This window comes from Puma concolor, chromosome C2 (genome assembly GCF_028749965.1).
Source record: "Puma concolor isolate L17-30 chromosome C2, mPumCon1.1.hap2, whole genome shotgun sequence".
In the NCBI taxonomy this organism is placed as follows: Eukaryota; Metazoa; Chordata; class Mammalia; order Carnivora; family Felidae; genus Puma; species Puma concolor.
In genome coordinates this window covers 116649370-116721458 of record NC_141675.1, presented here as the reverse complement: position 1 = coordinate 116721458, position 72089 = coordinate 116649370, and the positions used below count along the sequence as shown (strand labels likewise).

The window sequence follows — 72089 nt, the reverse complement described above, 5'->3', positions numbered from 1 at the left end:
TACCTTTTTAAATTGCACACCTTTGCCAGGTATTTGTAAATCACTTAATTTGTTTATCATAATGACTACCTTGAACTCATTTAGTTGATTTACATGTTATTTAAATTTATTACATAGCTACCGTAATAATTGCAAGTGGCTTCAACAGAAGTAGAAAGAAAACCAACTGCTTTTGACGGCACAACTGGGAGTACTGGAAGAGTGTGTATCTGCTAGAGTGTGGTTTACCTACTCACGAGCATTTAGCATATGCTGAGAGTACTCGTCAGTGCTTTCTTTTAAAAAAATTGTTTTGGGGCGCCTGGGTGGCGCAGTCGGTTAAGCGTCCGACTTCAGCCAGGTCACGATCTCGCGGTCCGTGAGTTCGAGCCCCGCGTCGGGCTCTGGGCTGATGGCTCGGAGCCTGGAGCCTGTTTCCGATTCTGTGTCTCCCTCTCTCTCTGCCCCTCCCCCGTTCATGCTCTGTCTCTCTCTGTCCCAGAAATAAATAAATGTTGAAAAAAAAAAAAAAATTAAAAAAAAAAATTGTTTTAATGTTTATTTTTGAGAGAGAGAGAAACATAGTGTGAGCGGGGGAGGGATAGAGAGAGAGGGAGACACAGAATCTGAAGCAGGCTCCAGTCTCTGAGCCGTCAGCACAGAGCCTGACGCAGGGCTCAAACTCACAAACCATGAGGTCATGACCTGAGCCGAAGTCAGCCGCTTAACCCACTGAGCCACCCAGTTGCCCCACTCCTCAGCACGTTCTCACAGACAGAAGATTATCAGTTAATTTGGATAAATGGATTAGATGAATTTCCTTGTAAGGGTTTCTACTATCATTATCGTTATTTTCCGAGCTCTCATTTATTTACCTTTGCACGCGTTGCCCCCTCTGCTCAAAGGCCTGCTCACCTGTCATCCTGGGAAATTACTACTCATTTTTAAAGACTCCAGGAAAAACAGCAATTTCCCTGGAAATTATTTTCAAATTATTTCTTGCTAAAGACTGTCAGGCAGCCTTTCTTCTGGGCTCAAAGACCTTCCCTTCTAAATCACTGTTGTCGATCTTTTTACACCAACATTAATTATAATTAATTATTTATTGAGCTTAAATTATTGAGCACCTTATTATTATATACTAGGACTTGTGTACAGCAATTTGCATGTATTAATTTATTTAATCCTCTTAACACCCTATGAGGTAGGTACTACTATTTTCCTCCCTATGTTATTTTATAAATGTGAAAGAATCATACAGAGTTTGGGTAATTTGTATAAACTAACATAGTTAATAGGTAAAACTTTCAGGATTCAAGCTTCAGCACTCTGGCTTCAGAGGTCATGTTTTTAGAGTTTGCACTTACTGCCTCTCAATCACAAAACATAATATTTTACTTGTTGGGGCTCACAATGAGTGATTTTTTTTTTCTATTACAGCTGTCTTTTTCATTTTTCTATCCTTATTAGAGAGCACCAATGTCTGTTATATGATATTCACCACACTGATTTTTAATAAATGAGTAAGGTTTCAAATACCTCATGGCCATTCGAAATGTAGAGGGCTAACTGTATCAGACATCTTTTTAAAGTCAGTACGTCTAGTGAAAAGTAGAGGAAATGCTGTATTTTTCATATTCTAGGTTCTTTGTTGTTTTGAAGGTCCACAGAAGCTTATTTTTCATCTCAGAGTGGTGTCAACATTATGTGGTAGTTGATTGAGCTTGTAACGTTAATAAATCGTGGAAGCTGAAAATGAATGTATCATTGAATGAATCCAAATAATATATATATGTATATATATATTTTTCCTCTTCTGCCATTCTATCCATAAAGTTCAAAGCACTGGTTGTCTGACTTCATAAAATTTCCACTGGATAGATAGGTTAGAGCCACTCCATAGAATCAATGTCATACAAACCATGTGGGTTGATGGATTTTTTCACATCAAACTGTCATCTTGTCTCTGCTGTTACATTATATTTGCTACCTCAACAGTGATTCAAATTGTGATTTTTTTTACAGCTGGTGCCCAACTATAAAATAATCCAGTATGTTTTTGGCCACCCATTTAACTGTTTACTGATATCCAAAACGCTTTAGTTTTCAGTCCTAAGCTTGAGTCTAAAAATTGTCTAGATTTTTGGTTGTTTATTGTGGCACACATTTAGAAACAGGTCTATTTGTGGAAATCTCACTGTGACTGGAAATTATTTTAGAAGTCATGGCTGACTTATTGATGTAACATTTTGCTTTCCTTTATTTCTTTCTTTTTTTTTAAATCTGACAAACACCATCTTTTTTTTAAAAAAATTTTTGTTAACGTTTATTTATTTTTGAGACAGAGAGAGACAGAGCATGAACGGGGGAGGGGCAGAGAGAGAGGGAGGCACAGAACCCGAAGCAGGCTCCAGGCTCTGAGCCATCAGCCCAGAGCCCGACGCGGGGCTTGAACTCACAGACCGCGAGATTGTGACCTGAGCTGAAGTCGGACACTTAACCGACTGAGCCACCCAGGCACCCCTCCTCTATTTCTTTCTTTATGCCAGTTACCACCCGGCTCAGTTGATGACATTTCATGATGGCTGCTGGCAGTGGTGCTCTGAGAGTTAACTCTGGGCAATTTGGTATTTGTGTAGGCTTGCGTATCCACAGCCAAGGAGCAACACATGTTCACAAATATCCATGAGAAGACATAATTTTGGTCCATAATTTCTGAAGGATCCTTTCGAATTTAGATGGGAAAGATATGCTCTTTCAACGATGACAATGGATTGGCCTGGGAAGAGGGTGTAAAGACCCTCCAGGCAGTGGGAACTACTATTTGACTCACAGAGGAAAAAACAAAGAGAAAAAGATCTAGGAGTCGATAAATAATCAGGATTGGAACTGCATGTTGTGCTCATGCGTGTGTGTGGTATCATGCGTGTATGTGTGTAAGTTCACATTCGTATTTTGGGAATAAAATGGAGGGCTATAAAAATAATAGAAACAAACAAATATACAAAGATTAGGAAATGATGAAATATTTTCTATAAGGAAAAAGGAGTTTACTTTTTATACCACATGCACCAAAGAATTTTAAGCAGGACATTAATGTAATCAGATTTCTGTTTTAAACTTCGTAGTTGTAGAGAGAAAGCATTGAGGTGGGAAATAACAGAGACAGACAGAGGACCAATTGTGCTATTTTTGTGTTAGCTGAGATGAAAGATAAGTGGGTCTGTACTGGGGCAGTAACTAGGAGGGTAAGGAGAACAGATAAATTTGAAAGAATTTAGAGAGAGAATACCACTTGGTAAAACACCACTAGGTAAATTACTAAATTGGGCTGGGGAGTGTAATGATGGGAACATTTGGGAAAGAGTCAGAATGATGCCACAGCTTCTGGCCTGGGCTTTTGTGTAGAAAAGCTCGTTGAGATTTATGAACACAAATGTTTACTATATTGGGGAGATGAGGGAGGCAGAGATTGGGATAGAGAATTGTTTGGGACATGAAGAATTGCATGTGCTTATAATATGCACAGGAGGAGAGATACAAAGGCAGCTGGAGCTCAGGGGAGAGATTTGGACTGACAGTGTAGGTTTGCAAATCATCACCATATGCCTGGTCATCGAAGTCAGGAGTGCCAGGTTGATCATAAAGACAAGTCTCAGAGCTGTAAATGAACAATCAAGTGGGTTAAAAAATGCACCAGGATAAAATCTACATGCTTCACATTTTGAACTTCTTACTAATCTCCATTAACACTTACACTCTTCCATATTTCCTCACTTTTAAGGATGTTATTCCTCTACCTAGAATACCTGGTACTTCCGTCTCGCTCTCTGTCTGACATGCTCCTCACCAGCATTAACCAAATGCACCTGAGATGTAAGTTAGGCACAAGGAATCTGAAAGTAGGAGGAACGGAGATATCTGATGCAGGGCAGAAAAGAGCCGAGTACGTTCCCTACTTACTCTTATTCATCGTAGGTATTTATGAATAGCGCGTTCAAATATTAACTGTTTCCTGTCTTACCAGGATGACATCTTTTTTGTTGCCTGAGCGATCTGTCCGCATGATTTTTTTAAATAATGTTTAAAGCACTGCTTTATATTCACCTGTTTGCAAGCTACATGCTTCTCTTGGACTAGAAATTCTTCAGTGTCCTGGTTCTAAAGAGAGGACAGAATAAGATGGCAAAATGGGATTAGTCACTTAAAAACTTATTGGGGGGACACCTGTGAAGGATAAAGAGGGTGGAGGCACGAGAATGTGGGGGTGCCTAAGACCATAACACATATCTGACACCCGTGAAGGGAGAGTGGGGAAAAACAGGTTTAGGAAAGAGTAGCTTCAGTCTTCAATGCCATTTTCAGAAAGTTCCCAATGGTTTTGGAGTGAATGCTGTCACATGCACATACACATACACATACACATACACTTACACATATACGTATACACACACACACATTTTTTTTCACAAGGGATGATGTATGCGGCATACCTCCTTGGCTGCCACCTGTTGTATTTTGAATGCTCCTTGGAATAAAACCGATGTACAATAAATGTTTTAATGAATGGGTGAATTGAATGGATGACTTAATGAACAAAGTTTTCTAGAAGTTTTAGTGGGCGTCTTTGCTTGCCCTTTTTTTAAAAATAGATTTTCTTTGCTTGTGCTTTTTTAAACAAATGCATATTTTGAAATATGAATAGTAAGGAGAATTTAACTGACTCTTACAATGTCCTTGATTTCTTTAGGATTACATATTCATCAATTAAGATTACTAGCCAGATAAATTATGTAATTGGTATTTATATCCAAATAATCAGTAAATATATTTTAGTATGCCACAGATCTATTGCTTCCCCTTTTATTCCTCACATAGACTTAATTAAGAATGTGTGGTTACTCTCTGCTATCTCGTGTCAAGTAATGACATCTGTTTTGTTGTTATTCATTTCTACACATCTTATAGACCAGAAAAATTAACCGCAAAATGACACTGTTGCCATAACATTAATGTCAAACACCTATTGCTTCAGTAGGAATCAATATTTAAAGCAACCAAAAAAATTTCATTTTCAAAGAATTTTTCCAATTGAACTAAAGCCCTTTTCTTTAAATAATGCAGGCTCTGGGTTTTAAATATTATTGCTCAGTGAAATGATGGAACAAGCTTAAAATGCTAATGTGAATTAAATTTTACTAAAGAAAAAAATGTAATTTATTTCCACTCAATAATGTAAGTATTGTCCTTAATTTTGAAATAGACAGAACAATTGCATGTTTTTTATACAAAGTATCTTCTAAAACGCTATTTTTCTTAATAACTTGAGCTATATTTAGGCTTTTGAAATGTACATAAAAATGTAATTTGGGGGTGCCTGGGTGGCTCAGTCGGTTAAACGTCCGACTTCAGTTCAGGTCATGCTCTCTCTCTGCCCCTCCCCTGCTTGTGCTCTGTCTCTCTGTCTCAAAAATTAAACATTAAAAAAAAAAAAAAGAAATGCAATTTGGATTTTAAATCCAAATATATGTATGAATATATATTTATGTATATTTTAAATACATATATTCCTAAACGTGAGATTTTTGCACATGTGTAAATATGAGATATTTTAGCAGTGACAAATGATTATCAATCTGAATTTAAAAGTGAAAAATAATTTACATAAAAGAATTATTTCCCTTTTGTAGATTATATACCTAATTTTGAAAGCAAAATTTAATCTTGAGTAAATTCAAAATTCCAGGTGTCTTTTATTTTTTTTTTTAATTTTTTTTTTCTTTCAACGTTTATTTTTGGGACAGAGAGAGACAGAGCATGAATGGGGGAGGGGCAGAGAGAGAGGGAGACACAGAATCGGAAACAGGCTCCAGGCTCCGAGCCATCAGCCCAGAGCCTGACGCGGGGCTCGAACTCACGGACCGCGAGATCGTGACCTAGCTGAAGCCGGACGCTTAACCGACTGTGCCACCCAGGCGCCCCAAAATTCCAGGTTTCTTTTAAATGAGATTTACTTTTTATTTTTTTTTTTTTCAATTTTTATTTTTGGGACAGAGAGAGACAGAGCATGAACGGGGGAGGGGCAGAGAGAGAGGGAGACACAGAATCAGAAACAGGCTCCAGGCTCTGAGCCATCAGCCCAGAGCCCGACGCGGGGCTCGAACTCACGGACCGCGAGATCGTGACCTGGCTGAGGTCGGACGCTTAACCGACTGTGCCACCCAGGTGCCCCTAAATGAGATTTTTAAAAGAAGCACGTGAGGTAATATTTATATTAATAGGCATGTACATTAGTTTCTTAGAGCTGCCATCACAAAGTACCATGCACTGGGTGACTCAAATAATAGAAATTTATTCTTTCACAGTTTTGGAGGATAGAAATTTGAAAGTGTCAGCAAGATCATAATCTTCCTGAAGGCTCTAGGGGAGTTTCTTTCTTTCTTTCTTTTTTTTTTTTGCTGATTCTGCTTCTGATACATTCTGGCCGTCCTTGGCATTCATTAGATTGTGCATGTATGACTCCAATATGTGTCCTATCTTCACATGATTTTTTTCTCCTCTGTCTTCTTATCACCTCCTCCTGTGTCTATGTCTCTGTGTTTATTCTCTTCTATTATAGGGATACCAGTGGTAACAGATTTAGAGCTCACGCTACTCCAGCATGACTTCGTCTTAACCTAACTAATTACAAAGGCCCTATTTTCAAACAAGATCACATTCTGAGGTTCCAGGAAGAACTTGAATTTGAGGGACACTATCTAACTAGATAAAGGATGTAACCAATATGTAACACTAACATCTATTTTTTATGCTAAGTTCAAAGTGTTTAGATAGTTTATCAAATACTCTAGGAGAAAATTGTTAGGTAGTCTAAAGAAAAACAACAAAATTGATCATGTTGGCCATAACTGAAAATAATACACAAGGACACCCACTATGAGTTTGTACAATGAATACGGAGTGATGGATCAACTTAGTGCTCCAGTGTTGTAGGAAAGTATCCCAGACTGTATCACTTTTCATAAGAGCCAATCTAATATTTAGGGTTTTTAAAATTGCCCAAAATTCAAATATCTTCAGCTACAATACACTGATCACAAATAATATGACGTAGCACATGTTTTTTAAGTTCTTCAATTCATTCTCGTTAAGCTGTGTGGGAAGTTAAGAATTTACCTAAAACATATGTGAAAGCATAATTGGCCAAAAAAGACTCTTAGTACAGGGAACAAGTCACCTAGAGCTTTGGCCTGGAGAGGGAAACAGAGAGCAAGCTACACGTGGGTGTTTGTAAAGTCTTTAATAAAGAAATTATTTATAAAGATGTACACAGGGTATAGGGCAGCATTACGTTATAGGGGCGTGTCCTAGAGCTAGTGGCAGTAATGGTAAGGCTGCTCTTCTTTCTCTATGGCCAGAAAGGGAAAGGGGAAAGAAGTTACCCGAAACCAGAAACAGAGAGGCTAAGAAGAAGGTCACCTTACGAACGCTGGGACCCTTAGTGATGTGTTCAATCCAGTGAAGTGAACCTTGCACGAAAGAAGCTGAGGTAATAATTAATTTGGCTTCTCTCTATTTCTTCCCTCTATATGCCCACCCCCCACCCCCCAACTCCATTGTCAGATTCTAGCCAGAAGTCAGAAGCAAGAAAGCTCCTTGATCTATATCCACATACAGGTTAGCCTCTCAGGGCACAGACCTGGGTGGACAAGGATGTAGTTCAGATCTGAAAGTCCGTGACAGTATCATTCTCTACCCATCCTAGAAAATTGTTTACGCTGTCTGATAAAGGTTAAATATGCTCCTTTTTAAACGTTCATTTTTAATACGATTTAGTCCTAATGTCAGGCTGAAAAACTGAGAGTTTAGCTAGACCCTGCAATCAAACCAGTGATAGCAGGTAGGGTCACTGGCTTTTTGTTACATGTAGCAGCAAGCACTGTGCAATTGACAGGGACATCACGCGGTGTTTGTGTAGCGGGCAGCAGATTCAGTCTAGCATGCTTTACAGAAATTGCTGCCATTTGATAAGTAACTCCATATGGACTGAGGCTGAAGCACTAAATCATTGTGTCTCCTTCATGCCAAGCACTGATTCATTGCAGTCTCTTACCCTGGAACTCATTGCTACTAGATTTCAGAAAATATGCTTGTTTTCCCCAATCACAATGATATCTTCAATTTATTATTTCTCTGGCTGAATTTGATGATGTTGATATTTGAACATCACCGTGTGTGTGCTAACCTATTTTCAACAAGGCATCTACTTATAATAGTAGCAGGGTTTGAAGGAACCTTAAAGGTCACATAATCTCACCTCTTACCACATGCATACCATCCCCAAATGATAGTCATATATCTGACTTCTGCTCGAATAATTCCAATGACAAGGAACTGACTACTTGAGATGCAGCCTTTTCTATGCTTGGATAGCTTTCATTGCTAAAAAGTTCTTCCTTATGTTGAGTGGAAATTTATTAACTCCATTTTCCAAAACTTGGTCCTAGTTCTGTTCTCCAGAACAATAAATTTAACTTTATATTCTTTTGTTAACTCTTGGACATTCACTAATGCGAGATTTTTAGCAAAGCACACGCAATTTAGATGTGGTGTATATCCCATCATAACCATACGGAACAGATTTATTCTGTTCCCTGTTTTCAGCAGCAGTGAGTGCTATTGTCTTCTAATTTTATGTCAAAATTCAAGTTAAAAATCAAACTAGACTATATAGAAGTGTCAAAATCAAAGAAATATTCAAAATTGTACATTGATATCCTGATTCTGCTTCAGAGTTCATGGTAGAAGCAGGCTATTTGTAGGAATTTCAGAAAAAAAATTTTCATTTGTATATAAATGACATTGCTCATGCAGCATTCCCAATCGCAAATTGTGAACTTAAACTTGATGTTGAAAATAAAACTGAATTTTGAGTGAAGTTTTTACTAGTGCCCGAACTTTATTTTATTTTCCATCTACATATGAAACAGAGAAAAGAAAAAGCGAATATGTTAACAGATATGTCAACAAAACACAAACACTGACTGTATATTGACCACTAAATTTAATAACAGAACATACATATACAACATGGTGCGTCCATGCTCTGGCTTAAGAGCACTTCTTTTCTGAATGGTTTCTCCAGAGTTCCACCCCTTCACTATGAGGAGCTCACTCACATTGCTTATTCCCCTTCATCTAGTTTATGTTGTCTCCCTGACTTACCTCTGCTGTAACTGCTACATTATGGGCTGAATACCTGCTGAGTTAGTCTTAATCTGGGTTCAAGTCAACATAATATGTTTATTGAGAATCGAACATTTACTCTGTCAGGCACAAAAAAAAAAAGGAACAGGAGTCGGTCAAAACTATGGAAACAGCAACTTTTTTCCAGGATTACTTCTGCACGCCACACTCTGCCTACATTCTTTTCCTAAGCAGCAGTGTCTTGAGAATATTATTTTTTGTTCGTTGTATTCTAGTATTAGCTATTTTGCTTGAATTCCATTCCATTAGAACTTGTGGCAGTTATTCAGATTTCGCAAATGGCTGTGAGGTTTACACCTCGATGCAGCTCGGTTCCAATTTTGCTGTTAGGATAGCTGACCCGCATTTAATAAGAATCATGCTCCAATTTTTGATTTTCTCAGTGAAATAGACTCTGAGAAGATGAAACACTGAAAAAGTTTAAATAACTCATTTTGCTTATGTAGATATTGCTTATAGCTAAAGATAGTATGAATGCTACCAACTGAATAACTGTAAAAAATTAAGTTCTCAACTCATCCAAAATATTTACTAATTCCTCTGATAGTTTATGTATGCTCTACTCTTCAAGACACTATCATTTTTTTTTCTGAATAATATGATTAGAATTAATATTTCAAAATAAAATCAGCCAAAATCATGGATTAATTGATGTACAACCACAAGAAAAACATTGATTATTTGTATATGAATTGCTTACAGTTAAGTGGACTTAAATCTAAGAAATTTAATATAAAATCAAATGAATAATATGGCTAAAATTTCATGATTATATCACCTTGTAGTCATAACAATTCATTTATGCTATTTTCACTAATTTGAATCTGTAATTAGGGCTTCTTAATAAAACATAGAGCAAAAAAAAAAAATTGCCAAGCTAAAATAACATAATTGCTTCCTTGTGATAAGCAGCCCGTAACATATGTACAGTATTTAGCAATAATCTTCATAGAGAGTGTTGCTTAAGTTGACTTTTGGTACCTGTCCATAACTGTAAAGTGTCACAACAAAATAATTTTCTACACGAGCGCGTGTATATTTAGGTTTCAATAAAATTTTGGATAATGAGTGAATGTTTTCCCTTGAAACAGAGCAGCTGTGTACTTAGGTGATGTCAGCATATTTACAGAAAGATTGCATCATCTGTTCGATTCACTTTGTAAGCTATTTACACAAATGAGGTAAAAACAGCAGAATACTGTTTATGTTGCACTGTGGCTTTGAGAGTGACACCATAGTCTTTCTAAAACTTAATTTAGCAACACAAATGCAGATTTCTTCCTACTTTTCTGATAGTAATAGAAATTTCTTTTAAAATAAGGGAAAAAAAATGTACCTAGCATGTTTGAAGCTTTATTTCCATAATTCATTTGCATTTTAGTAACAGGTAAATACAGTGAAGAGGGTTCAAGGTGCAGCCTATTTGATCAGTGTTCTCAGACATTTTAAAGACGAGTGTGACCTCAAAATCATTTCTACCCAAAACTGAGTTGAAGTGGAATAATGGTGGGGTTGGAAATTGAGCAGGGATTCCTGAGCTCTGTCAGTGATTTATTATTAACTGAGAACCTTTGGGGATCTTCCATGAAAGAAAGCCTTCCTCTCTGAGTTCTTCTACTTAAATCGCAATATACTGAAATGTTTTTATTTTTCCCATCTTTGTAACCAATGTGCTTCGGCTTCCAGCTTCCTGGTTTGACGGCATTGCCCCAAAGCACGCGGGGGGGGGGGGGGGGAGGGGGGAGCCGCCAAAAATGCAATTGCTACTCAACATCTGATGTCAGACCTCCTGGCTCACGTATTAGAAGCAATAATGTTGCTCCTGTCTGTCCCAACCAGCTCTCCCTCTGATTTAGGTTCCTGGTAGTTGCAGAGTGATGATTAAGCACAAGTGGGATGGAGAGAGAAAGAAGTCATATTTATTACACAGGTAGCTTTCCAACTAGGCACTATGCTAGCTCTTCATATATATTATTATTCAACTTCCTTTCTGCTTTAATGACTCTTTACATCTCTCTACCAATGAATTCAATTTCTTGATGAGACCTTCCAGAGAAATGCGCAGTCTTGATTCCTGGTTGGTCTTTTCCCTACAGTCCCTAATTGCTTTATTATACTGGCAAAAAAAGGCCCTATGCTTAATTTTGTTTTGTTGTTTTTATTCATCTTCCTGAAAGTCTAAAACTTCAGCCACGGGTGAGAGACCATTTCCTGGATTGTATCTTGGCCCCACTTTCCTTCCAAAGTGGAAGGTACCTCTCAACCAAGAGACCATATTGTTTGTTTTTCTTTTCGTTCCTTTTCTCTCCTTTTCTCTCCTTTCCTTTCCTTTCCTTTCCTTTCCTTTCCTTTCCTTTCCTTTCCTTTCCTTTTGTTTTTTTCTTTTCTTTTCTTTTTTCTTTTCTCTTTTCTTTTCTTTCTTTTCTTGTTTCTTCTTCTTCTTCTTCTTCTTCTTCTTCTTCTTCTTCTTCTAGTTCTGAGAAACAGAAATAGGTAGATAAAAGAACTCAGAGCATCACTTTTCTGTTTCTTTCAAAGGTACAAATGAAAGAGGCTTGATTTCTTTATGTCTTTTAGATATATGATCACTTAATCTCTTTTTCATTTCAAAAAAAATAATTTAAAAAGATCTGACATTATTCCCCATCCCAGGTTATTGAAAAGAGCATGGGTAGAGTTTTGTTCTAATTTGGTGCACTCAGTGTCCTGTGATGTGACTTAATTCAGTCTGGACTTGCCTATCTCAGAAATTTGAAGCGAAACAGATAAGGGTAAGAGAAAATCATACTCAAAACGACCATACAGGGTAAGCATTATTAATCAAATTTTATTGATGAAAAAACTGAGACTCATACAATTTTAGTGTTATTCAACAAAAAGAGTGACAAACATGGAACCCAGTTCTCTTTAAATCTCAAGATAATAGACTTTGCATTATAATGTTTCCTAACAGAAGAGATACATAGAAGAAGCCTATCTGTGACTTATGTGCACTAAATATTCAACACGTGAGTGAGAGTTTGCAACCAAGAGATTTTATATTTTATGATAGATCACATATTATATAGGTGAAATATGACAAATGGTTGAGTTTGATTCATTTTTGAAATAAATGATAAGAGTTATAATTGTCATAAAATAGAATCATTTTAAGATTATAGTTCAGTAAGTTTTAATAAACATAGGCACTTGGGCAAGTACTACCCGAATCAAAATCTGGAGTGTTTTTATAACTTAAAAAAATTCTCTCATTCCTTGATTCAGTCAATCCACTCTGACCTCTCACCTCATACAACCCTTATCCAATCTCTACCAGAGATACAGACTAGTTTGACCTGATCTAGATTTTAAAGAAATGGTTACACAGTACTTCCTTGTTTGCACCTAGTTGTACCTGGTTTATTTTCCTCATTATATTTTTTTGAGACTCATCCTTGTTGTTGTATATATATCAGAATTTCATAAATTTTATTACAAATAATGTTCCATTATATATACGTGCCTTTATTTATCCATTCACTAATTAACTGGTATTAGGTTTGTTTCCATTTTTGGTCATTTTAAATCAAATGGTTTTGATCATTTGTGTAGTAGTCCCTTTGTGGGCCATTTTTCTTTTGAATTAAAAAAATGTCCATATATATTTTGGATGTAAGTCCTTTATTAGATAGATATGTTTACAGACATGTTTTCCATGTCTGTGACTTACCTAAGCATTTCCTTGCTGTTATCTTTTGAAGACCATAATATTTAATTTTGATGAAATATGTTTCGTGTTTCTTTTTGTTTTTCTACACACATTTATTATCTTATAGTTCTGGATGTCAAAAGTACCAAATGGGTCTCATAGGGCTAAAATCAAGAAGTCAGCAGAACTGCATTCCTCGCCTTTGCCAGAACTGTTTTCTTCGCCTTTGCCAACTCCTATAGGTCACTCACTTTCTTCACTCATGGATTCCTTCCTCCATCTTCAAAGCCAACAAGATCAGGCAGAATGCTTTTCATGTTATCATCTTTCTGCTCCTCTCTTTCCTGCCTTTCTTTTCAACTGGTGAGGATCCATTCTAGGCCCAGACAGATAATCCAGTATAGTCCTCCATTGCAAGGTCAGCTGATAAGCAAGCTTGATTCTTTCTTCAGCCTTAACTCAACTTTGCCATGTAAGGTAACATATCCATTGGTTCCAGGGATTAGTATTTGGGCATATTTGAGGGGCCGTTCTTCTGCCTACCAAACTCACATAGCTATATGGTGTATCTTGAAATAACAGCACGAGAATTCTTCCAACTTTGTTCTTTTTTTATTGTGTCTTTTCTTGGATTTGTTTCCTTTTTCTTTTCCAGAAATATTTTGAAATTATCTTCTTAATATCTTACAAACACACACACACACACACACACACACACACACATCACACATCAAAACTGGAGGAATTTTGAGGTGCCTGGGTGGCTCAGTTGGTTAAGCCTCTGGCTTCAGCTCAGGTCATGATCTCACGGTTCATGAGTTTGAGCCCCACATAGGGCTCTGTGCTGACAGCTCAGAGCCTGGAGCCTGCTTCAGATTCTGGTCTCCCTCTCTCTCTGCCCCTCCCCTGCTTGTGCTCTGGCTCTCTCTCTCTCTCTCAAAAATAAATAAACATTAAAAAAAAAACTGGAGGGATTTTTATTTCAATTGCAAATTTCCATTTTCTTTGCTTTTTTCCCCCTGAATTCTTTTGAATTATGGTTTAGCATTTAATTTTACGTCTCCATTCGTTTGTTAGCTTTCTTGCCTGCCTTCTTGCTTGCATGCCTGTCTTCTTTCCTTTTCTTTTTCTTTCTTCCTTTCCTTCTTCCTTTCTTCTTTCTTTCTTTCTTTCTTTCTTTCTTTCTTTTCTTTCTTTCCTTCTTTCCTTCTTTCCATCTTTCTTCCTTCCTTCCTCCTCCCGTCATTCCTTCCTTCCTTTTTCTTTTCTTTTCTTTCTTTTCTTTTCTTTTCCTTTCCTTTCCTTTCCTTTCCTTTCCTTTCCTTTTTTTCTTTTCTTTTTTCCCTTCCCTTCCCTTCCCTTTCTTTCCCTTCCCTTCCCTTCTCTTCCTTTTACTTTTGAGGTTTTATCCAAGGTTCACAATATGTATTTTTAACCTCTCACATGCACCTTCAAAAAACACTATAATACCATTGTATTACTTTACCTATAATCTAAAAACATCACCCTTAGATTGGGTTTTTTGGCTATTGATTTTTATATATTTTTTGTATATTACTCCTTATCAGATAAATGATTTGCAAATATTTTCTCTGATTCCCTAGTCTGCCTTTTCAGTTTGTTGATGGTTTGTTTTGCTGTGCAGAAGGTTTTGAGTTTGATGTAGTCCTACTTGTTTACTTTTGGTTCTGTTGTCTTTGCTTTTGGTGCTAAATTCAAAAAAATCATTTTGAGGTCCACCTGGGTGGTTCAGTCAGTTGAACTACCAACTCTTGATTTCAGCTCAGGTTATGATCTGACAGTAGTGAGATAGACCCCCACACTCAGTGTGGAGCCTTCTTGAGATTCTCTCCCTCCCCCTCTGTCCCTTACCTGCTCTCTATCTCTCTCTTTCTCTCTCTCTAAAAAAAAATCATATACATATAAAAAAGAATCATAGCATAAACCATTGTCAAGGATCTTACTGTCTAGGTTTTATTCTAGGAGTTTTATGGCTTCAGGTCTTAATTTCTTTTAACTCTCTAATCTATTTTGACCTGATTTTTGTAACTGGTGTTAGATAGGGGTCCAGTTTCATTATTTTGCAGGTAGCTATCCATTTTTACCAACACAATTTATTAAAGAGACTATTTTTTTTTTCCCATAGCATATTCTTGGCTTCTTGGTTGTAATTAATTGACCATATACAAAGGGGTTTATATCTGGGTTCTTTATTCTGTTCTACTGATCAAATCAGTAAAATTAAAAAATAAAACATTTAAATAAAAAATAAAAACATCACAAAATATATTTCTGTTTCTCCCCTGTTGTCTGTGTTATTAAGGTCATATGGTTTATTTCACTTATGTTATAACTCTCACTGTAGAATGGTATGGTTTTGCTTTAAAGGATCAAGTATGTTTTGAATCAACTTGTATTTTTAAAGGAAAAAGAATCTTTTATATTTATTCACATTCTTATCAATGGCAACATTGTTAATGTCTTTCTAATGATTTGAGTTTCTAACTGGAATCGGGTTCCTCTACATTATAGAATATCTTTTAATATTTCTCATATTGTGAACTTTCTCAAATTTTTTTAGAAAAATAAATTAAAAATAAAGGTAAAATAAAAATATTTTCTAATTTTTTTTTTCTGAATGTAACATTCCATTCCACCTTGAGAGGTTTTTTGTTTTTGTTTTTGTTTGTTTTTAGCTCTATTAATAATTTATTCTTTTGTTTTCTGGCTTGCATTGTTTCCAATGCAAAATCAGCCATGGTTTTTATATTTATTTCCCTGTACATATGTATTTTTCTTTGTTGGCTACTGTCAAGATTTTCTGTAGATCATTGGTTTCCAGAATTTTTATCAGGATTTCTTGAGGTTATTTTCTTTATTTTTATTCTACTCTGATTTTACTCAGGTTCTGGGATCTGTGGAGTTATATTGCTCTTAAAATTACAAAATATTTCATTATTATTTTTTCAAATATTTTTTCCCCTCACATTGCCATAGAATCCAATTGCACATATATTAAGATACTTATTTTCCTTTAGGTCACTGAATTTCTATTTATTTTTCGCCTTTATATTAAGTATGTTTCATTTTGATAGTTTCTGTCGATCTGTCATTAGGCTTTGGTTCTTGATATTTTTTGTTTATAGGGTCTGATCTGTTATTTTGTCAGTAATGTTTTTCATATCAGATTTTTATAATATAGAATACCATTTGTTTCCTTCTTGAAATTTAATTCCTTTATTATGTTCATTTAAAAAGTTCTGTACATATTTATGGCAGCTGTTTTTAAATTTTTTTTTTTTCAACGTTTATTTATTTTTGGGACAGAGAGAGACAGAGCATGAACGGGGGAGGGGCAGAGAGAGAGGGAGACACAGAATCGGAAACAGGCTCCAGGCTCTGAGCCATCAGCCCAGAGCCTGACGTGGGGCTCGAACTCACAGACCGCGAGATCGTGACCTGAGCTGAAGTCGGCCGCTTAACCGACTGCGCCACCCAGGCACCCCTGGCAGCTGTTTTTAAAACCATGTTTGATTACATTATATCCATTATTTCTGTTCTTTGTTATTTACTGATTTTGTTTTGGACCAAAGAAGACATTTCCCTGCCTATAAATTTTTCTTCAATGGTAAACAATGAGAATTTTGCTGTTGTGTATCTGGATTTGTTGTTTTTCTTTACGAATGCTTAGTTTTGTTCTGGTCAGCAGCAAAAATGTTTGTGGCTCAACTTGATATATTCAGGTGTTATTAATACATTTTATTATCTAGACTAAACTTCAGGGCCAGGTAGGTTAAAAGACATGACATGGGGCTTCACTGAAAGCTGGGTCCTCAGTGTGGACAATTTGATTTCTGATTCTGTCAAACTTGAACATGTCCCAAACCTACGCAAGTCTCGGGAGGTTTTCAGTGTTTAGCTCTTTGATATTTATTCTTTTTGGTCTAATTGGGTTTTACCCTGTATGTACCTTATTACTCAGCCAAAATCCATGGAACACCTAAACAGATTTGTAGGTGTCTTTCTTCTGTATAACTCCCTACTCTCTATTCTTCTGTCTTAAAAATTCCTGTTGCATCAGACTTTCTGAGTTTTAATCCCTCTCAACCTCAGCAAAGTCACCCTGCTTCATCTTCCCCACGCAGGCCTTTGTTTCAGGGCAGAAAGCTGGTATTAGCAAAGGATTCCTTCAATTAGTTTCCTGAATTAAATTAAAACAATACCTAACAATATTCCTAATTTAAGAAAAACAATAGCAGCAGTAATACTAAGGTAAAAATAAGTTCATAACTTTACTTTATCTCCTTAGGTAACTCAGTGGAGCTGAATAAAATTGCCCGCTTGCTCACATTCACTTTGATATCTTGGGTATCCGCAGACCTAATCTATTAGCATACGAAGGGGCAGATCTGCTCCTTCCAAACTGTTCAGCTATTCAGCTCCCTCCAAATGAGCGCATGTAAGTGCTGAATAGAAAATACAAAACCAAAACCTTTTTCAAAATGAAAATTTGAAAACGAAAACTCCCAAAAATGAACTTTTCTGAAAGAGGTAATACCTTTCAGAAGTTAGTTATTACATTTTATGAACATAAGTTTCTATAGGATATTCATCGAAGCATCTACACATTTGTGCCTCACAGTTGGAAGCATCTGCCTTCATGCGTGGTTTGATAAACCCATGCGAGTTTTTGAAGAATTTTACAAAAGAGTTATCTGGCAATCGTTTGAAAAAATTAACAAATATTGATTTGATTTTCTTCCCTTTCTCTCTCTTTCTTTGTTTCTTTTCTTTTCTTTTCTTTCTCTCTCTTTTTTTTTTTTTTCTTTTGAGAATTAAGAAAGGAATATTGACCAAACACACATAATGCACTAGGCAGTGTTCTGGTGGCCTCATATACTTTCATTTAGTCCTCACAACAATACTGTAACACTGTGAGTTATACATTATTGTCCCATTTTCCACACGATTAAACTTAAGAAGGGAGTTTATTTACCAAGATACAACAACTATCAAGTTGCGGTGCTGGAGTTTCAACCTAATTATTATAGTCTGGAACCCATTGTCTTTTCCTAAATATGATGCTTTGTTATTGTTACCTATTGCTCTGTTGTAACTGCATAGCACATGTTGTAATCATACATTCATCATCTGTACAAGCAGAGACCTGTGGCAGCAGGTGTTAGTTGTTCTCCTTTCTTCTTTTTTTTTTTTTATTTTTTAAAGTTTGTTTACTTATTTTTGAGAGAGAGAAAGAGAGAGAGAGAGTGTGTGGGGACTGGGGGGGCAGAGAGAGGGGAGACGGAGAACCTCAAACAGGCTTGGAGCTGTGAGCATAGAAGTAAACCCAGGGCTCCATGAGATCATGACCTGAGCTGAAATCAAGAGTCAGAGTCTTAACCAACTGAGCCACCCAGATGCCCCTCTTCCTCTCTTCTAAATTCCCACTCACACATGTGTGTTAGTGGAAGATACAGAATTCTCTGGAGGTTAAATAAAGCAAGAAAGAGAGGTTATAGAGCCCACAATGACAGCAAAATCATAAAAACGAAAAGACGAAAAAGCAAACAAAGCAAAACAAAAACCCAAATTGCGATCTTTCTGTTCTCTAAAAAATCTGTTTTCCAAACTGTTTTCTCACAAGGTCTTTAGCTTTTTCTTTCCCTTATTTTCTCTCCTCTCAAGTCCTTATCTCCGATTTCTTGTTGCCTTTCCCCCTCTATCCCTACACCCTGTTCCTCTGTGTTCAGCCTCACTAAGCATTTTCCACTTCCTGTTCCCTTCACTGGCCACATTTATTCCTCTTTATTGTAGGCACGTGTCGTAAGTACTTTATCAAGAGCAATATCCCCATTAACTCAAGTAAAAAGGTCACAGAAACTGTCAAGAGAATACATACTGCTCTATGTAATTCTATGTACATATTTTTTCATTTCGAATTTCATTGTCAATATAAATTAACATAAACAAGAACAAAGAAATACAAACGCTAATGTTTCCATGGTATTGCCACCAAATGATTCTTTTTAAAACATACCTGAAAATTTGCACTTCATATATGTTTTTCTTTTCTTACTTCTCTCTGCTATTTAGGTAGGTGCTAATATGGTAAAAATAGTTGATAACAATGAAACATTTATTCTAGAGAAAATAAGGCCCAGACAACCAGTTTTTAATGCTTGTATGATGTCATAGATTATCAGTAATATTACTGATTTTTAGTGACTATTATAAATACATGTACAATGAATCATTTGCTACAATATAATTGAATGTTAAAAGAGACATACTTTGGCATTATTGCTATACATAATAAAACATTGGTTAAAAATTATTTGTTAATTTCCTGAAGGATTTTTGTAGGCTCGTGAGTGTTTTACACTTATACTTATGACAATGAAAAAATTGAAGGAATGATATCAAAGTGCCAGGTGAAAGTTTTGATAATATTCACAGTGTCTTATTTTGTGCTTAATGATGATGATAAAATGGAGCAATGTTTTATTTCACAACTGCGAGTGTTTTTCAACCGTGTTGTAACATTTCACTTCACAAAGTGTGCATGTGCATGTGTGTGTATAAATGGGTTTATGGGAGTATAAATATATATTTTTTTGTTTTTAGAAGTACATACATTTTATTAAGAAAATTAAAGAGCAAATTTCCCTAGCAATTGCTCCCAAGGGTTTGAAATTTGCATTAATTATTTAAGAAAAAAAATGTTATATTCCTTGGGATATATCAGGCGATTCATGGAGCATTTCAGAATTCTCTGAATCATAATAGTCCTTTAAGCGAATGAAAGTATGGAACATCTAAATAGTTATGCCTGCATCATTTCTTTTAGGGCCTTGGAAAGTCTAAAACTAACTTTAAGGAGAGTATCACAGTTATTAAAGAAACAGGTGTTGGAATCTGGACAAGTACTTGGGATATCCCTATGCTTGTGACCGTAGCATAGAAATAGCACAGTTATGAGAGAAGACCCTATAAACTATTTTATTAAGAAGTTACTTAAAAAATTAAGTGGCTAGCATTATAAATCATTTAATTTGCTCACTACATTCCAGAATTTCTGGGGCAGTAAGCTCGTTACTCAAGGGCCAACTGCAAATTGTTTTATGAGAATATTGCACTTGTGATGATTGGTCGTGTTTCATCTAGAAGTTGTTTTTAAAATCAAACACAAACATAATTCAGCTATATTGTCCTAAAAATCCATACACAAAAATTGGGCACTTTAGATTGTATGGCTTTATATACCTTTTGATCTTAGGAGAAATAATAATATAAAAATTCTCTTACTTAAGACTAAAAATGCCATTAAGCACGATTAATAATTGAGGTAGACGTATTAAGTGCTAACCTACAGGAGACCTATGAGACCTTCAATACACAGATAGCTAATGCCAGTCTGTTTTAATAACTTTTTAATTGTGTGTTAATTATTTATTCATTAAATTGTTTATTCTAGTACTTTATCTAGAGTCTCTAGTGGCACTGGATGAAGGAATTCAAGCCCCCAGTTGCTTGTAAACAACCATGCAGACGTTTTTATTACATTTAAATTAGTTGTGATGGGAAAACACACGAGAATAGGCACCGAACCCTTTCAGATTTCATAAGCTTACACTTACCTCCTGAATTAGAAATCTCAACATTTAAATATTAGCTCTAAAATTAATTTAATTATGCTGACTTTTAGACTCAAAACTAGAATATGAATTTATGGTAAATGCATATAGTGGAAGAGTGGGGCAGAATGTTTAATATCATTTCTTGCTATAAACTGGACCCATAATTACGCAAATGGTACATGCTTTTTTTTTTTTTCACAAAAACTTATTTGGGGCCAAGGATATGGAATAACATAACACAGTCTCTGTGCTTGATGAGACTATGACCTGGTGGAAGATACAGTTGTAAAAATAAACTATTAAAATATGAGATATAAGTATAAAATTACTATGGAGCTACAAAAGAGGAGGCAGAGATTAGGGGATTCATATTTAAGCTGGTTTTTGAAGAATGACTAAGATTTAACCAGGCTAAGCATGCTATTCCCGGGGAATTGCTCAAAGGCCTTAAAAAATGTGTCAGGCACAGCAAGATTAAAAGGAATAGAACATAGGGACATCCAGACATGGAAGAAGGTGTAACTCAAAGCATGTGTAAGGTTGACTAGTAAATAATATTGTATGTCAGGATTTAAATTTTATATTTTATTTAGTACATAGAAATCTGAGGATCAACATGTTTTTGCAGAGAGTTGATACATTTTTTATTTTCCTTTTAGACAAATAACTCTGGCATCAGACTAAAATATGTATGAGAGTACTGATTTCCTATGGGTAGTGGGGAACAGAGTAAGAGTCATTAAAGACTATAGATGAGAAATAGTAAAAGATCTGAACTAAGGAACTGGGAGCGGGATTGAACAGGGGTAGGACAATTGCAAGAAATGCTGAGATAGAATAAATGTTAACTGATTGAATATGAGTGGAAAGAATAAATTGTTCAATATGATTCCTAACTTTTAGTTCTTTTTTTTAAATTGTTTATTTATTTGAGAGAGAAGAGACAGAGCAAGTGAGGGAGGGGCATAGACAGAGGGACAGAGAGAGAGAATCCCAAGCAGGCTCCTAGCTTCCAGCTCGCAGAGCTTGACGTGGGGCTCAAACTCATGAAGCTATGAGATCATGATCTAAGCCGAAACCAAGAGTCGGATGCTTAACCGACTAAGCCACCCATCTAAACTTTTTGCATTGCTGTTATGATGAGGCTATGAACTAACTTAAGTGGAAAAAACACTTTTTAACAAAAGTGGGGAAAATCTAATCATGCTAGTGGTTATTAATTTGTTTCCTTAAATATCCAAGACCTCAAATGTTTCTTATCTTTTCTAATGGATTCCCTTACATTGGGTAGGGGGTAGGGAAGCACTACAATTGTAACAAATAAATCTTCTAGTTTTGTTAGTGGGACAAGTCTAAAGAAAGGGGGATGACAGTGTTGCAAATTCTGATATTTAGTTTCCTAACAAACTGGAGCACGTTACTTGACCTCAAAGCTGTGGAGGAGTTAAAATTTCATCATATCTGTGTACACATAAAAGGTAGAAAGTTGATTCCAAAGGAGTTATTCAGTCATAAAGAAAAATCGAGAACCATTCAATGTAAGGCTACACATAAAGAGTCCAGAGACCAGGTGAGCAAAGGAGGCCAGAAGGAATGGTATAGATGTCTATGTATCTCTAAGGTCGATTCCAATTATGTGGTAAAATCTGTCTGACCTTTATACCATTTGTGGCTATACATGGTGCCCAGCAGAAGTAATGAACTTTCCAGTTTCTTTATGTCTGTCAATATCCACTCCTCTAATAACCAAGTATCTAGAAAACGTGAAAGATGATCTTTATGAAAACATGGAATTTTTAAATCACCGGAGAATTGTATACAACTATCTCTAATATCTCAAACTCAAGAAAAAAATCCTGAACTACATCAATTAAGTGAGATCAGCCTACAGAGGTGGTGAATTGTTGAATAAAGTGACTTTTAAGAACATATGAAGTAGAATAATTCATTTAAATAATTGCTGCTAAAACCTCCTTGAATTTTAAAATAGTTCTCATTAAAATGTACTCAGTTTTTATTGTCAAATATTTATGTATTGTCAAGTATCTTATATTATACGAGAGAATAAAAATTATAAAGAGAGGTGTCAGTAAAGTGCTACTAGATATTGTCAAATAGATTAAGATGCTAAACTCAAACTTTTGTGGCTCCAGGGCACACATTTTAAACCGACAAATGACTTGTTATTTTTTAGATTGTAAATGTTTTTTTAAATCTTTGTCCTGTCTCTTTTGCCTGCTGTGCCATAAATTAAGACACACACACACACATACACATTCATGTAGGTACATAAACAAAGATCACATGGAAAGTTCTGAAAAACTGTGAAGTATTAAGGAGTCAACTACCATCCATTTGATTTTATATTTGCAATTTCTTTGGAAGATGCTTTGGAAGCATTTTGTTTTTTCTCAAAATAGAAAGATCACCAGATCTGTAAACTGACATTTCCTGTAAATTTTTTGATATAGAAGAATTAATATGTCAATGCAAAGAAAAGATATTTGGAGAAAGTACCTATTTTGGTATTATGAAAAGTGTAATGTAGTTAACTACAAAAGTTGTGTGTGTGTGTATCTGTGTGTGTGTTCAAGAGCATTTGTAGTGTAGTCTTTTGTATATTGGTGATTATTTCTTTTAAGCTGAAGAAGAAAAATAAAAACAAAATTCAACTTGATGGCTAAGAAATATTCATGCTGAAAAACTTGGGGGAGAAAGTAGTTTCTCAATAAATATTTGATTATGAATTATATTGCATTCCTTGCAAAAAGGAAAATTGATCTTATGGAACAGTACCACCATGACAAAATTTCATCATAAGTTTCTAAAAGCCTGTCTTAATACCAACTTGGAAATTAGGAAACTCATTCTGTAGCTTAAGACTTGTTTTAGGTTTCTATTTGGAAACCAATGTGGAAGGAAAGCAACATCTAGAAGTAAAATATACATATTAACTTTGTTTTGTTTTGTTTTTTTACATATTAACTTTTGATCACAGAGAATACAATGGGATTTTTGGAATAACTTCGAAGATTTTTTTGTTAGCACTTTCATAATTTTATTCCTTGTCATATCATTTTCAACAAATTTTAACCTAGATAGTTTTCTAAATGTCCATATACACATAAACTACCTCAGATAAGTGGTTAGAGATACACTCCTGTAAGTTATTTAAATATTTATTTTAAGTGTTTTTTGATTATATATCATTTTTATTTATCTTTTTAAATAATGAAAACATTTTATCTTTGTGGTTGCATCATCATCAATAGTTACTCTTATTACTACAATTACCAAGACTAATATTAGCTATTATGTATTGTGTAATTGGTTTAAGTACTAAATATTTTATGTGCATTGTCTCATTGATAGTCATGCTAGGTATATGAATCAGTTATAGGACACACTACAATTAAATTTCCATTTTCAAATAAGATACTATGACTCAAGAAGTTTCTTAATGGGTCTCAGACTACTGGGCAAGTACATTGGCAGAACTTGGATTCAAATCTGGATCTGTGTGGTGCATGCCTTCCCCAACTATGGAAACAGACTATTCTAAAGGCAGAGCTGTTAAGCATTAACACAATTATTCTTGTTATATCTTATCAGTAAAAGTAGTAAATGAATTTCTAAGACACATTTTTTTATTGCTATTAAAGAATGTCCATCCATAAACTTCCCAAATGACAGGAATTCGTGGGGATTCTCATTAGATTGATTATCTGTGGTCTAGAATGCATACAGGATCCTGATATCGATTTAGATTGCAGCATACAGTTATTTCCGTGTTTCATTTCATTCTTCATTATGGTTATTATTATCACTTTAAGAGGTCATAATTTGATGAGTTAAAATTGCTTCCAGAAGCATTTTGACATGTGAGAAAATGATCATAACTTAATGTGTCCCATGGAAATACAAATAAATTCTGCTTTTAAAAATTTGGCTCTTTAGACTGGATGGTGTTTGTAAGTGATGAATCTCTAAATTCTACACCTGAAACTGATATTCCATTGTATGTTAACTTATTGGAATTTACCAAACAGAAAATTTGGCTGTTTAGGAAAACAAATATGCACATACAAACACACATAAAAACTAAGGTAACCTGGAACCCTATAGGTATGAACACTTGTTATATGCTTTCCTAAATTTAATAAAACAAAATCTTTGTTGAAAACAATTGATAGGTATATTTACAAATATGACATGATTTAAATCCTGTTTTATTTGGCAGGATCATAATACAATGACAGTAAGTACATGATCACATCTTAAGTATTCATAGAAACTTTTCATTGAAGCAAAACTCAAATGACTAGACTACTAGAAAACTTCCTGTATTTTAAACAAAATAGGCTCGGTTAAGATGAAGGGGCTGAAAACAGTAGGACTGATTGATCATTTACACTGCATGTCCATTGTGAATTGGCTGAGGCCTTTGCCCTCATTCCTGGATCAAAAATTTAGGGGATGTGGCTTCCACCATCTGGAATACCAGTCCCCATGGTACTATAGAGGGTGTTGAAGAATTGTATACTTGCACTTGAAAGTTACACGTGAATTCTGTTCTTATTCTATTGGCCACAGCAAGTCACCTGGTCTTGACTAACTCCAAGGTGTGGATAAGCAATCCTCTTACATCAGAGGAAGTGATATTATTTGTGAACAATTCTAAACAATGTTACATTCTATTTTCACCAAAACCAAAAGAAAACATTAATGACAAGAAAGATTTCATGTGAAATTGGCTAAAATGTATGTTAATACACAAATTTATATTTGAGCATAGTAATACTTAACCTAATCACCATACCACTTCTATCTTAATCAGCTTCATGGTGACCGACAACACTTCAGATCCAAGAAAAATCTCTACGTCACTTTCCTTATATCTTTGAAAGGGAGGTTGACTGTATCTAAAAGTCTTGGGATATTGTGGGTAGTGCTTCCAATAGAAACAGAAAATGCTTCAAGCTGCAGGGAGCATTTGGACAGGGAATCTTTTTTTTTATTCCCTTAAAATAAGTTTGAGCTATTACATTATATTTTATTTTTTCAGCCTTATTGAGGTATGATTGACAAATAAAAAATGTGTATACTTAGTAGAATCTTTTAAGTTAGAGAATTACAAATATATTAATTTGTCAAAGTTTTCCTCTCAGATAGTTATATAGCTGGCACAATTTCTCAGTCATGTGAGGTATCCATTTTCTTGCTTTCTTTATGTTTCGAGTGGTTCTGGAATATGCATTAATGTAGTACACCAAAACTGTACCTAACAACTGTAGGATGTACGGCAGTGTTACCTCACGTTACTCTTAAATTTGTCTATATAAAGCTTGAGTGTTACTTTCCTGAAAAGTAGTAACTCTTTATATTGCCAACAGTTACACTTTTATTTGTACAAAATCATTCAAAAAGATTTCATTAAATTTTCATAAGCTTAAGATGTCATTTTGATTTACATAATTTTCATTTTAAAATTGTGATATATCTCAACTAAAATTCTCTGTTGTTATACTTGCAAATATGTAAGCAGGAAAATAATTTTTTAAATATACACGTAAAAATGAATTTGGGGTTGATACAGTTGAATATCTATCATTAAAATTTTATATAAATTTATTCCAACACAATTTATTTTCAAATATTTATATTATTATTAAATTAACCCAAGTGTGAAAAACCTAAGTACATAATTAGTAATTTTGATTAATTAATTTTGATATATATTTTCAGTCAACAGTATTTGTTGAACTCCCAATATAGTCCAGGAATTGTTCTGAGTATTGGTATGAATATAACCAGCCTTTTCTTTTCAGGTCACCCTTTTTTTACTGTGAATTTTACTGTGGTTCTTAATTCACTCTTTTGCTAACAAAGTATTGCTTTAGTCATTGTGACACATAAAACAGATGTGGAAAAATCAATGGGGTCCTAAAAGCAAACAGTGCCTCTCAATTTAGCTACCATAGCTACCTGAAACCATCCCTATAGCACAAGATGAAAAGATCACGAAGGAAGTCAGTCTTAAATATAGTTTGGTTTCCCTTAGAACACAAAGAAAAGAAACAGAAGGCTTGAAAACCCATGATTACTTTTTATGTCACTGCTTCCCAATTTAGATGCATTGTTTTCTGATAGTCTAAAATGAAATAATCATAGTTATTTCAAATTGTATTTTAAAAGAAATATTCCCCAGTATATTGTATGTCTTTGGAAAGGAAAACCAGTATTGTGAAAAAATAACTACTGGTACACTCTATTTAATGCTTTACCTGCTAACCATGTAGCAGATTAACATTTTCAGAATTTTAATATTTAAATTCTATATTTGGACATCATTACAGTGAATCTAACAACACATTTCATTTGTACTAGTAGAACTTTAATAAATTGGTCCATTAAGGAGATGTTACCTTTACTACAGTAAACAAGCAGTATTAACTACCAAGGACCAATAACAATTCTGAGTGTTTTGAAGAGATTTTAAAAGTGACCTTACTTCTTAACAGAAACCAGAGCTCCTCTAGGTTTCTGAGCCAATGTTTGGGTTCCAGATTCTCTCATTTTTATTTCATTGGTCTAATTCTGAAATCTGTATATTTAATAAACATCACCATCAGTTCTGTTTCAGGTGTTCTTTGGATGAAACAGAACACACAGTCTTAATCATTATTTCCTTCCTATACAAAGATTTTATATAGGAAATCATTGGTCTACACATAGAGGAGAAGATGGATTTGATTAAAATATATTTTACAAATAGTTGTTTTCTTTTTTAAAAATTTTTTAATGTTTATTTTACTTTTGAGAGAGAGAGAGCACAAGCAGGGAAAGGCAGAGAGAGAGACACAGAATCTGAAGCAAGCTCTAAGTTCCGAGCTGTCAGCACAGAGCCCTTGACATGGGGCTCAAACCCATGAACTGTGACATCATGACCTGAGTTGAAGTCAGATGCTTAACCTATTGAGCCATCCAGGTGCCCCTACAAATGGTTGTGTTCTGAGGGAGATATAGTGGTAAGTTTTGTGGAAAATCCCGACTTCTTCATCTTTTTCAACATCTACCTAAATTTGTAGAGAACACTTCTAATCTCATCAAAAAAACTATTTGTTCACAGATTACAAACCATTTATCTTATACTGAGCTTCACCCGGTTTAGCTCTACAGAAAGCATTTGTGTTATGCTTTTAAAGCTTGATCACCTGAGAAAATAATGTAGTCTTGCCATAAATGTTGATGTATATCACATATTATGCATATTCAAAGCAAGTAGGTACAGAAAGGGAAAATATGGGATGATTTGTGGTCAAAGAAAGTATCATCCAAATGTTTACCTTACAGAAAGAAAGAAAGAAAGAAAGAAAGAAAGAAGAAAGAAAAAGAAGAAAGAAAGAAAGAAAGAAAGAAAGAAAGAAAGAAAGAAAGAAAGAAAGAAAGAGTGAGCAAAGCCCTTAAGCCTATTAGGAACAAAGTTTTAGTTTTGTTCACATTATAAAATCTCGTAGCATAAAGTAGTCATAGCTGGTAATTTATTCTCATTTGCATTCACTTGTGTCAACGTGGAAGTTCAAATTCTAAGCATTTACTACAAATTCATTTTAAAAATCCTGCTCATGAAACCCTGTAACATTACAGCTTCACTTCCGTTTATAATGACATTGCTCCCAGCTGAATCTGTAGACATACTAAGTGATCACATATCTATAATCCCAGACTTGTCAAAAAACTAAATTACACTATTAGGAGGTACTCGTATACAAGAGGTCATATTTATAAGTACACTTAAAAATGTTGTTTTGAAAACAAATACATAAAAGCTTAAACAGATAGAAACAATACATATAAATTAATTATGATTATTTAACTTAGCAAATATTCAGAATGGGATTGTGTAAAAGCATACACTATCTTAAAGCAATGGTTCTCAAATGTAGATTGTGTCCAAATCACCTGAACGGCTTGTTGAAACACAGATCCTGGGTCCCACCTGCACTCTCTAATTTCTTATGTCTTGGGTGGGCCTTAAGTACTTGCATTTCTAGAAAGTTCCCAGATAAAGCTGATGCTGCTTTTATTAACTCCTTTGAGAGCCATTGCTTCAAATTGTGATTCCATCTTCAAAACTTTATTTTTATACACAACTTTACCTAGAATATTAACAATGGGAATTTGTGGACAATCTAGTACAGCATTCTAGAGGTACCCTGTAGTGATTACCTTTTAGAGATTAGGGAACCAAGGCACAAGAGTATCAAGTGACTGAGTGCATAACTCCTGGCACTTTACACTGAAAATGAATTGAAGATGTGCGGGAAGATTCATGACTTCACGTGTTTGTAACAGTGGCAAGATTTAGTAGAAGATATGAGATTCTGTGAGAAAAAAAATAATTCAGCGTACCAGAGTGACCACAGATGATTAGCAAATGCATCCTAAATTCACACAAAAAATATCACTGGAAACCAACTTCAGTTCTAGCTTCTACATGTTAAGGAGATTGGAAGCAGTCATCTCCATCTTTACTAAATAAAAGCTGAACAAACTCAGGCTTTGACAATCTTTCTCCACCCATTAGAGAACTGAAGTCGATGCAAACCACTCCCTAGGACTCTGGAGAGACAGACAGAGACCAAAAAAAAAAAAAAAAAAAAAAAAAAAATCAGAGCTGAGATCAGCTGCTGTGGACCAACAGCCACTGAAGTCATATACTGACAGGAATACTTCAGTGATGAGGATTGTAGACTAACAAGAAAGTGAGAAATTTCTAGAGACCCCAGTCTGTCTTAGGGAGCCCTCACACTCTCATGAGTTTACTTACAGGAACCCCACCAGGTTTTCAAGGTAAAGAACCAAGAAAACTCAGAGGCACAAAGATGGAAACAGTAACCTTTGTGAAATACAGTCAGTATGTTTTCCTTAACAAAGGCCTACTCTTTATTGTAAAAGATTTTATAAGAGCCTTCTCTCACATAGACTGAGAACAATTATTCTGCCTATCATACTAACAATACCAGTTGCTGGAGAAAATTAGCTCAGTGTTGGCGGGAATGCAAAATGGCCCAGCCAGTTTGGAATACAGTATGTAATTTTTTACAAAAGTAAAGAAAGTCTTATCATAAGTCTTGTAATTATATTCCCACGTATTCACTTAAATAATTTGAAACCTTATATTCACACAACACCTGTACAAGAATGTGTACGGAATCTTTACTCTTAAACACCATAATTAAAAGCAACAAGAATATTCATCAACAGGAGAATGAAGAAATACAGTGTGATATATCTATTCTACAGCATATTATTCAATGATGAAAAATATGAACTACCAAGCCATGAAGACACAGATGTACGTAAATACATATTTCAAAATGTAAAAGCCAGTCTTAAAAGTCCATGTACTGTATGAATTCCATCATATCACATTCTGAAAAGGCAAAACTATCGAGACACTAAAAAATTATGGTCGCTGGAGGCTCTGGAGAAGGGAAGGAGGGTGACGACGTGAAGCACGGGATTTCTAGGTGATGGAACTTTATTATACGATACTGGGATGGTGGATACATGATATGCACATATCAAAACCCATAGAACTTTACAAGATATGCCCTACTATGTGTCAATTTGTTAAAAATCATTTAAGAGATGGGAGATCACCGGATGGAGTGCAGAATGTGACAAAACAAGCCAACTGTATCACAAATGCATGAAACACTTTCACTAAAGGGGATGGACGGAAAGATGCAGCCTTAGAGAAACTTTGGAAATGAGTGCACACGGTGAGATTAAAGGCAAAGGATGGCAGATAAGCATTGTACTATGGTTGAAAACACGGTTTATTGGATCCGCAGGTTAATTCTGATACTGCTGTGTGTACATCCTGGAAATGAGCAACTGAGTAATGGATGGTAGGTTGTGAGCCAGGTTTCTCACAGTTTGCAGATAAGGAAGGGGAGGAGGCTAGAATGATTCCTAGGTAATGAATTATAGGTGGAGACAGTATAAACTTACAGCTTAATAGATACATTTATACATATTTGAATATAAATTATAGTTCCGTGTATATACATATGGAGTAGTGTATATTTTCTTGCTACTTAAGCTAAAAGAGCTTGGAAATATCAACACTCCAGTCGCAGTGTGGACACCAATGCACATATCTTGGTTTTGAGTACGGTTATCTAAACAACAAAACAAAACAAAAAAGGAGTCCGAGCTTCTTGGAGAAACGTCTGATTTTAGAAATCTAGAATGGACATATGGAGCATAAAACTATACAAAATGAACTTGGAGCATCTTGCGTTGCCAGAAATAACAGAAACGTTCAAAAATAATAATAATAAAATACCTACATGCATGGGATTATATCCAGGAGCCAATTGGAACTCCCAATTGCCAAAACTGGAACAATTTAAACAATAAAGTACTCTTGGGTTATAACCCAAAGTGTAAGAATTTCATATGATATAAATAAACACTTTTTGTAAACAAATAACTGGAAAACATGATCCTCCCTTATAGGATAATTCCGTTTAATTTATGTGAATACTTCACCCCCTTTAAGTGTGAGCTGTGTGTGGTGACTCTTTTTTCAAAGAGTACAATATGGAGACATGGGAAGAAAAGGTGACTTTGCAGTAGAGTGGAGAAACCTGGCAAACACTATCCCAACCAAGTAATCAAGGTCAACATCAACAATGATAACTCATACTGATAGTATGTAATGTACCCTTGGTACGATGTGAAAAAATGACACGTTAACAGCTATAGTCTTCTCCCCAGTAAATCATAACCTCAGTTTGATTATGAGAAAAACATCAAAGAAATTTCAATAGAGGGAATCCTGTGAAGTCCTATAAAATCACATGCAGAAATAAATTCTGAGAAACTCACAGGCATGAAAAACCCACGGAAACATAACAAGTAAATGTAATGTAGTCCGGAACAGAAAAAAGACTAGATAAAAACTAAGGAAATCTGAGTAAAGTGTGTAGCAGTACTGTATCAATATTGGTTACTAAATGCAACAAACATACCATCCTAATGTAAGATAGTGATTACAGGGAAACTCAGTGAAGGAGTATATGTGAGTTCTTTGTACCATCTTCTGATTTTGTCTGTAATTTTGAAACGACTTAAAAATAAAGTCTAGGGGAGCCTGGGTAGCTCAGCGGGTTACGTGTACAACTTCCATTCAGGTCATGATTTCACGGTTTGTGAGTTCGAGCCCCACATCAGGCTCTGTGCTGACAGCTCAGAGCCTGGAGCCTGCTTCAAATTCTGGGTGTTCCTGTGTCTCTGCCCCTCCCTGCTTGCACTCTGTCTCTCTGTCTCTCAGAAATAAATAAACATTAAAAAAATGTTTTTAAACAAAGTCTATTAAAAAAAATGTGAAGCCTTTATTAAACAGTTACATTACATAAAAGATACATTTCCATATCTGAAAAGTCTTATTATTCATGTGATTGTTACATCAAAATCAAAATCTTACCCTTTCCCTAAACACCTGCCGTAAATGATAGCAAAATCTACACCCAGATTCTTTAATGCATCTTTAAATTCTCCTGTGTGCGGGAATGAATGGTTAATGGCTTTGCATTGTGTGTCTCTGAGTTTTAAAATCTTTTTCTCCTTCATACCCGAGTCCTCTAACCCTTTTAGAAGCTAAATTTTGTCGTTCTAATGTGACTGTAATTGCTGTATGCTACTCTACTCAGTATCCTACAGTATCGCCTCAGGGAAAGAAAGAGATAAGTGCCCTATTGAGTTTAAATAGATTTATTCTGCAGATATGCCAAACTACACTTTATTAAAAAAAAAAACTGTAAAATGAATCTGAATGTGTTTCAATTGCTCCATTTTTCTGATGGTGAGACTTTTGAATGTGATTGTGTGTGTGTGTGTGTGTGTTATATGAAATATCGAGAAAAACAAATAACCTTTTGGTAAGAACTATACGCATCTGTCTCTGATTGTACTGAAAAGTTTATTTAATTAGGCAGCAGCTCTGCAATGCCTTCCCAGGAATAAATTGTGATATCCACAAGAGAAACAGCTATATGACGATCTGTAGCACCTTCTTGTCTCAAGAAGTAAACCACGCATTTTAACAGTACATGGGTTGCGATCATTCAAATTTTATAATATATTATTTTAATTTTACCCATAAAGCAGATATATTTTCTTTGAATAGTTGAAAATAGTATGAACAAGGACATGGAATCAATTGAATATATCCTTTTTTTTTAAATTGGCTAAGATTTTTGGAAAAATCTAATTCGAAGCTTTCAAATTTAATTCCAGGGTGCTTCCATCGAAGAGGATCTTTGAAATGTATAAATAGCAAACTGTTCAGGTGAGAAGGAATGGAGGAAATGGAGAAGAAAAGCCCTTTATTCTTGTTTCTGACCACTCCATCTCCTCCATCACAGGATCTGTGTTAAAATCAGAGCATGGACTTGAAATTAATGATAGATCCGGTGACTTCATTTATCAATATGCTTGTAAGGGGATCATTTTGAAGAAAAAGGAATGTCTGAAGGGAGGAAGAAATTCTAAGCTGTTGAGGGACTTATTGGCGGTCTTATGGTGGATGGCAGAAGTAAGCTTGATAAATATCCAGAAGTACTCGGAGAGAATAGAAACCTTGAGTCCATGGCTGCTTCTCTTTCCACTACGCCACACATCTTCAATCATAATTATGATTATGAAGGAAAAAACTAAAAACTTATTTAAAATATATGACCTCACTTAAAGGAACTGAATTGCATAGATACGTTTGGGAAAGTAAGTCTTCAATTCAAAACCTCAAACTGTTCGATTACTTTATGTTAAACTTCCCAAACCTCAACTAATATCACAATGCCTTTGTTACTTTACCCAATCTCTGTATCAGACCCACCTATTCTGTTATTCAACATTGTTCTTACATTAATAACTTACATCAATGACTTTTTACAGTTCAATAAATTTATCTTAAAAGAAACATGTATTCAATACCAAGTGTCATTAATAGAAGTTAACTGTCAAAATAAAACTCATTGAAATCAAGAAAATTCTCTCTAGAAACTATTATCTGTCAAAAGCTGCCCTTGCTTTGTTAAAAGCAAGATCAATATAGTCATCATTCAAGATTTTTTAAAGCAGCTTTGAACCAAGCTGAAATTTCATTTTGGATGATTGGAATAGAAGATTAGACAGTGATCTTTCTAAGGTATAACGTGCTAATTTTCTTTCCCAATCTTCGGTTTTTCCACTTTTTTCAACTCCTCTAATACTCTAGCCACACGCTGTTCCCTGAAAACATGTATCTTCACTGTACCTTCTTCCAGGTTCCAGGAAGAATGACAACATTTCCTTCTCTCTGAAGCTGCTTCTTTTTCTTCTTTCTTCTTCTTCTTCTTCTTCTTCTTCTTCTTCTTCTTCTTCTCCTCCTCCTCCTTCTTCTTCTTCTTCTTCTTCTTCTTCTTCTTTCAACATTCATTTATTTTTGAGAGATAGAGACAGAGCACAAGCAGAGGAAGGGCAAACAGAGAGGGAGTCAGAATCCAAAGCAGGCTCCAGGCCCTGAGCTGTCAGCACAGAGCCTGATGCGGGGCTCAAACTCACGAACTGCGAGATCATGACCTGAGCCAAAATCGGATGCTTAACCAACTGAGACACTCAGGTGCCCCTGAAGCTTCTTCTTTACTCCAGACAGAGAACAAAATTGCAATTGGATTGTGGCATTGACTTAGTTTTATAAAATTTATTTTTTCCTTAGTTTAAAGCAATTTATATTTAATATGAAAAACAAAAAAACCCTAATAATATGATTTTTTAAAAATTATCTCAGTGTGTTTGGATGACTCAGTTGTTAAGCATCTGAGTCTAGTATTTGGTTCAGGTCATGATCTTGCCATTTGTGGGTTCAAGCCCCACATCAGGCTCTGCACTAACAGTGCAGATCCTGCTTGAGATTCTGTCTCATGTCCACGCTGTCAGGGCAGAACCTTTTGAGATTCTTTCTCTCCCCCTCTCTCTCTGCTCCTTCCCCATTCTCCTCCTCCTCTCTCTCAAAATAAATAAATAAACTTAAAAAAATATATTCTATACAAATACTGTTTCAATTTTGTAATGCAGCACCTCGGTATATGTACAAAAATGTTCACACATGTCTTTTACATACTATGAGCCTATGTACATTAGCATTTATCCTAAAACATGCAGTGAACATTTTGCTATATCAGTTTTGTTCTTATTTACTTTTTCGATGAATGAATGAATGCATAAATAAATACATAAGAAAATTCATGATCCTGGACTTTGATACCTTTCAGAATTAAGAGCAATCATTGATCCAGGGACAAGGCAATTTAGCCACTCTGTCAATAACTACTTCTATTGCTATGATCAGAGCTTTTAAACTTTTGTTACCTCAGATGGTAATCTTGAGGTCCTGAAGGAAATGAGTTGGCCAATAAAGGTTCTTGGTGGCAAGCAATAGAAAGCAGTACTGATAATTAAGCAGAAACTTAATTTTAATTGGAAGGATAGCAAGAAGCTCTGAGAAGTCACGGGTAACTGGAGTGGTCTAGAAAAATGGACCAGGACTAATGAAAACTTGTTAGCAAGAATTGTAGTTAAGATCACACAACTGAAATTTTGTGTTCAGGATCCACTCCAACCACTGTCACTATCATTGGATTCTTGCTACTCCTGGACTCTCTCAGTGCTGCCTCTGTGAATAATCACTCTATTTTGACAGTATCTTTGTGTTAGCTCAAGAGAATTTTATGTCATAGGAGAGAACGTATGATTGGCCAAGCTTGCATGCCCATACTCAAGAACTAGGCAAACAGAATGTAGCATATTCATGTAATGGGATACTACTCAGCAATGAAAAGAAAGGGAAAAGAAAAAAGAGAAGAAAAAAATAGGAAAAAAAAAGGAAGAAATACTAACATACAAGAAACATAATGAAACTCAAAAATATTATACTAGGTAAAAGAAGCCAGACACAAGACAATAAGTACTATATGGTATATTTTTATATGAAATTCAGGAACAGGTAAAACTACTCTGTTAGTACTAGAAATCAAAGCAAAGGTTTTGTATGAGACGCGGATATTGACTGGAAGGGGTCATAAAGAAACTGTGGCATTGTGGATATAGTCTATATTTGGTTGCAGTGGTGGTTATAAATACTGGTAGTTACTAGGAACAACAACAAAACTTGATGTGTGTTCAGTTTTTTATCCAGTTGTTTTCCACACTTTGCATTATTATTTTATCCTGATATGACATATTTACCAATACCAAGAGGGTTAAAATGGAGACTTATTGCAAAGTATTACTAAATTCTTTAATTTCCAAAGAGCTTGACATAGTTCTTTTGATCCCTTTTAAATAATTATACACAATTATTCATCTCCATAGTGTAGAAGAAGTGAGGGATGTGGATTCTGCCTCAGACTATCTGGGTTAGAACTCAAGCTCTGCTACTGACCAACCAGGCAATGTGCCTGAGTGTCTTAACTTTTTAGTCCAGGCTCTTCATTCACAAAAGAGGCAATAATAATAGTACCTACCTTTTATAATAAAGTTAATACCTGAAATGTGGTTAACTGCTCTATGTGTATTAGCTATTATTATTTGAAACTCATCAATTTCTAAAATGTCTTTGACCCTTTTTATATTGCCATCTGATTTGACCATAAAAATGGAAAGAAAATGAATGAATTTATGAGGGGTAAGTCATTGTAAATCTCTTCCAAATGAGGAGCCCAAGGTAAAAACTGATTTTAGAAAAACAGCCAGTTTGACCTTGGCCTGAATTTCCTTTTAGAATCACTTCTCAATGGGTGCTGCTGGGAAGAACTATCCAGGAAATATTGACTGGTGTTTTGGAGAGATTTTGTAGTTGAATGTACTTTAGCAGGGCAGAGAATGAAAGCTTGTCAGGGGGATTCCTGACACAAATTAGCAAGATCCTCAGAAGCAATAGCAACAATATTTGCTTACTTGTTAAGTAAGAAGTGTATTTACTCATTAGCAGGCATTTTGATCAACATACATAATAAACACCTTATTGGAAATTGGAGATTTGAGTTTTAAATATAAATAAGGAAGAATAAAGGCACTGACATTTCATTTTTGGTTGATGAGTAGAAGGAGATTTTCAACAAACAGCATTTTCTATAAATGCAATCCAAAAAAAAAAAAAAACATTTAAAATTAAAACTGTAGTTAAAAACCCTAGAGTAGCTGAAATGTCATTAAAACGTTCTTCCTTTCTTGAGTTATTTTAGTTCTTCTCATCAGTGATACACCATTTTTATTTTTACTTTCTATCTCCCATCTTCATGCATATATACTTCGTCACCTAGACACCTTATATATTTTTAGTGTAGTCCATTGTGTTCCTTTCCTTGGGGGAAATGTAATTCTGAGTGGTCCCTGACACCACAGAGAGATTTTATATAATATGTGCTGGCTTTTTTTAATATTAGGTGTGTGACCTTGGACAACTTAACATCTCGGTATTCCAGCTTTTGTGTCTGTAAAATTGGGAATTTAATAGTATCTCCTCCTATTTATTGCCATGATTAAGTGAATTCATATATGCAAAGTGCTTACGACAGTGCCTAGCACATAGTAAACATTATAAAGGTGTTAGCCATGTCATCAGTCATCATTGTTTGCACTACAAGCAATAAGTATTACTATTATTATAAAAATTCCTATGAGTATTTATGTTTTATGGGAGACTCTCATGGAAGGGAACTTACAGGATCCCATGGATAGCATCAGGACTTGAACACAATATTTGGTAGGCATTGACCTGGCACAGAATCCCTCAACTCATATCACCTAGTCCATCCATTCACGAAGCCAGACCTTTACATAATAAATGTGTTCTTTATTCTGCATACAATGGATAGGATAAAAGAAGGTGATCTTTATAGCCCTGCATTGGTAAAGTCAGCTATCACTATTTGTTGTTTCTTTCAGGTTATCTCAAAGAATATTTTAAAAATTCATATTTTAGACTTCTTTCAACCTTGTGTATTCAGAAGCCATAGGGAGGCTATAAGATTAAGTCAAAAATGTTACTGTACAATATTTAAATTTCTTTTTGTTCTACTTTATTTTATCCTATTGTAGAGACTATACAAATAGTGGTAAATTTTGAGGCAAGTGAAGATTAATTTACATCCACTAGGAAAAGGGTATTCGTATGTTTTGAGCGTCTACTTTAGTTCACACATTGTGATAACAGCAAAAGTATCATCCAAAGTAATCATCACTTTTGATCATTAGGGAAAAATTTCAGGAGTCTGAATGTTTGGCATGTTTAATGGTCAAGGATAGGAGATGGCATTTAATGTAAGAATCATGGTTTACCCTGTATTCAGGACCAGTGATGTTTTAAGACCAGCCATTGAAAACCCAGAAGTAAAGTCTTTATTATGAGATAAATGGCCCATATTCTGTAGCATCTGACTTTTAATGTTGTAGCATCACAGATTGAAAATACACAAATGGACAAGCAAACACTAACTTACCTCTCATCCTCCCTTCCTATCTAATCCTATCATCCTAGTATGATTCTTCCCAGACACTATACCTTATAGTACACCTGCCTCGAGTCTTTTCAAATTAAGTGTAGGGTTCTCAGATAAGACCATCTAGTTACATTTCCAGATTTCAAAATATGAAAGTGCCTTCATGATCAGCAGATTCATCCTATTCACATCTCCAATTTTCCTAAGACTACTGACTATATCTTTCTCTTTCTATTCTGATCCAAAAGTTGCCACAGTGGATAGCCTGTGTTATAACAGGCCCCAATTTCATGTTTGACATTCATTTGTTCACTCATACAGTCATTCATTCCTTTCATAAAGATTTATTGAAAGCCTACTCCATACTAGGTATTGTTCTAAGTATTAGAATATAAGAACAGTCTGAGTTACTGGCATATAATAATGCATGCAAGAGAGAGGAGAGAGAGAGGGAGAGAGAGAGAGAGAGAGAGAGAGAGAGAGAGAGAGAAAGAAAGGGAAAATACAAAGAAAGAAAGAAAGAAAGAGCAAGGAAAGAAAGAAAGAAAGAAAGAAGAAAGAAAGAAAGAAAGAAAGAAAGAAAGAAAGAAAGAAAGAAAGAAAGAAAGAGGGAGAGATGTTGTATTTGTTTTTGAGGGGCTGGAACAAACTTTTTAGGATTAGACATATGAGAGAATGTAGGGTGGTGTGAGATGGTAGAAGTAATTGGTAAAGAATCTTAGGGGTCAATTTCAGATTTGATAAAGCAAGAAATTTTGGAACCAATTGTCAAACTAGTTCACAGGCATCTACTCTACAGGACAAAGATGCTCTAAGATAGATGATGTAGATATGATGACAGCATTCTAAAAATTAGAAGGTGGGGTCTTTGAGAGGTTATGAGGGCAGAGCCCTCAAAAAGGGAATTAGTGCTCTTATAAAAGAGGGCCCAGAGAGCTCCTGCTCCCCTTACTCCATGTGAGGGTACAAGAGTCTGCAATCTAGGACTCTCACGGAACCATACTGATACCCTGATCTTGGACTTATAGCCTCCAAACTGTGAGAAATAAATTTCTATCATTTACAAGCTACCCAACTTGTGCTATCTTGTTATAGCGGCCTTGACAGACTAAGACATATGGTAAACTTTTTGTCCTCGTATTTTTCTTTTTCCATTTAAACAGGGTACAGGTAAAAGTATGAGATATAGAATTTAAAAAAGAGGCATGTGAACACTTGATAATTTTTTTCCAAAAGTTTAGGCCCTCCATGTTAAAAGGCTATAACGTGGAGGGGGTTTGGGCACAGACAATATGTTGCAAAACACATTAAGGGAGAATAGTTTTGCTTTGTCTGGAGTGAGATTCTTAGCAGTAAAACGGCAATGAGTGTTCTGTGCATATTTCCCAGTGTCGAAACTCCAGAGCAGAGTATGATGAATCTAGAGAGATGAAATCACGGGCCTCCTAAAAGTTTACTAGGCAGTAACCAAAGCAAAAATAAAATATATATGTATACAAAAATATTTGAGCCTCAAGCATACTCATTTACATTAGTATCGAAGGTAATGTAAATTTTGTCTTATTTGATAGAAAACTCTAATTTCATAGCCTACATTGTGTGACTCTACAATATTAATATTTCTGTTTCTCAATTAGTTACTTCTTTCCTTTTCTCTCTCTTTTTCTTTTTTTCTCTTTCTGCCTTTCTCCCTTCCTGCCTCTACCTTCCACTCTTTCTTTCTGTGAGGACTTTTGCAATGCTCAGAAATCAGTACCTCTAATACTGTTATTTTGGGAAATACTAATGTAGAACAAAAGCTTAACAAGGAGAAATTGTTCTTTTTCATTTGTTATAACAATAGTTATATTGTTTTATATCACAGTGCAAATTTTGTTTGAATGTCGTTAGTATTTGAAAATAGTATTTGATCTAATTTCTGAGTCATAGTTTGGCCATTAACATTGAATCATTCTTTTTCTACTTAAGTCAATAATCCCACATTTCACTTTAGACAACATTGAAAGCCAGTTTTTATTTTCTGTTCTTAATAAAACATCCCTTTCTAGTTCAGGAATCTGAAAGCCTGCACAGCGCCAAACACCGAGAGCAATATTATAGCATAGAGGGTAATATTTCTTTTTTTCATCCTTTGGAAGGGAAGCCACACAAAAGCACAGTGGGAGAGCCCTTTTCTGCATACACAGAGTGCTGCAATCCTAGTAGCCTCCCATTTACAGTAACTGATGAAGGACTGAAAAGAGGATCTTGCTGAGAGCACCTCCTTCGTGCTCACCTGATTGATTAACAGGAATGTGTTTGGTTTAATTGCTCAATAATAAAAGCAAAGTATGTCATTACGCATTTTGCACTTTCTGATTAGTAATTTTCTCAAAAAAAATCGGGAAATAAAGTTTTCTTTTTCTAAAGCATTGTCAATATGCTTCAAGCAGGTGAAATCTGAGCTTCAAGTAGGTGAAATCTGAACACCAAGAAGCATTTAAGCTAAAGGCGGATTAAATTTATATTTCATATTATATATATATGAATGTATGTATGTATGTATAATTTTCTTCTATTGTCCATTTTAGAAATTGAAGACCTGTTTCATGTGGATTTACCTTCTCTCTCAAATACAAGGTTCATAAAGGCAGAGACCACACTGTGTGTTTTTAGCGTATTTGTAAAAGGAGTTAGTGTAATGGACCAGGCTCATAACCATTTCTTCAAATAATCTGAATCTGTCTCTCTGTCCCTACCCTAAATCCTCAGTTTTCTGAGGATATTTTTTCCACCCGAGAAAGGACTGTAATTTTTTTTTTTTTTTTTTTTTTTTGTCCTTTGGTCTGATAACAGAAGGGGCCCTGATCCCCTTCTGCGGGCGCTTGGGACCTCCACGTGACCATGTGGCAGCTGCCTTTCCTTCTGCCTGATGGTGTTCCACTATTCCGTGGGGAGGCAGAGACTGAAATGGTACTTACTTTTGGCTCTCAGACTCAGACATGCTTCTCCGGAGTCCTCCAACTGGAGAGCTTACACAGCCTGTGGAATTTTCCACAACTTGAATTTAAACCGCTCTTCTCTAAACGTGTAGAAGTCTGACTCCTTATTTACATAAAATTCTACATTAGTCTTTCCACATTCTAAGTCGAGTGACAGATTATTTATTTCCTTAGTGAAAGAGATAGAAAGGTATTTGGAAGAAATCAGGTCTAGTGATAGAAATTCATGTTTTCTGTTTTGTGTTACCCAGTACTTTTCTTCTTCAATTTGATTTTTTAAATGATAAATTGTATGTCTCCCAAATCTGTTTTCTTCCTTTACCCTTTTGCTTTTAGTTTTATACACCTGCAAAATTATTAGCTTTGTGAAAAAGGAGAATTATAGTTTTAAATGCGTGCGATCTTTCATATTTTCATGTATTCATATTTAATTCTCTACTGAAGACGGATTCAAAAATGTGATACAAACACAAAAGTTCCCTTTACAAAATATTAGTATGTTTAGACAAAATCCTGTTATATTTTCATTTAAGATAACTTTCCGTGACATTAGATATTTCAGCAGGGTTTTGTGTTCATAATGCATTTGCTATCATTTTAAAACATAACCTTTAACAGTTAAAAATTATGATAGGGGCGCCTGGGTGGCTCAGTCGGTTAAGCATCCGACTTTGTTTGGCTCAGGTCATGATCTCAGGGTCTGTGAGTTCCAGCCCCGCACGGGGCTCTGTGCTGACAGCTCAGAGCCTGGAGCCTGCTTCGGAGTCTGTGTCTCCCTCTCTCTCTGCCCCTCCCTTGCTCATGCTCTGCCTCTCTCTGTCTCAAAAGTAAATAAAAACATTAAAAAAATTTTTTTAAATTATGATATAAATTCAAGTATAAATCCCCTGCTAATAATTGTGAAATAAAAACATATTATTGAAAATAAATCTTAATTCTGTGATCAAGGTAATCTCAGAAATATCAGTTTGCTATCAGCATGTTTTTATTAAAGCACACTAAGTCAGTAGTGCAGAACAGATTGCCTGGCCTAAAGAATTAATCTAAATGGGCAGAAGCTGCTACAGGTGATCGAGAGGAATAAAAAGAAGCAAGAGCACAATAAAGCCCCTGGCACAAAAGGAATGTAAAATGTTGTAATCGCTGATCCTTATGTGCAGAGTCTTGTTATCTACAGAAACATAGAGATCAAAATTTGCTACTAGTGAGCGGGACGTTTACTGCAGTGTCAGCAAAGCATGCCACAGTTGCCAGAGGAAATGGGGTATGAGCAAAAGATTATGGTTAATTACTCATGCTAATAAGAGGATGTCTATGTTGTAACGTATTTCATATTTCATAGGGGACCGACTTGAATCTCTGGTACCAACATTCTTGTCTACATTGTTGTTGCCTGTTACACCTGCCTGGATAGAGGTAAGAAGATGGGTTTGTGTGGGAGGAAGGAGGTCAAGAGACAGACTCTCCAGAGTGAATCTCCCCATTTGGAACTAATTGTGAAACTTACATTTTGCATGTAAATTAAAAACAGGTGGAAATCTAATTATTTTTCTCACAAAGATTCTCCCTTGCACAATCCTTGTGATTCTTTCTCAAATCAGTAATTTAAAATACTATTATACAGATACAATGAGACTTCATTCTAGGAAGAAGACTAGAAGCTATGAGTTTGGAGAAATATATATATTTCAAAATACTCCTTTATACAGGGTCATAATAAAATATTAAAATGGTATGAATTTATAATCAAGTCAGGTACCAAAGAAAATCACTGAGGAAAATACTTCTGTTTGGCTTAAAATATAAGGCACGAAATATTGGTATTTAACTCTGTTATTTTATTTTTATTTTTGTTTTTTTAAATGTTTACTTTTGAGACAGAGGGACAGAGCATGGGCGAGGGAGGGGCAGAAAGAGAGGAAGACACAGAATCTGAAACAGGCTCCACGCTCTGAGCTGTCAGCACAGAACCTGACACGGGGCTCGAACCCACAAATTGTGAGATCGTGACCTGATCTGAAGTCAGACTCTTAACTGACTGGGCTACCAGATACCCCTAACTCTATTATTTTAGATACTAACATAATCACTATCTTTTCGATTAAGACATCCAATTGATCTTGTCTTTTTATGATTTGTGTATCAACAGAACTGACTGGTTAACCCAATCCACCAAATAATTCTTTCTTAATATTCTATGCTATTTTATCTCATATAAGTATTATCTTCGTCTATTGATACTAATAACACTAATCTTTTGGGGGTGACTACTGTATTGGGAAACACACTTTCCAGAAATGTTCTCTAATTCTTAGAGTAGTCTTGCAATGTAAGATATATTAGCATTCGCATTTTTCAGTTGAAAAAATGTGATGAGGGTTGCCTGGGTGGCTCAGTCGGTTGAGCATCCGACTTTGGCTCAGGTCGTGATCTCGCGGTCCATGAGTTCAAGCCCCGTGTCGGGCTCTGTGCTGACAGCTCAGAGCCTGGAGCCTGTTTCAGATTCTGTGTCTCCCTCTCTCTGACCCTCCCCCATTCATGCTCTGTCTCTCTCTGTCTCAAAAATAAATAAACATTAAAAAAATTTAAAAGAAAAATGTGATGAAAATAGTTTGCAAGTAAAGATAGTTCAATTAAGTTTCTCAATATTGCATATTACAGTTTCTAAATTGTAAAGAGAAGATAGAAACCCACCTGTGTCAGATTCTAAAAATCTTATTTTTTCTTTACACCAGACTGCATTAGTTATTGAACTTCATGGTTTTAATTCTTGACTAAACAAGATGACAATGTCTTTCACCTCTTCAATTTTTTTAAAAAAGTTGAAAAAGATACTAATCAGTTAATTTTATATCTTGACACCATTTTCCATCCAGAAATATCTGAATAAAATTTTGTTGGAAGAATCGAGGAAGGCTTCAATGGAGCCTAGAACCAGCAAAAGGTGTCATGGCTATAAATATGTGAATGATATGCATTATACTTTCATGGTCTAGACTCAAAGATATTTGAATTCACTAGTACAGTCTTAATCTAGTGTTGTAGATATTTGGATTTGAAAATCATTAATTATAAGTTAGTGCCCTGCATTGGTAATACCAAGATTGCTGACTTATGGAAAGAAGGGTAAGACAAGTTAAGGACTGGAGTTATACATTTAGCAAAAAAGAGCCTGCATGAAGAATCCAGCTAAATATCAAGCAAGGTTCAGCCCAATTTGTGAAATTTTTAGTATGTTTGCCAATTCAATCATGGGTATCCTTGAAAACATTAGGCACATTCATAGTTTTCTAACCATAATATTCCAATGTCCAGCTAGACTAGTGGGGTTCTAATGAACCCCACTTCCCACTTAGGAGCTTTGATGGCTTCTATACTTAAAGTCACCAAAATGAACTCCAAATTGGAATTGGCTCTAAGTAGACATATAAAAAGATTAACAAAAGTCAGTTATTTACGAATTCTCATTCTAAATGGTTCTCAAGGTTTTAAATGTGCTTGCAACCAGAACTCATACAGACTGAACCCTTTGGTAGAAATTAAATACCACTCTCCATCCAAAATTTCTTGCATTTGGAGCTCTAAAATTGCCATTCACAGCCAATTCTATAGCTTATTTGAGAGACAATTTCCAATTTGTTACTGGGTGTTGAAAGAGTAACAATTGTTCACTGCCACAGAAATATATCAGATAATTTTGAGAACTTTTAGCTGTCATGTCTCAGGTAATGTTGGAGACATTCCATAGAGAGAGCAGTGTAGCAATGTTCACAGATCAAGTGGAGTTGATAGATCCAGAACCATGATCAGGAAAGTCTCATTATGAGTTCATGCAGACCTGGTTTCTTCACTGCCTGCAGAGTCCTATGATAGAGCCCTTGAGGGATCTCCCTTTCCCCATCTCAGTACGGTCTAAACCCTTTGTTTCCCTTTCAGCGAAGCCCATTACGCTGTTTGGTCCACAATTAGTGTTCTAGAACTTAGGGTTGAATGGCGGTTTTGGAAATTGGTTGCAATATACTTGAGAGACAGTATAAAACCCTAGTGGGGAAGGAGAAGAAACAGTTCACACTAGGTGAAGCTGGGAGCAAGTCATTTAACAGACACAGGTGGAATTAGGCTCCCACACAGAGAATACCACTTGGACATTTGCAGACCTTGTGCTATAGCCAATGGCCTTAGAGTATAATGAGACAGAGAAATTCTAGCTAACTAGATGACAAACTCCACTGCTGTTTAAGTTACTCAGTTATGGATGTCTCCTTGGGAATTTACAGAAAGATTCAAGGTAATTCGTGTAGAAATCCTTGAAAAAAAAATTTTTTTTTTTTTTTGCCTGCTGAGAAGAGATGCTGAGAACAGATTGGAAATCATCAGAGATACCTTAATCAGATCCCTAGAATTAGTATCCTGAGTTCATGAAATGACCATGCATAGGTATGATCAGGCTGTGCGAAGTAAAACCTCAAATCAAGTAAAACCACTCATGTGGTAAGAGACTCCGCTTCTTTGCTGGTACCAACAGGAGAGAAATCTCCTTAAGATGGCTCTGGATAATATTCTTATTCCTCAGAGGCCTGCACTTCGCTGGAATTTCTGGACTCCTGCCAATAGCCACAGGGAGCTAAACATGGGTATTGTTTAGAATTTAGAGTTGTTTTTGTTTTTGCTTTTCATGTGTTTCTTCAGTTTCAGAAGCAACTGTAGAAAATACAATTGAAGTTTGCCATAGCAAACAGGCTATCAGTTTGGACTGCCAGTTTCTTCTGATCAACATGCACACTTTACAAATGTATGGCTGTAAGCAGGAAAATATTTTAAGCCAGATATGTCATGTTCCTTAATACCCACTGAGTAGAGGTTTCACTGAATACATAACACAATTATGCAACCTTTTATCTCTCCAACCTTGCAAAATTTTTCTTTTCATCTACTTGACTTGGTGACCCTAAGACAACAGCTGCATTTGCCTATGGCCAGACAGAGAATGATATTGATACATAAGATACAATATCTATTAGATAAATTTTTCAGCGAAAATTTCTAAATGAACTCTAGAGTGGGTAACATTTTGGCCCTGGTAGCTAATTTCGACATAATTATGATTATGTCCTCATTACCAAGTGGCAAGGACAGTCTTATAACTTTTGACCGATCAGGTCCTAAGACTTCTTCCTGGAAACAGGATAAAGACAGGGCCTATGAGACAAATATTGATGTTTTGTCTGTTTATACGTAAGAATTATGAACAAACAGAGCACCCAATCAAGGAAGGAAGGATATGTTAAAACAGGTAATACAAGACAAATGAAGTTTATAGCAAATGGGAAGGGCACCTAATATTTGTTTTGTAATTCCAGGGAAAGATGCAGTAATTGTATTCCCATAAGGGTATCTCAGAGCAAGAGAATAATACTCAGCTATCTAAGATCCAGTATTAACTAATGGCAAATATGGGAAAAGTCATCTGACCTGTTTCATACAAAGAATGAAAACTGACTTATGCTGATTTATGGGTTCTGCCTAAAAACTTGATCTGGGTTATCTGGGGAGAAAAGATAACAATGCACACCTGAGATTCAACCAGTTAGAAGTAACATCGGGTGCATGATTTGTGGACTATATATTTACTCCATTGTTTATTTTAAAATATATCTTGAGAGGCGCCTGGGTGGCTCAGTTGGTTGAGCGTCCGACTTTGGCTCTGGTCATGAGCTCACGGTTTGTGGGTTCGAGCCCCATGTCGGGCTCTGGGCTGACAGGTCAGAGCCTGGAGCCTGCTTCGGATTCTGTGTCTCCCTCTCTCTCTGCCCCTCACCTGCTCACGCTCTGTCTCTCTTTCTCTCTCAAAAATAAATAAACATTAAAATACATCTTGAGATGATTATTACACTTGAATTATGCTGCTTAGCTTCTGCACATGGTATTAATTTGAAATGAGATGACAAATAAAGGCAGCTGCCACAATATGATAGGAAGCCAATTGCTACCACCCTTCCAGAAGGTCAGCACTTGACTTGCCTCATTGAATATACCAAAATGTGAATGTAAATTAAGTACCTTTACGAAAACTGGCATGGAGGGGCGCCTGGGTGGCTCAGTCGGTTGGCCGTCCGACTTCAGCTCAGGTCACGATCTCGCGGTCCGCGAGTTCGAGCCCCGCGTCGGGCTCTGGGCTGGTGGCTCGGAGCCTGGAGCCTGCTTCTGATTCTGTGTTTGCCTCTCTCTCTGCCCCTCCCCCGTTCATGCTGTGTCTCTCTCTGTCTCAAAAATAAATAAACGTTAAAAAAAAAATTAAAAAAAAAAAGAAAACTGTCATGGAAACAGGGTAACCTCAGGAGAAGGGGATGCAGGTTTATATGGCAGTCACACATCACAAATAACTCTATTTCGAGGTGCAGATGTGGCATTTATGACAACCCATCCTGAGCTGTTTTCAGAGTTAGACTCTGCCCGGTGGAGAGTTTAATGGGCTACACAGTTCTTCCGTCTCATGCCAAAACACCCCCTGGTAACAACATGTGGTGACTTCATGACAACTGGACACGTTAGGCAGGATGTGATATGGGAATTTTAGTTGACTTATGATTCTGGGATTTAATGGACCCTCTATTTGAGGAGAATGGCATCAGCAGTCATTTGGGAATGATGAATAATTTGTGAGTTGGCTAGTCATGTCATTAAACTGATGAAACCCCAAACTCATTAAAAGGACAGTATGGGTTCTGGTATATTTAAAGATCTATAGTCAGTAAGGTTAATGACCTAGGATAAGGTGGTATGTATTAGGGGACGCTATGGATAACATCAACTATGATGATGCCCCAGAGGAGTAAGGCATGATTGTCACTCCCTAATATCTCAGATTCCAAAGATGAAAAAAGAAACTCCTTCTCCTATGATTCAACTGGGACTGGGCACATAAAGGATCAACACCATTTTGTTCTTATGTGGGGAGAACTGGGTAATGTCATATAATATCTGGGAAACTGTATCTGTAAAAGCTTATATTATGATATCCTGGACATGCACATACCCATAAACCAGACAGAATCTGCAATTTTACTGACTAGTGGCTTCGGATAGCTATCCTAGTCACTGAAAGCATGGGAACAGGTAATTTCTACTGGGAATGAACAGAACATGATAGTGTAACTTTTAAATCTCTAATGTCACGGCAGTATGATGTAATGAAGAATTTGCATATCCATTAATAGAATTAAATAGAACAAAACCTATTTATATGGTACCCTCTATACCCCCCCCCCCCAACCAAATGAGAAGATATTAGGCAGACTGATTTGAAATCCACCAATGATATACAAATTATTGGCCAGGAAAAAAAATAAAAAATAAAAAGTGAAATTGGCCTCAAGAAATGGATAATACTGCTACTACCTGTCTCAGCGCTACGGTGTGAAAGATCGATCTAGGGTTCTACTTCCTTATAAATACACTGCGATGTTTACTAGTGGAAGGACAAGGGTGGTTATTCTCTACTGAGAAAGAAACGGCTTTTCATTAGGATCTGCCCGCATGCCTAGGTTGCTACCTGTATGCACTTGAGACTTTATGGATTCTTTTGGAGAATAGCTGCCTGGAGAATAAGAGGTAGGAATGCAAACATCTTTTATATGCAAAGCCGAGGAGCCCCAAAAGCAAATGACTTCTTTGGGAATGTTTCCACACACATTGTTCACACCGTGTTCATTAATCCTCAACCACAGTGCATATAGTAAAGTGGGAGTGATGATTTTTCCTTTTCTGAATCCATGTCTGAAAGATCTGGGTTATTTCACATGGAATGTATTTAATCCAATCAATAGAATCTTTGTCCTTGCTGATGGCTAAAAATGATGATTTTTACGAGTCGTTGATAATCAGTCTTCTGCGTTATCACATCATGAATTTAAATATCTTTATATAGTGAATAATCTCACTTTTTTCCCCAGTGGAGACCTACGTTCTGAGCTGCAGACTCATAAATTTGTTTAATTGATATATCCACTTAAATCTCTCACTTATCTCAAAATGGTATCATTTGATTGGTATCTCCCCAATCCATGTCAAATCAGATAGTTTCTCTTTCTTCCCATTTTATGATGATTCGCCCTCTCATTTATTTTTCCCTTGCCATTACCCAGAGAACATAAAATCCCATAGACTCTCCATTAAATTATTTTTATCATGTCTATTTTTTTTTTTTTAATTTTTTTTTTCAACGTTTTTTATTTATTTTTTTTGGGACAGAGAGAGACAGAGCGTGAACGGGGGAGGGGCAGAGAGAGAGGGAGACACAGAATCGGAAACAGGCTCCAGGCTCCGAGCCATCAGCCCAGAGCCCGACGCGGGGCTCGAACTCACGGACCGCGAGATCGTGACCTGGCTGAAGTCGGACGCTTAACCGACTGCGCCACCCAGGCGCCCCTATCATGTCTATTTTTTTAATAGTTTCCTATACCATAAGTGCAAATATGAGTTTCTCTCACATAGATGATCACAGATCACCAAGTTGGGCTTTTCTGAGTTTTCATTTGTCCCTATGTCTATACATTGTAATAAACATCATTGGAAAATGTGAAAGGTGTTTAACAATTTGGTAACTATGGCTGACCTGAAATAGCAGCCACCATATCTCTGCGATTGAAGTGGCATCATTAATCTTAGGTGAAGGTAATAGATAAAGAGGGTAAAAATTCAAGATGAGAAAAGCCAGTATGAGAACAAGAGCTTAAAACTTTTTATCTCAGTCCTCGCCATTCTCAATCCTATTAAATACTATTATTATCACTATTTTGTAGATCAGGAGACTGAGGCACCTAAAGATCAATGGTACCAGAATTCAAAATCATAGCAAAGCCTACTGCAGGGCATGACGATGAATGGAAGATGGAAAGAACAAGAGAAAGGGAGGCAGAGAGACTCAAGAGTCTAAAGTAGGAAATTGAGTAACAGAGAAGCAACAAATGGAAATATATGGAACAACAGTTTACAAGACAATGGGCATCAGAGAATGACCCCTGAAGATGGGAAACAAATGAGGTGAATCCTGTGATTGTCCTGGCTAATAACTGCCTGGAGAGAAAATAGGTTACAGTACAGGGAGGGGAAACTCAGGCGGAGCACAATGGACTCCCCGATTTGAGGAAGTGATGGTCTAGGAAGACAAAGACAACTAGAATTTACAGCATAGAATACAAAATAGGCGAGAGATACATTGCTAGAGAACTCCAGTGTATTCTCCTGTAGATCATTTTTTGGTGCCTTATTGAAGAAATCTTTGCCTAACTGAGGTCACAAAGATTTCTCCTATGTTTTCTTAAGGAAATTAACTAGTTTCAAATTTTACAATTAGGTCTGTAATCCATTTTAAATTAAGTAATTGTGTGTGGTGGAAGGTATATATTGAAGTTTGTCTCACATATGAATATCAACTGTTCTAGTACCATTTGGTAAAAGATTACACTTTGTCTACTGAATTCCTTTTTTATCTTTGTCAAAATCTGTTGTCCATACGTATGTGAGTATATTTCTGGACTCTGTTCTGTTACACTGATCTATTTGTCTATCTTTAAACTACACCGTCTTTTTTTTTTTAACATTTACTGAGATGTTTTGACAAATAAAATCGTAAGATATTTAAAGTGATTTATTTAATGTGGTTATTTTATATGCAGATAAATTGTGAGAGGATTTCCCACACTGAATTATTTAACCCATCCATCAACTCACATATTTATCTTGAATGTGAGCACAAATGTGATATATCACTCCTGTGATAAATTATAGTTTGAAAGGAATTTTTGCCAATGTAATTAAGGTTACTAATCAATTGGCTTTAGGTTAATCAAAGGTAGATTATTAGGGTAGTTTTTACCTAATCACATGGTCTACAGGTAGGAGAAAGAGCAAGTCTAAGTTTGAAAGCAACAGAAATACTCTCTTGCTGACCTTGAAGGAACAGATGCTATATTATAGAGAAGGTCACATGGCAAGAATAGTGGGTACCCACTGGGACCCCAAACCAATCCTTGTTTATATCCAAACAGAAAACAGGGGCCTCAGTCCTACATCTGGAAGGAACTGAATTATACCAACCCTCTAAAAGAGCGTGGAAGAGGATCTTGAACTTCAGATGAAACAGAAGCCCAGATGACACCTCAATTTCAACCATATGAAACCCTAAGCACAGAACTCAGCCATGATATGCCAGACTCCTGACCCATGGAAACTGTGAGATAATAAATTTGTATTATTTTGAGCTGTTAAGATTGTGGTAATTTTTATGTAGCAATAGAAAACTAATATATATCTATATATATCTATATATGAATGATGGGTAAAGTAAAATAGTTATAACTTGTGATCATAGGGCCCATCAGAAGGTAATATCACATGCTAAGTGTCCCCTTGGACTGTCCCAGGTATAAAAAAACTAAATTCTCAAAATGTTCAAAATATGATTTTTATATGAATACTTACTATACGGCTAAATTCTACTAAACCTGTTAAGGATGGAATCAGAATGGCAAAAACCTTGGTTCAAAAAAGATATAAGTAAAGAGCAAAGGATGACAGAATAAGATTGCTCACTGACATACAAAACTGGTCTGTATCCTCAAAGAGAATTAAATCGTGACCTTTGGAAGTAACTTTGCCAGATGAGGAATCATTTTCACATGATTGATTGTCTACAAATTAACCACTAGAGTTTGGTTTCCAATCAATAGCAAATACAAGTCAAACAAAATTAGGTTCTTCTAGACAATTAACTCTGAGGTGATTTTGTTAGGTGATGTTCTAGCATGATTTTGAAGGGAAATGCAATCATTTTCCCCCTTTATTCCCAAGTTTTGCATTTTTTTTTAATTAATAGGTATTATTGAATGTGGGATAAGGTGATGACTGAGGGCCTACTTATTAACAACTTATGGATCTGACCATTAAAATGATTTCAGAATAGTGCAGGCTGGATGAAGTCTAGGAGTATTCAGACCTGCAATAATCAATAAAAACCACCATATTAAATAAATGTATTTGTAATACTTAAATATAAATGTCACTAAAATAAAAATTCTTCTGAAATTAGTTTATCTGTTTATTTATATTATATGCATATGTATTAGAAAAATAACAAGGAACAATTTCTTTTTTTTTTTTTTTTTTAATGCTTGTTTATTTATTTTTGAGAGAGAGACAGAGCACTTGCAGGGGAGGGGCAGAGGGAGAGAGAGGGAGACACAGAATCCAAAGCAGGCTCCAGGTTCCGAGCTGTCAGGACAGAGCCCGATGTGGCCCAGGAACCTTGAGATCATGACCTGAGCGGAAGTCCAATGCTTAACCAACTGAGCCACCCACGAGCTCCGAGCTCCGATGAACATTTCTCTTTAAACTCTTAACCAGTTGAGGGGCGCCTGGGTGGCGCAGTCGGTTAAGCGTCCGACTTCAGCCAGGTCACGATCTCGCGGTCCGTGATTTCGAGCCCCGCGTCAGGCTCTGGGCTGATGGCTCAGAGCCTGGAGCCTGTTTCCGATTCTGTGTCTCCCTCTCTCTCTGCCCCTCCCCCATTCATGCTCTGTCTCTCTCTGTCCCAAAAATAAATAAATGTTAAACTCTTAACTAGTTGAATGAGAATTTATGCAAAAGGTTTTTTTCCCCCAAACTATTTGCCTTAGCATTACAATGAGAACTTTTGGTCCCTTTAGGATTTTAAGATTTCTGCCAATTAACTCATTATTCCCTCCTGGGACAGTCTCATTTTTATCTCATTTCTTTCAATGTCTTGGTTATCTCAACCTGCTCCACTTAATATAATCTAAGGTTAGGTCCAGCAATTCAGCGACAATTCTCTGGTCAAGTTGCCAACAATCAATTAATTGCTAAACCCCACCAAAAGAGAAAAGAAACAAAACAAAACACTTCTTAACCTACTTTTCCTTTTTACTATCATACTATGTTGTACTTACCTCCAAGAGGATGCAAAAATACTTGCAGGTTTCCTGGAGAATATTTCTTGGAAGGAAGGAAATATTCATTACTTTTTGTCATTATCTCAATCTAACACAAAACTGTTACCTTAGTTGACATTTATTCAATGAATATAGGTAATTTTAAGAGATAGGTTAGTTAAGGATGAAAGCTTATATCTTGTGGGTTATTATTGGCCACAGGTATGAAGGAAACAGTTTCTTGAGAAGACTGGAACACTCTGCATTTGAACTAACTAGCTTTAGCATTCTAATTTAAGATTTTTTAAACTTCTGGAAGCTCTCTAGTGTTCTCTGTTAAGTCTATCATTTCAATTATAAGTTTTTCTATGGTCTTGGCACTCTGTTTGGAAATCAAATGCATATAATTAAATGGAGATTGTGGAAGGAAAAACATTACACTTCCCTTTATTTCTTTTTTTTTTAAGATTTTATTTTTAAGTAATCTCAACACGCAACATGCGGCTTGAATTCACAACCCCTGAAATCAACAGATGCCTGCTCCACCAACTGACCAAGTCAGATGCCCCTAACTTTTGTTTCTTAATCAAAATTTGTCATTGTAACTCATACTAATACCAATTGATGTGTATTTTATAGTCGTGGTTTAAATATTATAAATGAACATTATATGCCTGTGTATTCTAATAGAAATCTCAAACGTGATATAAATTAGTCACTTGCTCAATATGTGACCAGTTACCACAAAGAACGTAAGGTAGAAATTGTGGAGTTTTGTCTTTGTTTACAAGTAAATTAATATAAAAAATTTATTCTGGGGTAATTTTAACCAGTGTCAATTTTTAAACCTCTTTTCGTCTTATCCTAAATGAGAACATCATCCCTAATATTGCTTTGCTCCTCTCTATTTTCTGTTGGTTGGATAAGCCTACCCTTTTTCAAATATGATTACCCTCTTCTTCATTTTTACTATTCCTGTGGAATTAGATCACCTTATCAAGTACAGCAGTTCAATAATAGCCTTCCTTAAATAGGTACATGAAGGTCAACTTGAGACTTCCTTCTCTACAGGGATCAAAAAGAGGTATGAAACGCCATTACAGCCTAAATTCTGATTGTCTCTAACCAAGCAGAAGGTGTTTTTCTAAATAAATCTAAGTTTATAACAGATAGCTTAGTGCAAGCAGAAAGGAAATCAATAAGAAATGTGAAAACAACTATAAACCAATGAATATTAACAGCTTAATATTAAAAGGACCATATTAATTCATAGCAATTGTATATATTATTATTTCAGAACTCTTATTTTTAATAAAGGGTATATTATTGTCATGCGATGAAGTTTGTTCTTTCAGTACATACTAATCTCTAACATCTGTTTTCATATAATTGTACACTAAAGCAAATTACAGTATGACTATAAATAAACGGCATGCTTGTATTTCTGCATATTTTCTAAGCCCTGTGAATATACCATTTATTGCTCTTATAACTATCAGAATGTCAAGAGTTTTCAGCTCAACCACCTGCAATAGAATTTGTGTAAAATGATCTTTATAATTTCCCAGATGGTAGGATAGAGAAGTCTTTTTGCACATGTTTATGAATTTTTATACCCTCTGATGTTTTTTTTTAAATGAATTGAATTTTTCTCTTTTTATTCAAAATCTTATTGCCGGCAAAGTGCTTAATGACAGAAAATCTCCCCTGAAAGTGAATTAGAATTCAACCATTTTCAATCTCATTTTACCGTGTAGATTATGCTAAGCTTTAGGTAAAAATATGACTTGTGAGGTGATCATATGTTTCCTTTGAACCGAATTTTATATTGGACTGACTTCTTTTGTCATCTGTGAAGACAGTTGCAGACATACTCTCGTTCCTATTCTCTCTGTTTGCCTCACATAATAAATTAGTGAAAGTTGACTCTATCTCTGAAAATGTCTGTGACATTATAACTCCACAGCAAACTGCATGCAACCGTGGACTATGGAGCCATAGTTAAATGACTGGCCAGATCCACTAAGCCTATTCTCAACAATGCAGCCTGAGTAACACATTTCAAATAGATTGTTATCCTACTTTTCCCCTCAGAAACAACGGTGTCCTACATCACTCAAGCATAAATATTCAAAGAGGCTGTCTATGATTGAGTGTTCATTATCTCTCCAAACTCGTCTCCTATTCCCCACCTTGCTCCTTTTGTTCCAGCCATATTGGCCTTCATACTCTTCCTGGGTTGAACAAGACATGCCCCGCTTCAGAGTTTTTGCCCTTTGTCATTTTCTTTACCTGGAACGCTTGTCTCCAGTACACAGCTAAGCACATGGCTGGATGCATCTCCTCTTTTCAGATCTTATGTCAGATATTACCTCCTCAGTGAGCCCTTTCCTGTCCACCATCCTACCTAAAAAGGTAACTTTTCTTCTCACCCTGTTATTTAGGTCTTTGTTGCTTTAAGTTTTTCTTATCGCTTATTATCTAACAGTGTGTGCTATGTGTGTGTGTGTGTGTGTGTGTGTTACTACAAGTAAAGGAATGTATACCTTCCATTTCTTATTCTCATTCTCTCTCTCCCTTTTCTCTCTCTCTCTCTCTTCCTCTCTCTCCCTAATTTTCACTTTCCTAAAACTATGTTCCAGTCCATTAATCATTCCTGGTTTACTTCACAAGTATAGCAAGGTCCTAGGCATCCTTTAACACTGTCTGATACACTGGATAAATTTTAGTTTTTTTCATTTCCCTGTTCTAGTGTGGGACACCAGGGTGTTGCTTCACAACCTTGGGAGCTTTCTGGATGTAATCTGAAACCAGCAGAGGAGACTGAAGAAAGACGCAGACCACTTTAGATTGATGGGGGCAGTTTTAATAAGGAAGGGACCTTACTTGGGTGACCACAAGACAAGTAGCTCTCCAAATCTAGCTGCCATAATCTTAAAAGTTTACATAGAGGCCTTTAACTAGGTTCAGTCACAGACATTGTCCAGATAGTCTCATCATCACATTACTATCTCAAGGCTGTATCTTTGGAGCCCAGAAGGCTCATTCCAAGAACCAGGGAAGGAGTGAGGAACCTTCAATTTCCTGGGTCCAACCTGAGGGACAACTGGTGACCATGTCTTCCTGATGGCCTCTCCCAACACAGGGCTTTATATATTTCCTGAATTTGGTAGTTTCAACATTCCCTTCAGATGGATGCCACATGGAGCCTGCCTCTCTGCCGTTCACTGTGGTTTCCTCTCAAAACACCACCTCTTGCACGCTTGCAGATGACTCAGATTCTACCAGCTCCACCCTGAATCCCACCTGTGTACTCTTAGTTTATCATAAGTGTGTTTGTACGTTAGATGAGGGGGTGTCAGATAATTGGCTAATATGCTGAAACGGAGTGGGGCAAGGATAGTGCTTTTCTGAAAGATGTGCGGGTTGAGCCTGTAATCGGTTGCTGATAGTGAAGACACGTGCCTCTACACAGCAGGCAGCTGAGACAGCAGCCTTCGGGATCCTCAGGATACCCTAGTAGTGTGTCAGAACCACTTGTGATAGAGACATGGAAAGTAATATTTCGTTTTATTTTTATTTGGTTACCCCCAACAAATATTTTACAGAGGTAATATTTCTTCGGTCATTCAGGTACATGATTCCCATTTTCAATGGATTCAGTCTTTCAATTAATCTTTAAGACATGACATTGACTTTAAGCTTCAGAAACACTAGATGGGGCGCCTGGGTGGCTCAGTCGGTTAAGCCTCCGACTTCTGCTCAGGTCACGATCTCACGGTCCGTGAGTTCGAGCCCGCGTCGGGCTGTGGGCTGATGGCTCAGAGCCTGGAGCCTGCTTCCGATTCTGTGTCTCCCTCTCTCTCTGCCCCTCCCCCGTTCATGCTCTGTCTCTCTCTGTCTCAAAAATAAATAAACGTTTAAAAAAATGTATTTTGGGGAAAAAAGTATCACTTTAAGATGTTCAGATTTGCCTAATATTTTTTTTTAAAGTTGTAAGCCTCACTTTTCATTATTTAGATTTTGGCATTATTTGAACACATTAATCAGGGTAATACACGTTACCTGAGACCAAAATATAATTTCTATGTAAGGTATTTCACCTGCATATTTGGTCAAGTGATTTTGAACGAGAGTGCTGAGACTACTCAATGGAGAAAAAAACTTCAACAAATAGTGTTGGGTAAACTGGATCTTCACATGCAAAAAAAAAAAAAAAAATGAAGTTGGACCCTTACCTTACATTATATACAAAATAAATTAAAAATGTATCAAAAATCTCAACATTTCTGGTAATTTCTTTTTGGTGGAGTCTATCAGGTTTGCATATGATAGTGTCATATCATGTGCAAATAGTGAAAGTTTTACTTCTTCCTAACCAATTTGGACGCCTTTTATTCTTTTTTGTTGTGTGATGGTCATAGCTAGGACTGCCAGTATTATGTTGAATAAAAGTGGGAGAGTGGACATCCTTGTTTAGTTCCTGACCTTAGGGGAAAGTTGAGTATGATGTTTGCTGTGTGTTTTTCATACATGCCCTTTATTATGTTGAGGTATGTTCCCTGTAAAACTAATTTGTTGAGGGATTTTATAACAAATGGATGCTTTAATTTGTCAAATTCTTTCTCTGCATTTATTGAAATCATCATACGTCTTTTATCCTTTCTCTTATTGATGTTATAGATAATGTGGTTTGCTTAGTGAATATCAAACCACCTTTGCAACTCAGGAATAAATCCCACTTGATCATAGTGAATAATTTCTTTAAATGTATTGTTGGATTTAGTTTGCTAGTATTTTTCAAGCAGTTTTACACCTATGTTCATCAGCTACATTGACCTGTATTTCTCTTTTTTGTGGTGTCTTTATATGATTTTAGTATCAGGCTAATGCATGCTCCATAGAATGAATTTGGAAGTTTTTTCCCTTCTATTTTTTGGAATAGTTTGAGGAGAATAGGTATTAACTCTTCTTTAAATGTTTGGTAGAATTCACCTGAGAAGCCAGCCGGTCCTGCACTTTTGTTTGTTGGAAGTTTTTAAATTATTTATTTAGTCTCCTTGCTCATAATGTCTGTTTGAATTTTCTATTTCTTCCTGCTTCAGTTTTTATAGGTTATATGTTTCTAGGAATTTATCTATTTCTTCTAGGTTGTCTAATTTGTTGACATATAGTTTGTCAGAGTATTCTCTTACAATTGTTTGTATTTCTGTGGTGTTGGTTGTTATTTCTCCTCTTTCATTTGTGATTTTGAGTCCTTTCTCTCTCTCTCTCTCTCTCTCTCTCTCTCTCTTTCTCTGTCTCTTTTTGATGAGTCTAGCTAGAAGTTTATCAGTTTTGTTGAAACTGATTATATATCACTTCACACCTATTACAATGGCTAAAATAAAAAAAAAACATAAGAAACAACAAGTATTGATGAGGATGTGGAGAAATAGGAACACTTATACACTATTGGTCTGAATGCAAACTGGTGCAGCCACTCTGGAAAAAATTATGGAGGTTTCTCAGAAAGTTAAAAATAGTATTATTCTATGCAGTAATTGCACTTCTGGGGATTTACCCCAAAAATACAAAACACTAATTCAAAGGGATACTTGCTCCCCTACGTTTATAGTAGCATTATTCATAATAGTGAAATTATGAAAGCAGCCCAAGTGTCCAACAGATGAGTAGATAAAGAAGAGGTGGGAGTGCCTGGGTTGCTCAGTTGGTTGAGTGTCCAACTCTTGATTTTGGCTCAGGTCATGATCTCACTGTTCGGGAGATTGAGCCGCATGTCAATCTCTGTGCTGTCAGCACAGAGCCTGCTTGAGATTCTCTGTCTCTGCCCTTTCCCTGCCCATGCTCTCTTTCTCTCAAAATAAATAAATAAATAAACATTTTAAAAAAGAAGAAGAGGTGAGATATATATATATCGAGAGAGAGAGAGAGAGAGAGAGAGAGAAACCAAGCAACAGACTTGTAAGTATAGAGAAGATCATCAGAGGGGAGGTGGGTGGGATGATGAGTGAAATGGGTGATGGGGATTAAGGAGTGCACTTATAATGAGCCCTGGATGATGTATGGAATGGTTGAATCACTATATTACACACCAGAAACTAATATAATATTGTACACTAACTATATTGGAATTAAAATTAAAAAAAAAAACTAAACATAAGATCTAAAACTATAAAACTCATAGGAAACAAAGAACAGGGAAAGGCTTTATAATGATTTCTTGGCTATGACAGCAACAGCACAGGCAAGAAAAAAATTGATAAAGTAGACTACATCAAAATTTAAAACTTCTGTGCGTTAAGAATACAACTAACAGGTTGAATAGGCAACCCATTGAAAGAGAATATTTGTTTTTTTTTTTTTTTTTTTAATTTTTTTTTCAACGTTTATTTATTTTTGGGACAGAGAGAGACAGAGCATGAACGGGGGAGGGGCAGAGAGAGAGGGAGACACAGAATCGGAAACAGGCTCCAGGCTCTGAGCCATCAGCCCAGAGCCTGACGCGGGGCTCGAACTCACGGACCGCGAGATCGTGACCTGGCTGAAGTCGGACGCTTAACCGACTGCGCCACCCAGGCGCCCCAAAAGAGAATATTTGTCAATCATTTACCTGTTAAGGTTATAAATCTAATAACATGATAAGGGGTTAGTATCCATAGTATATAAAAGTCAGCAACACAAAACAACCCAATTAAATAATGAGCAAAAGATTTGAATAAACATTTCTGAATAAACATTTCTCCTAACAAGACATACAAATGTCCAATAAGTACATGAAAAGATACTCAACATCACTAATAATTAGTGAAATACAAATCAAAATCACAATGAGATATCACATCACATCCATTAGGATGACTACAGATAACAATAGAAATAACAAATGTTGTCAAAAATGTGTAGAAATCGGAATCTTGTGCAATTTTGGTAGGGATAAAAATGGAAAACAGCATGGTAGTTCCTCAAAAAATTAAAAATAGTAGTATCATGTAACCTAGCAATTTCACTTTCGGGTATATACCCAAAAGAATTGAAAGCAGGGTCTTGAAGAGACGTGAGTTTATATGTTTATAGCAGCATTATTCACAATAGACAAAAGGTGGTGGCCACCCAGGTGTCCATCAGTGCACAAATGGATAAGTAAAATGTAGTATATACATACAACGGAATATTATTCAGCTTAAAAAAAACAAAATCTGACACATGCTACAGCATGTATGAACCATCAGAAAAAATGCTAACTGAAATATACCAGTCACAGAAAGACACGCCCTGTATGATTTCACTTATATGAAGTACCTAGAACTGTCAGATTCACAGAGACAGAAAGAACAATGGTTGCCAGGGGCCAGAGGAAGGAGTTGTTTAATGAATATAAAGTTTTGATTTGCAAGTTGAAAATATTCTGGAGACTGGCTGTGCAACAATTTAAACGTCTTTAACATTACTGAATCATATGCTTAAAAATGGTTAAGATGGTCACTTTTTTGCTATATGTATTTTACCGCAATTAAAAATAAAAAAAAAAATATTTCACTGGGTTGCACACTTGAGATGAGACTGCTGGCAAATTTCACAAATTCTTTTACTTAAGAGAAACATCAGTTTTACATTTACTAATGTGAGAGAAATCTCTACCCTGATTATCTAGTAATTCCAAGGAGTCAGCACTAGAGAAAACAGGTATAAGTAAATCAGAGAATAGTGCTCACACATGGGAATCTTGGTGTATTTCCTAGCGTGTTCTTATTTGCACGGAAAGCTAATTCTTGGGATATTTTAATGCAAATAGGTATGTTTATAATCTAGAGAAGCTAAATGAGAAAAATGCATGAACAGGGATGTTCAAGGTACATTGATAAATGTTTTGTCAGTTGTTTTCCTTAGAAAGGTGATTAAATATCCAAAATAAGAGCGGAGCAATTAATTCAGCATTACTTGGTAACACACTTTGATAATTAATGAAAAATTTGGTGCCTCATGTTCCACTGGCTCTATTCAAATAAGCTATATTTCATGGTGATTTTTACCCTTCTTTCCTGTGGCTTAGATTTTAGGTAATGGAAAGGAAGGCGCTTAATGGATGAAAGTTTGTTTTTTTTTTTTTATTTTGTTGTTGTTTTAAGAATTTTACTTAAGTTTAATGGTACTATTACATTTGGTATGTGGCTAACCATAAATGTATCTTGAAAAGATTTGTCCCTTCTTTAACTAAATATATCACTCTTGTAAATGTATTTTTACTGATTTTTTTACTTATATTTTCTAGAATGTGGACGTTTTTCCTGATGCCTTATGAACTCCTGCAGATTTAAGCTACTAGGGAATCCTGAAGATATATGCCCCTCTCTCCTGAGGCAAAAAGGGAATGAGAGGGACCATAATCCCATGTGAAAAGTCTAAAATCAGTTGTACCCAACCAGGAAACCTAAGGCAGCTTATAATGAAAGAGAAATCTGATGGGAGGTAATATTCCTGGGGCCATTTTAGCATATATTCAATTCTTAAAATGTGAACAGGATCCCACTCAGACCTTATTCACTTATTTTTCTTCCTTGATTATTACTAGATATCCCTAAAGCTGACGCCTTTTTATCATTCAGGTCACAGGTTACATGCACCTCCTCTGAAGGCCTGTTCATCTTCTCTAGTGAATAACTTGTCAAAGGACTTTGTTTTATTTTTCTCATGACATTTATCACTTTCTGAGGTTATTTTATATTTGAATTTATCCCCCCTCCCCATCTCTCTCAATGGAATAGAGTTTCATGAATTCTGTCCTCTTGAATGTTGTATCCCTCATGTTTATTACACTTCCTGGAACAGAGGAAGTGATGCTGTATGTGTGTGTGTGTGTAAAATCTATAAATTACTACAGGGCAATTGGATGTCAGTAAATGCCACATGGTAAAAATTATTTTAAATCATTCTAATTTATTCTTAATTAAGTAAGTTTTGAGAGAGAGAGAGAGATGGAGGGCATAAGAGAAGCAGAACCCACCCAAAGCTGGGCTCCAGCTCACCCAAAGCAAAACTTGTGCTTACCCAATGTGGGACTCAAACTGACAAACCATGAGATCATGAGCTGAGTGAAGTCAGATGCTTAATGACGGAGGCACCCTGACGCCCTCTAAATTATTTGAAATCCTTACCAATATTGGCAATAATCTAGTATTTGTCATTGACAGGATCTCTGTCTCTATCCATTGTGAAATACCAGAACCAGAGGCTTATGTAGCCCTAGGAAAACGGTGGAGAATCTATGTTTACATATGTAGTGTTAGAAGTGTGGTGCCTTCTTGCCCTGATCTGGATGATCCATTTCGAGATGATCATCTCCACACTGGCTCTGCAAAGCTCAGACACATGGAACCTCATGAAAACTGTACAATCACTACACCAAGTGCCTCCTTTTCCCCTTTGAGGTGTCACCTCCCACTGGCACTCACTTTTGGGTCCTCATCACTTTCAGGATCTCCAACCTTTCTCAATTTTCAAAGATCCAGACTTGACCATTAATATTGACTGTTTTCAATTCTCTAAACATAAAGGTTTATTTTTTTTAACCCCTCTGGGTAAACCGGTGGCTCTTCTGAAGGCCTGGATGTTCTATGCAACAAAACCAATGTTTTAACTCATAGATTATCTGCTCTAGAGCTGAAAAACAAACAACCAACCAACCAAACAAAAAACAAGCAACCAGACAAAACATATTTACCTTATCCATAAGAGTATGAGAATATCTTAATCACTTTTATGAATTATGTTACATTGTCTCACATATAATCAACAAGAAGAAATGCAGTGAGATGGTGTGGTGACACCAACTGATTCTAAAAATATGCTCTTTGCAAATTTCTTAACAAAATACTCCCTTCTCTGGTAAATCATTAACATCTTTGAACCTGAATAAGACTTCTGTTTAAAGTTGTTGCTAATCAAAAAGCAAAGATACATTGTATATGAGGATTTAGAATACAAGTTTTAGCTAACATGGTCAATTCATAAATGAGAGAAAAGATAACATTTCCCAATGTCTTTCTTTAGAGAAAGTGCAAGATTTAACAGAAAAAAAATGCTGCATATAGTTTCTACTTCCTTCTTTCTACCCCTTAGAGAAAGATTATAATCTGACATGCATGAGTAGAGGAGAAATAATGAAGACTCTATACATAGAATTTTAAAGATGAAGGAGTCTCTAGATAAAAATCTAGTTTGGCATTCTTTATGCAAGTGACAACAATCTGAAGCTTCTGAGCAATAAAGCTAGTGAGTACCAGGTGCAGGTCTAAAATTCAACTACCCAGACAGCTCGGTCTTAACATTTTTTTTTTTTTAAATCTGATAAAGATAAAATAAAGGAGCTAAAGAAACAATTCCCTACCTCAACAGTGAAAAAGTAACAGATTAAACATTTTTTGTTTGTTTGTTTGTTACTGTTGGCTGGAGGCCCTAGAACGGAGTCAAAGTCATTGAAGGTTTCGGAAAATAAACTAATTGGTGACACAACAAAGAATTCTATTGGATGGAGAGTCATCTTCCAAAGTACAACAAAAAGTAATGATAGGGAAGTATAGCATTTATCTTATTGATTCTATATTTTTCTTTCTCTTTTTGTTAAAAATAGTATTCATTCTTTGCTTGGTGTGAGTTTTATTTTAGGACTTTTAACAAGTGTGTAATGTGATTTTTTTTAACCTGTGTAAATACGGATCTAGAATCAATACACAAACCTCTTCCCTGTACAGCCAATGAGTAAATTGCAATTCCATCACAGAATTACACCAGGCACCAATTTGACTATCAAATTTTAAAACTGTATGAATTATTGTAAAGGTAGAATCTGTGAAACAAATTTTGATATAAAAGTCAATGTCCCAGATGTAATTTTACCTATTTAATTATTTCAAGTTTTTATTTAAATTCTAATTGGTTAACATATTTCCCCGATGTAATTTTAAATTTTTAAGGTTTTTATTTATTCATTTTGAAGGAGAGGGAGAGACAGAGAGCAAAAGCAGGGAAGGGGCAGAGAGAGAAGAAGAGAGAATCTCAAGCAGGCTCCTCACTGTCAGCATGGAGCCTGATGTGGGCTCGAACTCACAAACCATGAGATCATGACCTGAGCCCAAAGCAAGAGTCGGACACTTAACCAACTGAGCCACCAAGGTGTCCCCCACCCCAGATGTAATTTTAAATGGAAAATAAAAAGTAGATCAAAATCCATTTACAAGTTTATTTAAAACAGAACAGAATAGTTTTAGTCAATATGGAAGGGGGGAAATCGGTTAGAAGTATCAATTATGTAGATCTTCACATGACAAGTCATAAAAAACGACTATATTATTTTAATTTATTTTCAATATAAAACTGTCCTATAGATTTTAATACCTTTTAAATGAAGAAACTAACACATGAAAGATTTATATCAATTATATAAATTTACACATCTAATCACAACAAAAATAAGAAAAATATTTCACTATGGATCCTATTTTAATGAATTCTCATATAAAACTATGCAGATGTATAATTTCACATCCAAGATTTAGAAATTAAAAAAAAAACACAAAATTTAGAAATTTCTAGGCTTTTGTATGTCTGATAAATGAAATTTTATCTTTCTCAATAACTTTTTCAAAACCTCAATCATTTCTGACAGTAACCTACCTAGTCAATTATTTGAACTCTTTTGGTAATTCTTTTTTTTTTTTTTTTTTTTTAAATTTTTTTTTTTTCAACGTTTATTTATTTTTGGGACAGAGAGAGACAGAGCATGAGCGGGGGAGGGGCAGAGAGAGAGGGAGACACCGAATCGGAAACAGGCTCCAGGCTCCGAGCCATCAGCCCAGAGCCCGACGCGGGGCTCGAACTCACGGACCGCGAGATCGTGACCTGGCTGAAGTCGGACGCTTAACCGACTGCGCCACCCAGGCGCCCCTCTTTTGGTAATTCAGTTATAGATTTATTTAAATCCATTTATGAGTCTTCTTTTTCTGTAAACCAGGGAGTAGGTGATAGAATGTGTAGTTTCATTCATGTGGTTACTATTACAAATCTAAATGTGGATTTGTTTCACGTAGAATAATATATCTACATACTTTTCTTGGCTCACTTCAAAAGTTCACACCAAACATGTGTACATGGCCATTCTTCTAAATTCATATCTCAAGTGCTAAAATGACAGGAAATCTGGACAATGAGATCTGTTAGGTGAATTCATAGCCCTTCTTGGGTAACCTTGCGAGAAGAACGACTTCTATTTTTCCAGGTACTTGGGACTTTCTACTTTTGTGATTTAGCATTGCCATTTAAACACAGGGAAATGGCACAGCTTTTTAAGTATTTTGTAGTCACCCATGGAGGTAGGCTCCTTCCCAATTAACACGTTGAATGTTGAGTCTGATGATACTCCACGCGGCAAGATAATTTGTTACTCCTACAAGGGAAACCTGGGGAGAGCATGGCAGGTTCAAGATGGTCCCAGCTGAGTGAGCCAGAGAGTGAGTTTGGCGAGAGACTACACCTGGGAGAAGTTCCCACGAGTCAGCCAGGCGTTGTCAGGTTTGAATTTCTTTTCAGAGGCAAAACAGGGAGCTCATGGGCTTTCGTATCAGCTCACCCAGACCTGAGGTAGAAGGGTGTCTCGGTTCATTTGAGCTGCTGTAACAAAGCGCCACAGACCGGGTGGGTTATAAACAACAGGAACTTACTTCCCACAGTTCCGGAGGCTGGAAGTTCCAGATAAGGTGCCCACATGGTCAGGTGAGTGCCTGCTTACTGGTTCTTAGGCGGCGGCTTCTCACTGGGTCTGCCTGTATTATGGAAGTAGCTAGGTTGCTGAGTGGGGTTTCTTTTATATGGCACTAATCCCATCCCTGAGGGCTCCGCTCTCATGACTTTAGCATGTCTTAATGGCAGCACGTCCTAAAGCCATCATCTTTGGGGTTAAAAATTTCATCATAGGGGCGCCTGGGTGGCGCAGTCGGTTAAGCGTCGACTTCAGCCAGGTCACGATCTCGCGGTCCGGGAGTTCGAGCCCCGCGTCAGGCTCTGGGCTGATGGCTCAGAGCCTGGAGCCTGTTTCCGATTCTGTGTCTCCCTCTCTCTCTGCCCCTCCCCCGTTCATGCTCTGTCTCTCTCTGTCCCAAAAATAAATAAACGTTGAAAAAAAAAATTAAAAAAAAAAAAATTTCATCATAATGAATTTCAGGGAACACAAACATTCAGACCATAGCAAGGAGAGAGGCGAGGTGGGGCTGGGAGGCCATCAGCTGTCAAATAGTAAAAAATGAAGTCAGACTATGTCATGGATATTAATATTTTAGGATAAATATGCCTCATAAAGGCATAGGAGGTAGACAACAGTTATTTTGTAGGAACTTTCCTATGTCTGCCAAAAAAGCAATAAGTGTGTTTTGCAAAATAAATAAAAAACATATCCAAGATCTCTAACTTGCTGAAAAATTACTCATGTACCTCATTCTAAGTCCAAATATATCATGATGCCAAGAAACAGAGAGGTTGGAGAAAAAATGTTACAGATGTTGAAAGGCAAGAGGCCATCCGCATGGCATCTAGAAAGAGTGAAAGGTGAATGCAGTAGGTCAGGCAGGAGAAAATTGAATCTAACTGAAAGTAACATAAGAGGCTTAAAGTTTGTCCAAGAAACTCTAAGAACTGTTGATTAAAATTGGGACAGAGAGTACATGCAAAAATTCGGGAATAAAAGAAATTAGGAAATAAAATAAAATAAATGAGGTGCCGTAATATTTAATCATGGCTTTCTGAAGGTTGGAAGCTCATAGATTCTATGAAAAGAGTGAAGAAAGAAAATGGTTTATTCTTTATGCAGCAAAATTCAAATGCTAAGTTTTTTCTAATGGCAAATGACTATTGCAGTGTTTTTCTTTTGTTTCGTGTTTTAAAATCATGATTGAAAATCTGCAGTTGTGTTTGCTTCATGTTTAAAGCAATCAGCTGACGTATGAATTTACTTCCTGAATAGAGCTAACAGAGGGGTGTGTAAGTACGTAACAAAGTGATTCTTGACCCAGGCTTATGAATAAATTTGCTATGAAACAGTTCAATTTCATGTGATTTTCAGTAGCAGAAACACATTCTCTAGAACCTGACCATCACTAGATGAAGGAAACTGTAAGATTCTGGATTTCCTGGTTGAAAGCCTATGTCCTACTCTATGGTGACCTTACTGAGATGTGTCAGCCTTCAAAACTGGGCATCACAAGGGGTGCCTGAATGCTCAGTCGGTTAAGCATACGACTCTTGGTTTTAGCTCAGGTCATGATCTCACAGTTTCATGGGTTCAAACCCCACATCTGGCTGCATGCTGACAGTGTGGAGCCTGCTTGGGATTCCCTCTCTTTTTCTCTCTCTTTGCCCCTTCTCTGCTCGCACTGTCTCTCTCTCAAAAATTAAATAAACTTTTTAAAAAAGTTTAAAAACAAAAACTGAACATCAAAAATATCATAATGTATTTTTATATTAACTTGCTTTAAACATACTAAATATAGTCCAGGATTAGACCAGGTCTACTTGAATAATTACTGTTAACTTTTTTTTTTTTTTTAATAGAAATGACCAGTAAAATCAGGGAAAAACTGAAGTTTTATAGTTACTTATCATGATTTAGGGACAAAACCTTGTCATTTAGTCAGGAGAAAATAAATGGAAGCCATGAAATGAAAACAAGAGGACATTCTAGCTTTCATAAATTAAATTGCTATAATGAGACAATAGATAAAATGCTATATCATGTTTCAAGCATTTTGCTTTTGAGCTAGTAAGGTGTCAAAACTGCTCCATGATTTTCATGCAATGCACACGAGTCCAGGTTCTCCAGCTCTCATTTCAATAATATGTAACTGATGTTATCTGAGTCCCCAAACTTGAGTAAATGCAGAATTTCAGTTTTTGTCATATCCTTCTTTAGCATAGCTCATATCCCTAAGAGATTGTTCACAAGTTGCAGAAATATATCACAGTTTCTCCTTTGTCACATCCTGCTAGGGACCCCTGCTTCACATTTCTCACTTCACCTCTTGCCTTCTAATAACTAGGTTCTTTGCTGTATTTTCCTCCAACCTCACCCCCTAATGCTCAGCTAACTCCACACTGAAGCATCATGCAGAAAGAAGCATGCAGAACAGTTTAGGAAAATTGTAAAAAACATACACTGTTACAAAGTCCAGAGTATTTACATGCACACACACCTGCACCATTGGCATTGTTATCTCTAAAATTTGAATTCTTTATCTCTTTAAAAACATACTGTCAACACTTCCCAACCAGTAAATATGATTCAAAACCGTGATTTAATGCCTATGAATTATTTCATGATATGGAAAAATCATAATCTTTTTAACCATTTTCTTTTTTTTAATTTTTTTTTAACATTTATTCATTTTTGAGACAGAGAGAGACAGAGCATGAACGGGGGAAGGTCAGAGAGAGAGAGAGGGAGACACAGAATCCGAAAACAGGCTCCAGGCTCTGAGCTGTCAGCACAGAGCCCGACTCGGGGCTCCAACTCACAGACCGCGAGATCATGCCCTGAGCCGAAGTCGGACGTCCAACCGACTGAGCCACCCAGGCGCCCCTTTAACCATTTTCGAATAGGAAGACTAATTCCTTTTTGTTATTATAACCAACCCTGAGATGTGTATTGCACACTTTAGCCATTTATTGTTTCACCTCTGATGATTTCAGAAAATCTACTTGGGGTAGAGATTAGATAAACGATACATGGTGGGAAACGTGTTTTGGTCGGCGGTAAAATATTTCACTTACTACATTTGAGATCACCAGTTTCAATCCTAAAAGTAAGTAAAATTAGAAGTCAAGATAAGCGTGAATTTTTTTTTTTTTTTTTTTTTTTTTTTTTTTTAGAGCATAATTGGTGTACCGGCTCTTGTTCATTTGTGTAGGAAGAATAGTAAGTGGCAGGAATTGTTTCTATGTTGACAAGCATCCACACGCAAAAGCAATAGCTCACAAAAACAAATGTGCATTTAGAATCCCTGTTCATTTCTCTGGCTATACTTATGTACATAATATGTAAATGCAGAATTTCACAGAAAGTTAGAAATGACAGATATCTGATAGGCAGAAGAAATTGAGCCCTGCTGTCCCATTAGTGGCAGAATCAGCTTCCTAGCTCCCGGTCTAGAATTTTTGTCATTATACCACCGTTAGGATATCAAAATTTTGGTTACATGTGCCGATGTTTGATCAACATCTAATAATTCAGAGTATCTGGGGATTTTCCTCAGTTTTTAAGGATGTGTTGTTTTTATGAAAACCATCCATTAATCTAATTTTTCTTATCCAAAAGATTGTCTCTGAGTTTCGTTCTGTTGCAAGAGCCACAACAACTTAGCAGGGCAGATTCCATGACCGATTTGATGCAGAACTGGTTTTCATGTGGAGATTTCTCTAGGCATATTTTTTTTAATTATCATTTTTTCATAAGTGCATTTATTTCAAATATGAGCTTTTGTTCTGAGGAATAATGTTAGCTGGTCAATGTTGTTTTGGAGTCATTATACTGGATTTTATTTCTTGTAAAATTATTTATCATATGTTTGCTTATTACTATCAAGAAATTTGTCGAAAGACAGGATAAAATTGAATAATTAAATAACTGTTTACAATTTTAAGATATCTAAGCTTACTTGAAGCAAAAAAAAAATAAAATAAAATATAAAATCCCACTGTGGTTACTAGGATGAGATGAGACTTGGTGTGAAAGTCATTTAAGAAAAGTGAAAAAGCAATAAATTTCCAGCTGTTTGGTTAAGAAGGGTTTTTTTCAGAACTGCTTCAAACCCAGCCAAATAGTCAGGGTTCTTCATGGAGCTAACTGTGGCTGATAATTGAAAGGTTATTTCCGATGTATATTGTCCATTTGAAAAGTATATGTGAAGCCAACATTAATATTCCCCTTCCTCCGTGTGATGGTATATAAAACATAAAGACTTCCAATATTCTTAAATATTAAACATACTGTATTTTTTATCCTCACTTTTTCAGAATTGCATTTAATTATGCAAATGCTGCTTAAGAGAGTACAAAGTATAGAGTCCATTATTTTGCACCCTGCACTTGGAATTGTAGAGAAAGTTGCAGTTTTGAGTGGGGGAGAACATGGCTGGGTATAACAAAAGCCAAAAGAGTGATGGCAGACCTGTCTACACGGTAGAAAACACAGATTTTTAAAAACTGCTGTTGTTCTGGTTTCAAAAGAAAAAAGAGACACATATTTATTGTTAATAAACACTTTAGAGAATAAAATACTTTAGAGAAGAAATTTTATCAATTTTTGCTCAGAAACTCCCTATATTCTTTGATGTGGAGAAATGGGAGATTTCTTGCAGTATCAAGTATTTTGAACAGAGGAAGACTAAGCAAGGATTGGGAAGGAGAAACACTTGATAAAGGAGTTATTGGGTAGGAGTCTTGGTTTCTTAGGCTCTCAGGTAAGGCGATGCAGTTCGCACTGATGTTTTCACTTATTAGGAAGTACCCTTTAAGAATGTGACACTAACCAAAGTTCACATTCACTATGTACATAGTGACAAAGTCTGTAAGGAATCGTTTCTGTCATCTATACTTGTTCAAAGGTACATAAATCCAACCGATCATAATCGGATCAATCAGTGATCAAAAGAGAAAAAACAGCAATATTAAAATCACATACCATAAACACACCGATGCAGGGTTCAAAAGAGAGTTTTGGTTTGTTTTTTTTTGTTTTGTTTTTTTTTTTTTTTTGTATTGTCAGGTGCAGAAGAGGAAAATAAAATAAAGCTTTAATACCAATTTGCTTTAGTGAATGCATTAATTTGCATTCATTTTCAGGACCTAAAGGAGACATAATCTATCACTCAGCGGGAATTATTGAAAAACTCCGAAGTCAATGTGTTGTATGCATATTAAGATTGAATTCTAAAGTTCTCAAAGTCATTTATTTAAACCAGTGTGTGTGTGTCCATGTCTATGTGTCTGTGTGTGTGTATGTGTGTTTGAATTTTTCTGTGTAATTGGAGACATCTACTCAATGATTTAAGAACAGGGAACGTCACAGTAAATCTATATACTATTCACATAATTTTATAACATTTCATTTGATTGCACCTTACAAAATAAATAAACCATTACTTATAATCTAATGTCATCTGAACTACCAACAATTAGCTAACATACATATTTTCACATTATCGAGGTGAACAGTACATTATGTTCTGCACTGAGTTATCTTCTGTGGTTGGTCAAAGGCAGATATTTAGAAGCATGCGTATATAAAAACAACTACAACAACTAGAAGAAGCATGCATATCTAACCTCAACCAGCAATTGGTTTAACTTATACAGAAAAATAAATCATTTTAGGTGGTACAAAGAGATGAATTATACTGCTTAATTCTTACATAGAAAAGTCAATGACAATAAATTTTTCAGGTGAGGGAGTCAAGCACAGGTTTTTATTTCAAATACCAAAAGGAAGACATTAAGAGCAAGAAAGACCAGGGGGTCATTTTTTAATGAACCATGTATTATGGTTGACATCTCTAAAACAAGGGAGTAACTTTGTTATCAATTCAAGAATCACCTTAAAAGTGAAACACGGTGCACTTAACCTTTACAAAAAGTATACAACGGAGAGGACATCTTTTTTAAAAGATATTTTTGTGAAATATCAGCTTTAAAGTATTAGCTGTGCAAAATGCCAACCTGAAGTGTTGGGTTAAATGACTTAGCCAAACAGTGTATCTCAACAGCATTTCCCTTTGCAACACCAGATGCACAGCTAAGCATTAAAATCTCTAAACAGGATCAAAAGAGTAATGAAATACGAACTCTTTCCTCAGGGTTATTTACTTCTGGACAAGTAACATCAATGTTACATTGAAAACTGAATTGATTTATTGGAATATTATGTATGTTAGCAGTTTTAGAAAATTAGTAGCAGAAGCCTTTCTTGAAAAGACCTATGCAATACCCCGATACAT

General features: G+C 35.9%; 1 long non-coding RNA gene across 1 annotated transcript; it reads left to right on the top strand.

The window, feature by feature from the left end:
- Nucleotides 1-27507: 27507 nt before the first annotated feature.
- LOC147577501 (uncharacterized) lies at nucleotides 27508-51376 on the top strand. The gene is made up of 4 exons (XR_015255836.1): nucleotides 27508-27599; nucleotides 42450-42523; nucleotides 49909-50149; nucleotides 51157-51376. It is a non-coding gene; the product is annotated as an uncharacterized LOC147577501 (long non-coding RNA).
- The last annotated feature ends 20713 nt before the right edge of the window (nucleotides 51377-72089 follow it).